Source organism: Homo sapiens, chromosome 3 (genome assembly GCF_000001405.40).
Source record: "Homo sapiens chromosome 3, GRCh38.p14 Primary Assembly".
NCBI lineage: Eukaryota > Metazoa > Chordata > Mammalia > Primates > Hominidae > Homo > Homo sapiens.
In genome coordinates this window covers 194,317,032-194,379,453 of record NC_000003.12, presented here as the reverse complement: position 1 = coordinate 194,379,453, position 62,422 = coordinate 194,317,032, and the positions used below count along the sequence as shown (strand labels likewise).

At 52.2% G+C, this 62,422-nt stretch overlaps 2 protein-coding genes across 5 annotated transcripts, besides 7 other annotated features; both read left to right on the top strand.

The window, feature by feature from the left end:
- Positions 9,288-10,252: an enhancer, noted in NCBI's record as "H3K4me1 hESC enhancer chr3:194089931-194090895 (GRCh37/hg19 assembly coordinates)". NCBI's record gives its function as "activates a minimal SCP1, AML or CMV promoter by ChIP-STARR-seq in naive H9 embryonic stem cells {active_cell/tissue: H9 hESC(naive)}" and the evidence as "EXISTENCE:reporter gene assay evidence [ECO:0000049][PMID:30033119]".
- On the top strand, positions 9,711-24,205 carry LRRC15 (leucine rich repeat containing 15). 2 transcript variants are annotated; one of them, NM_001135057.3, is made up of 3 exons: positions 9,711-9,793; positions 16,042-16,098; positions 18,408-24,205. In NM_001135057.3, the coding sequence occupies exons 2-3, from the start codon at positions 16,084-16,086 to the stop codon at positions 20,154-20,156; spliced, it is 1,764 nt and encodes a 587-aa protein (NP_001128529.2). In that variant the 5' UTR covers positions 9,711-9,793; positions 16,042-16,083; the 3' UTR covers positions 20,157-24,205. The 2 variants fall into 2 exon arrangements, with proteins under 2 accessions (NP_001128529.2, NP_570843.2); NM_130830.5 differs by lacking the exon at positions 16,042-16,098.
- Positions 27,801-28,650: an enhancer, noted in NCBI's record as "H3K4me1 hESC enhancer chr3:194071533-194072382 (GRCh37/hg19 assembly coordinates)". NCBI's record gives its function as "activates a minimal SCP1, AML or CMV promoter by ChIP-STARR-seq in primed H9 embryonic stem cells {active_cell/tissue: H9 hESC(primed)}" and the evidence as "EXISTENCE:reporter gene assay evidence [ECO:0000049][PMID:30033119]".
- Positions 28,126-39,686, top strand: CPN2 (carboxypeptidase N subunit 2). 3 transcript variants are annotated; one of them, XM_005269280.5, is made up of 3 exons: positions 28,126-28,212; positions 29,816-29,885; positions 36,749-39,686. In XM_005269280.5, exon 3 carries the CDS (start codon positions 36,752-36,754, stop codon positions 38,387-38,389), a length of 1,638 nt encoding a protein of 545 aa, XP_005269337.1. In that variant the 5' UTR covers positions 28,126-28,212; positions 29,816-29,885; positions 36,749-36,751; the 3' UTR covers positions 38,390-39,686. The 3 variants fall into 3 exon arrangements, with proteins under 3 accessions (XP_005269337.1, NP_001278917.1, NP_001073982.3); NM_001291988.2 differs by lacking the exon at positions 29,816-29,885 and having other exon boundaries at positions 36,752-39,686; NM_001080513.4 differs by lacking the exon at positions 29,816-29,885.
- Positions 40,349-41,015: an enhancer, noted in NCBI's record as "H3K27ac-H3K4me1 hESC enhancer chr3:194059168-194059834 (GRCh37/hg19 assembly coordinates)". NCBI's record gives its function as "activates a minimal SCP1, AML or CMV promoter by ChIP-STARR-seq in primed H9 embryonic stem cells {active_cell/tissue: H9 hESC(primed)}" and the evidence as "EXISTENCE:reporter gene assay evidence [ECO:0000049][PMID:30033119]".
- Positions 41,941-42,821: an enhancer, noted in NCBI's record as "H3K4me1 hESC enhancer chr3:194057362-194058242 (GRCh37/hg19 assembly coordinates)". NCBI's record gives its function as "activates a minimal SCP1, AML or CMV promoter by ChIP-STARR-seq in naive H9 embryonic stem cells {active_cell/tissue: H9 hESC(naive)}" and the evidence as "EXISTENCE:reporter gene assay evidence [ECO:0000049][PMID:30033119]".
- Positions 56,052-57,251: an enhancer, noted in NCBI's record as "P300/CBP strongly-dependent group 1 enhancer chr3:194039992-194041191 (GRCh37/hg19 assembly coordinates)". NCBI's record gives its function as "activates an origin of replication core promoter dependent on BRD2, BRD4, P300/CBP, MED14 and CDK7 cofactors, with strong dependence on P300/CBP, by STARR-seq in HCT116 cells {active_cell/tissue: HCT116}" and the evidence as "EXISTENCE:reporter gene assay evidence [ECO:0000049][PMID:35650434]".
- Positions 58,420-58,714: a silencer, noted in NCBI's record as "tiled region #2488; K562 Repressive non-DNase unmatched - State 23:Low". NCBI's record gives its function as "weakly represses a minimal TATA promoter and a strong SV40 promoter by Sharpr-MPRA in K562 cells {active_cell/tissue: K562}" and the evidence as "EXISTENCE:reporter gene assay evidence [ECO:0000049][PMID:27701403]".
- Positions 58,420-58,714: an enhancer, noted in NCBI's record as "tiled region #2488; HepG2 Activating DNase matched - State 5:Enh". NCBI's record gives its function as "activates a minimal TATA promoter and a strong SV40 promoter by Sharpr-MPRA in HepG2 cells {active_cell/tissue: HepG2}" and the evidence as "EXISTENCE:reporter gene assay evidence [ECO:0000049][PMID:27701403]".

The window sequence follows — 62,422 nt, the reverse complement described above, 5'->3', positions numbered from 1 at the left end:
GCAGAACATTCATATCCGAGCTTTGAATGAGAAAATGAGAAGCATAGGCAGTTTCTCAGGTCTGTGGGGCCAGGTGGGCTGGTCTCTTTTTTCTTTTTTGAGACGGGTCTTGCTCTTTCACCCAGGCTGGAGTGTAGTGGTGTGATCTTGGCTCACTGCAACCTCCGACTCCCAGGTTCAAGTGATTCTCCTACCTCAGCCTCCCAAATAGCTGGGACTATACGTGTGTGCCACCACATCTGGCTAATTTTTGTATTTTTAGAAGAGAAGGTGTTTCAGCATGTTGGCCAGGCTAGTCTCAAACTCCTGACCTCAGGTGATCCACCCACTTTGGCCTCCCAAAATGCTGGGATTACAGGGGTGAGCCACAGCCCCCAGCTCTGGTCTCTTGATAAAATAAACGAACCCCTCGCACTCACTCCCCTTGCTGATTCCCAGTCAGCCGTAGAAAGAAGTCCACGTGGCTCACCCAGCATGCGAGAGCCTGGTGATCAGCTACCTGCGAAAGCTCAGTCTCCCACCATAGCCTCCCTTCCTGCCTCCAGGCCTTTGCTCAGCCCTGCTCTGCAGCTGGATGGGCCACCCACTTCCTCGGCCCTTTCAGAATCCCATTCACCCTCCAAAGCTCTGCACCTACCCCCTGAACCTCTCCTTAATCAATCCTGGTGGGCAAATCTTTCCCTCCTTTGGTGCTTCAGGACACGTTGCTTAACTCTATGTTTAATTTTTCGAGGACAGATTTTACTTTGGGGTGCTTTATGCTCATTGTGTGTCTTGGGACCCCATGACTGGGCTCTGGGGGAGGAGGCCGAAGCTGGTTCCTGTTGTCTCTGCAGACCTCGAGCGGAGTGCCCACCTGGAGTCCAGCCAATGGCCACCAAGATCTGCTGGGACTTTGCTCCCTCTAGACTATGAGTCTAGCCCCTCCCTGGGGTCCTACCAGCATGGCTGACCTGGGAAAGAGCACATCGCTAGGGGGCTAATTCCAGGCAGTGGAGGCTCCTCTTGAGAGACACTGCAGGGTCTGGCATGGAGGATGAGGTTTTTAAATTGGAAAGAATTCGGCCGGGTGTGGTGGCTCACCCCCGTAATCCCAGCACTTTGGGAGGCCGAGGTGGGCAGAACACTTGAGGTCAGGAGTTCGAGACCAGTCTGGCCAACATGGTGAAATGCTGTCTCTACTAAAAATACAAAAATTAGCCAGGCATGGTGGTGGGTGCCTGTAATCTCAGCTACTTGGGAAGCTGAGGCAGGAGAATCGCTTGAACCTGGGAGACAGAGGTTGCAGTGAACTGAGATCGCGCCACTGCACTCCAGACTAGGCAACAAGAGCAAAACTCTGTCTCAAAAATAAAATAAAATAAAATAAAATAAAATAAAATAAAATAAAATAAAATAAAATAAAATAAAATAAGAGAGACTCCAAGGAATGTTTTTTCCATTATAAAACTCATCAGCTACAGAAAAATGTGAAAAAAAGACAAAATTATAGAGGAAGGAAGGAAAGATGGCTCATATTCCTGTCACCTCAGCACATGCCTGTGGGGTGAGGGGAGCTGAGTTCATCCCAGAGCAGTGAGGTGAGCTCTATGACCGGTTCCTGCCCACACTGAACCAGGGACCAGCTTGCTTAGATTGGGTTTCTGTAGTCTTTTAAAAAAATACCTAATGTTTTCAGAAAGGACTAATTTTTAATGTCATAGAACATTTCACCAGCAAAATGGTGGTCCTCAACTTTCTCCAGCATGATTTCATTTGATGCTTGATTTGTGTGTGTGTGGTAAAATCTACATAACATAAAATGTATCAATTTTTCCAAATTTTTATTGTGGCAAAATACACATCAAATTTCCTTTTTTTTTTCTTTTTAGACAGAGTCTTGCTCTGTCAGCCAGGCTGGAGTGCAGTGGCACGATCTCAGCTCACTGCAGTCTCCGCCTCCTGGGCTCAAGTAATTCTCCTGCCTTAGCCTCCTGAGTAGCTGGGATTATAGGCGTGTGCCACCAGTCCCGGCTAATTTTTGTATTTTTAGTAGAGACAGGGTTTCACCATGTTGCCAGGCTGGTCTCGAACTCCTGACCTCAGGTAATCTTCCTGCCTCGGCCTCCCAAAGTGCTGGGATTACAGGCATGGGCCACCGCGCCCAGCCAAATTTACTATTTTAATCATTTTCAGTGCACAGTTCCGTGGCATTAGTACAGTCATATTTTTGTGCAACCATCACCATCCATCTTCAAAGATTTTTTTATCTTTCCAAACTGAAACTCTGTCCCTAATTAAAAACTAACTCCCCATCCCCCACTCCTCTCCCAGCTCCTGAAAACCACCATTCTAGTTTCTGCCTCACTATTTTATATACTTCTTATCAAAGGAATCATAAAGTGTTTGTCCTTTTGTGGCTCTCTTATTTCACTTAGCACAATGTCTAAGGAAGAATTTTCTTCCTTTTTATTTTTTTTTTTGAGACAGGGTCTCACTCTGTCACCCAGGCTGGAGTGCAGTGGTGTGATCTTGGCTCACTGCAACCGTCCACCTCCCGGGTTCAAGCGATTCTCGTGCCTCAGCCTCCCGAGTAGCTGGGACTACAGGCGCCTGCCGCCACACCCGGCTCATGTTTTTGTATTTTTAGTAGAATCAGGGTTTCACCATCTTGGCCAGGCTGGTCTCGATCTCCTGACCTCAGGTGATCCGCCCACTTTGGCCTCCCAAAGTGCTGGGATTGCAGGTGTGAGCCACCGCGCCCGGCCTTTCCTTCTTTGTAAAAGTTGGATAATATTCCGTTGTCTGGCTAGACCACATCGTGCTTATCCGTATTCCTCTGTCGGTGGACATGGGGGCTGCTTCCACCTTTTCGCTATTGTGGATAACACTGCTGTGAACACAGAGACACACATATCCGTTCAAGTCCCTCCTTTCGGTTTTTTGGAGTACACACCCTGAAGTGGAATGATGGGATCGCACGGTCATCTATGTTTAACTTTTCAATGAACTGCCACGCTGTTTTTCACAGCGGCTGTACCATTTTTACATCCCTGCTCACAGCATACGAGGGTCCCAGTGTTCCACATCCTTGCCAACGCCTGTTATTGTCTGTTGTTTGGATAGCAACCCACATGACTGTGATTTGAGCATCTTTGCGTGTGCTCATTGGCCATTTGTATATCTTCTCTGGAGAAATGTCTGTTCAGATCCTTGGCCCATTTTTAAAAGCGGTTGTTGGTCGGAGGGTTGCTTTCTTATGCGTGAACTCCTCTCTCCCTGACCCACCGCTCCCAGGCTCGACACTGTGACCAAACAGCCTCCCTGGGACACTCCTGACTCTGAACGCATCATCACCATGAGGAAGGGAGGCCGGGGACCAAGGGCCATCTTACGAAACTTGCCTTTGGAGAAACGTCACTAATTACCGGGTATGGCAGGACATGAGTCTGGGAGTTGTCACTGGGGATTTTAAGAAGGTGACTGTTTGCTTGTTTGTCCCATTATTATTATTCTATATATTTTTAGTGTTTCTGGCTTCATTCTTCCTGTATGAGGATGGTGTGTAGTACTTTATAGAGACTAAATTTTACCTCTTTGGGATAAGTAGGAATAAGTCATTTCCTCAAAGGCTGCCTTTTTCCTGCTGACAAAGCAGCAACAACCCTGTAAACAGGGAAAGACAGGAGTGGGAGGGGCATTCCCACTGACGGGGAATCTGCCGTGATCAAGCCCTGAGCTGGGCGTTGCACACACAATTCTCCTTCTAATCCTTTCATCAGTCAAGTGGGGCAGGTTGTTATCTGAGCTCACACATGGGGACAAGGAGGCTCAAAGTGGCAGGTCAGGGATGGACGGGGCTGGGATTTGGAAGCCATCAGGGAACCTGAGCTCCTTCTGTGACAGGAAAAGCCCTTTTGCTCCTGCTGAGCGCTAGGCGGGTGTTAGGGGCCTGTTTCAAGAAGAAAAGAGTCTGGTCTCCTCCCCTCCCCTCCCCTCCCCTCCCCCCTTCTCCCCTCCTCTCTCCTTTCTTCTCCTCTTTTCTTTCCCTCCTTCTCCACTAGACATTGACTCCACTGGACATGTCACTCAGTCTATAAACGTTTCATTCTTTACCATGAAAAAAACATTCCGTGTGGTGTACATACTCTGTATGCTATATGATGATGATACATGTCATTACACACTTGCCAAAGCTCATTGAATGACAGCACCAATCCCACACGGGCCTTACGCTGGAAGCGGATGGTTCATGTATGTGAGCCCCTTAGAGTGGGTTAACTTCTGTACACCAGCACTTGGCTCAGGGCCTGCCGCTTACCGGCTGCTCAGTTACTGAGCGAATGCAGGGCTCCCCGGTGACCCATCAGGACGGTTGCGGGGAGGGCCTGTGTGGGGCAGTTCCAAGGGTGCAGGAGAGGAGAAGGCTTTGGAATGGATGGGCCTCACACGGGCAAGGGCAGGCACCATGGGGCCCAAAGGGTGGAGGAGAGCCCAGTGTGGAGGGCCCAGGGAGGCAGGTTTCAGTTTAAGAAAAAGATGTAAAAAATAGAACCTTATCGAGACCAGCCTGGGCAACATGGCCAAACCCCATCTCTACTAAAAATACAAAAAAATTAACCAGGCGTGGTGGTGTGTGCCTGTAATCCCAGCTACTCGGATGAGGAAGGAGAGTCGCTCGAGCCCGGGAGGCAGAGGCTGCAGCGAGCCTAGATCGTGCCACTGCACTCTAGCCTGGGAGCTAGAACAAGAGTCCATCTCAAAAAAAAAAAAAAAAAAAAGAACCTTATTTTTATATTTCAAAATAGTTGTTCTAATTACCTACCGGATGTAATTCAGGAATGCATGTTTGTTTAAATGAAACATTAAACAACACATAGTTATAAACAGCCTTGTTTATCACTGCTCCCTGCCTCCACTGCTGTGGCAATTTTGTATGTGTCTCTCTAGATCTTTCTCTATGCATTTATATATAGATACAAAGACACCCGTGTGTGTGTGTATATATGTGTGATACAAACACACACGGACAGACACACACCATATAGCTGGGTGAAATTTCTCACACCTGCATTGCTCTTTCTTGTTCCTCTTAAGCCGTGTCAGGGAAAGTTTTCTATAAAACTGAATACATCCACAGAGACTCAGGTGGCCGAATGCTCCAACACAGTCCTGTTATGAGAGGCTGTCCTCGTGAGCAAAAGGGATGCCTGTGTGTCCTTGAGATATGCTGCTCTGAGGAACAACCTAAAATTCCTCCTTCAGAGAACAGCCAGGACCTGGGAATGAGCTGGGGACCACTGGCTGCCCCTTGGGACCTTGCGGCTCTCATGGCCTTTTCTGCCTCCTGAAGGGAGAGCAGATGGAGGGGCACCCGGGCAGGAGAGAGGTGGGAGGGAACCAGGCGGAGACGAGAGCCCTGGATGGCCATCCCAGGCTGACTCTGTAGACACCGAGGGCCATTCAGTGGGATGACTGATGTTACGTACCGTCTTCTGGCTTTCTGTGTGATCATGATTGACAAATAGAAAGATTGTTTTCCTGACTCTTTCCCATGTGTTGAGGTATAACTGAGGAGTTGTACATTTACGTCTTTTTTTCTTAAGCCAGTAAGCGCAATTATATTATATATATTAATCTGTGACTCGCTTTTATGCTTAATACATCTGATATGTTTTTCTTCTGCAAATAAAGATGTATCTGTCTCATCTTTTAAAACTGGCTGTTTGGTATGGATTTTCATGATGTGCGCAGCCACTGTCTTGCAGACAGACATCTGAGTGGTTCACAGTGATCTGCTGTTGCCAGTCTTGCTGCCTGGAGCATGCTTGAACGTATCGCTGTATGCACACCCACCGTCATGTCTGTGTATGTGGGGGTTTACACACTTTGAGTTTCTTTTTTTGTTGGGTGGGGGAGAGTTGGGGTCTCACTATGCTGTCCAAGCTGGTCTCAAACTCCTGGCCTCAAGCGATTCTCTTGCCTCAGCCTCCCCAGTCACTGGGATTACAGGCGTGAGCCACCATGCCTGGGTTTTTGGATTTTGATAGCTATTGGTCTACCAGTTTATATTCCCATCAACAGTGTGAGACCACCGTCATCCTTACCAGCCCGAGGCATTCTCCATCTTTTTTATTCTGCCGCTCCAGCAGGGGACACAATGGTGTGGTCACAGCGTCCCCACCCCGAGGTGAACTGAGCAGGGATGCTAACGCCAGCTATGGAGGGTGCTGTGGAGGGGTTTGCCCCACCGAGGGGAGGCTGGGTCCCACGGCCTCCAGTGCCCGATTCTGTGCTTGTTAACTAGAATAGAGACACATGCGAGGGCGGGAGATAGCAGAGTTCCCTGAAGCCCTGGGGCGACCCCAGCTCTTCCGGTTCTCCCAGGGGGGCTGGAAAGTGAGCCCTGAGGTTACAGGGCCTGCGGGTGGTAAATCAGGCTTTCCCTTCCAATAATAATAGATGTCCCGTCCCTTCATTAGTGGAACGGAGCGGCTGTTCTGGGGGCTGCCTGGGGGCTGCCTTGCTTCCTCCGTAGGAGAAGGTGCTTCTCTGGGGAAGAGAGGGCCTCCATGTGTGGAAACCCGGAGTCCTGCAGCCCGATGTCCACGGCACCTCCAACCTGGGGAACTGCTCCTTCCTGCACGGCCTGGTTACGGTGTGGAAACCCATGCGCTGTCATGAAGGCCAGAGAGAGTTCTCTGTGAAGGCTGGAACCCCCCCACCCCCATAGCACACTTCCTACAGCATGGCTCCACCTGGGCCTGTCCCTCCTCCAAAACTCCTGGTGGCTCCCTACTGCCTCCAGAGGACTCCACTCTTCGGGATCATCCCAGTCCTCAGTGAGGCCCTGCCACACAGCCTGGGCTCTAGCCACATTCTCTCTCCTGCTCACTCTGACTGGATGGCTTTCCTTTACCCTCTCCCCTCACCTTCCAGGGTCTTGCTTTGTCACCGAGGCTGGAGTACAGTGGCGGGATCTGGGCTCACTGCAACCTCCGCCTCCTGGGTTCAAGTGATTCTCCTGCCCCAGCCTCCCAAGTAGCTGGGACTACAGGCGCCCGCCACCACGCCCGGCGAATTTTTTGTATTTTTAGTAGAGACAGGGTTTCACCGTGTTAGCCAGGATGATCTCGATCTCCTGACCTTGTGATCTGCCCGCCTCGGCCTCCCAAAGTGCTGGGATTACAGGCGTGAGCCACCGTGCCCGGCTGAGCCTGCTCATCTTTTAAGGTCACCCTCTGCATGACACCCCAGGTCCATCCCTTGAAATGCTCCCACATTCTCAAGCTTGCCCCGAGGAAGGATCTGTCAGTGACCTCACTCCTTCCATCTTCTCCCAGCCCCGCTCTGCGTCAGTCCGAACTTCCGTCCATGGGGGTTGTGTGCCCAAGCACAGGATCCAGTGGTGTGCAGATGGCATGGAGCCCACGGGCTAGGCTTGGACTCTGGCTCTGTCACTTAGCATATGGCTGCAGGGAAATTAGTTAACAGGCCTGGGCCTCAGTTTTTTTGTCTGTGAAATGGGGGTAATTACTGCCACTCATAGGACTATTTGGCAGATCAGTAGTTCTCAACCATGAATGTGTGTGTGTGTGTGTGTGTGTATGTGTTTGTGTAAACTCCCCCTTCCTGGGGACATTTGGCAATGTCTAGAGACATTTTGTTACTTTTGGATCGGGGGGTACTGCTGGCATCTAGAGGGCAGAGGCCAGGGATGCCATGGTGCCTCCCGCGACACGTAGAACAGCTCCTGCAATGAAGAATTATCTGCCTCCAAATGTCACGTGGTGAGGCCGAGAAAGCTGGTGGAGGTGAAATGATGGAGAGCTGCAGTGAGGTACCCAAGGGGTCTCTGGTTCACAGCAGGTGCTTCCCAAATAGCCATCTTTAAATGCAGCCGATTCATCCCTGTGTTGTCCACCACTCCCAGCACAGTGCCCGACACAGAGCGCTTGGGTGCTAGGATTAGGGAGGATGGAAGAGGAAAAAGAGGGATATTCTTATTCTTGTAGGTTCTATGGAAAGAAAGTTAAAGTGGCCAGGCGCGGTGGCTCACGTCTGTAATCCCAGCACTTTGGGAGGCTGAGGCGGGTGGATCACGAGAATCATGAGACCAGGAGATCAAGACCATCCTGGCTAACACGGTGAAACCCCATCTCTACAAAAAATACAAAAATTAGCTGAGCCTGGTGGTGCGTGCCTGTAATCCCAGCTACTCAGGAGGCTGAGGCAGGAGAATCGCTTGAACCCAGGAGGCGGAGGCTGCGGTGAGCCGAGATCGCGCCATTGCACTCCAGCCTGGGTGACAGAGTGAGACTCCGTCTCAAAAAAAAAAAAAAAAGAGAAAAGTTAAAGTACCTGATTTGGGAACGTGGAGGAATCAGGGCCGTAAGAGGGAAGGTGTTCTGCACGTGGGAACAAGGCTGGTGGGGGAAGGGATGGGGCTTCAAGCTGTGTGGAGCCACTCCAAGCAGTGCCTGCCCCTCCTGGGCTCCTGTTATTTAGTGGACAAGACACTTTTTGTTTCCGGCTCTGAATCACGGTGCCACAGTGAGGAGGAATGTGGCGTGATTCAGGCTGTAGGTCTTGACCATGACAAGCCACCCAAGCAACTATTTCAGTAATAACACTACGCACTTTTATATCTTCCTTTCATCGCAGATCTCAAAACACAGCGCAAATATTAATTAAGCCTCTTGGCACTCCATGAGGCACTGTGTGTAAATATCACTCTCCCCACTTAGCTGAGAGGGTAAACCGAGCCAGGCAAAGGCAGGGTGGCTTCAGCCTGGGGCAGCTCAGGCCTTGTTGAGGCTCCATCTCGGAGGAGAAGCCGGGGTTTGGAAGCCTTCCCGCCCCTCCAACTATGATTCCTGTATCCTCTTCCCCAGGCCTTTTTGGGGATACCACAAATAGAAACAGTTTTGTCCCCACTGGGGACGGGGGTAGAGAGGGCAGCAGTGTGTGGGCTGTAATGCAGAGGTGAGGGGCATAGGGAAGCTCCTCACGCCCAAATATGCCCCTTGATTGCCCGTCCCCAAGCCAGAGATGTGTGTGCCTGCACCTCTCAGAGCAGCAGTAATGGCAAAGACCCCAGCATCACAAGGAAATCGGAAATGCTGTTTTTAGAGGGGACACAGTGGTCGTAATTATATTTTTCCTTGGAATCTAAAGTAAATGCTTCTTCCAAAATGTTAACAACAGATGAAACACATTAATTGTCTGTAAATTTAAAGCCAAATAAAAAGTTTAAAATAAGAAAGAAAGAAAGAAAGAAAGAGAAGAATGAATAAGTTTTCTAGAACCACAGGGAGAAGCACTTGCCAATACTTCTAGGAGCAAAGAAACGCCCCTGAATCCTGCTCCATCCCTTTCTCGGGGTCCTTGTCTCCTTGGCCAGGGCAGGGCAGCAGGGGGTCCACAGTCACTTAGGGAGGGGTTTACCGGGTCGTTGTAAACTCCCCTCTCACGGTGGCCAATGCAGTGAAGGAATCCAAAAGATACACTGGGGGAAAGAAGGAAAGAGGAAAATGTGTCCTGAGTTTTTAAATACGGTTGAAGCAAACCCCTTACATTTAGGGATGCCAGCTATGTGTACCCTGTAGTGTCAGCCCGGGACATGCAGGCACTGCACTGTGGCCCACAGTCCCCCCTCCCAGGGCCAACACTGCCCTCTGCAGTGACTCACGCCCGGGATAGTTTAAATACCGGGACAGCTTAGGCGAGCCACACTCATGCTGCAGCCTTGAGCCGTCCCTCGTCCTCCTCTCAGGCTCCCTCTTGTCCACGGCGGGCGGGCGCCGAGCTGCTGGTAAGTAGGCAAGCCACCCCCATCCCTCCTCTCTGCTTAGAGGGCCCGGCCAGCCCCTTCCCATTTCTGCTGGACCTGCTCCCCTCGGAGACCCCAGAAGGGGCAGAGCTGACATGTGCCTGGGGATGCTCTCGGGACAGGGACAGAAGCAGCCTGTGCTGGAGGGGTGCAAGCCTGTCTCCCTCACTGCCTGGACACCAGGACCACCAGCCCCTCTGCTGATGCCTCAACAGCCTCTTATGCCCCTTGCCCTGAGCGGCTCATGATGTCAACCTGGGGTGCTGAGATGTCTGAGACCAGCAAGTTGGGCTGAAAGTGGACTAAATTATCACCCCCCTTGTCACTGGATTGACCGTTCTGGAATCTAGATCCACTGGGGGAAGAACTTCTCTTTTTAAGGTTCAGATTATTTGCGCCTGTGCCATCTTTCCTGGCACTTGCCCTGGTGGCTCCCAGTGGTCTGCCCCGCATTTGGTTCTGCCCAAGACCTTCCTTCATGGGGGTTTCCCAGGCAAGAGAGCTGTCTGCTTTGCATAGATGGATAACTCCTGCAAGTGTAACTTCAGCAGATGTGCTGGTCCCTGGTTTGCAGTTCCAATTTGGAATTCGGACATGGGCTCAGCATTGTTCAGGCTCTAACAGTGTGGCTTAGGGGACACTATGCTGGCAGTTTCCCCTCTCTCCTGCTGGAAGCGTCGGCCTCTGTGGAGCCTGGAGGCTTTGAGCAGGGAGTCAGGGCAGGAGATGGATTTGTGATGAGGTGGTATGTGGATTTGAAATTGTGACGGCTGCACCTTGACCCGTGTCTCTGCTCAAACGTAGAGGCAGGACCTGGGGCCAAGAAACCAACTGTGGAAAACCAGAGCTTTCAGGACTCTCCCACCCCTGCCAAAGTGCAAGAGCCATTCCACCTCCCGGGCCCAGGGCATCACCTCGGTGCAGCTGCACTCTCTCTGAGATGACACGTGTGCTCCAGTCGCAGGTGCCAGGTGCCTGTCTGCCACGTGCCAGCTTCTCCTTTGGGGTTATCTGGGATGCGTCACTTTACCTTGGGCAGCTCTCAGATGTGTTGCTGCCACTGGCTCCTTAATTTAGAAGTGCTCTAACGGCTGGCACTTCCTTCATTCTGCAGAGACTGAACATCTGGAGTAAATTCAGGGCCAGACAGCCCAATTTGCCTGTGGTCTTGAGTCAGCTGGGCGGGCTCAGCAGTGATGAGGCAGGCATGTGAGAGGGTTCGGGGCCAGGGTAAGTTCTGGATAGATTCGACAGACAGTCAGGTCATGGAAGGTTCTTCCCAGGGCTAGGGAACACTCCCTTAGCTCGCTCAGTAAATGGCGGGGTGGTGAGGCGAGGTAGAATAGATCCAGCCGTGGAGAATAAGGGGTGGGGGAGGAGCTGTCCCGACTCAGTCCTGCCAGTAAGCAGACTGTGATCACACATGGCAATTTGCTGCCCTGAATCCTGACCACGAAGGAGTCACTGCTGCTTCAGATTTATGGCCTGTCTTGGCTTTTGGACACAGAAATTAGAACCTGCTTCCAGATGCTTTGATCAGGGGCTGATCCATTTCTCTCTACTTTGGGATCCCAGGTGCCCGCCTGAGAAGGGGGCTGTTTGTAGCCCGTGGCTGCTGTCATAAGAGCCCTTTTGGGGCAGTTCTCCTGTTCTGCTGGGCGGTTTGTCAGTTTCTCCTGCCACCCTTGCCAGGCTAATGACAGTCCTGCTCTGGCCTCTGCAGGAAGCCAGACCTGGGAGGATCCCCAACAGAAGGGCTGGAAAGGAATTGCGCTTTTTAACTGATTTTCTGTTTTCAAACAATAAGCAACATGTTGGCTTTGAAGGGCCATGAGAGATGAGAGACGCGGGTCCCCGCTTGATCAAGGTGGACGGTGAGGGTGTGGCCAGTCTTGCTTTGGAGTTCAAGGAAGGTTTCTGTTTGGGGTGGAGTATTCCCAAATCAGGGGCCTGTGACCTTGGCCCCAGGTCCTGCCTCTACATTTGAGCAGAGACACAGGTAAAGGTGCAGCTGTCCCAGTTTCAAATCCACACACTGGCCGGGCGCGGTGGCTCACGCCTGTAATCTCAGCACTTTGGGAGGCCGAGGCGGGAGGATCATGAGGTCAGGAGATCAAGACCATCCTGGCTAACACGACGAAACCCTGTCTCTACTAAAAATACAAAAAATTAGCCGGGTGTGGTGGCGGGCACCTGTAGTCCCAGCTACTCGGGAGGCTGAGGCAGGAGAGTGGTGTGAACCCGGGAGGCAGAGCTTGCAGTAGCAGAGATCACACCACTGCACATCAGTCTGGGTGACAGAGCAAGACTCCGTCTCAAAAAAAATAGATAAATAAAAATAAAAAAATAAAGATCCACACACCCCTCATCACAAATCCATCTGCAGCCTTGACTCCATCTCCAGCCTTGTTGTTGAGATTACAGGGGTCAACACCTTCTGGTGAACCCTCTGTCCCTTCCCTACAGTCCTCCAGGAGACTCAGGTGGAATTGAACAAACACCAGCATCAGAGCAGCCTTAAAGAAGAAATCCCTGAACCCATGCAGCCTGGTAGTTGAAATAAGCACTTGCCCTTGGCGAATCATGCTGGGCAGGGGGAAGGTGGATTGTATGAGCCTCAGTTGATTTAAGCTGGAGGGTGCAAATCCACCTCCTCCCCAATCCCAGGCCCTGCCAGGCGTGTGGTTGACAAGGTCCCAAATCCCGGTGATGAGGCTCAGGGATTTGCCAAACTCTGTAGTTAGGGGCCCTGATCGGGTGTCAGGAGTCCCCAACGGACTGTGTGACCTTGGGCAAGTCTCTGCTCCCTGGGGACCCCCTCAGCTTTCCCAACTACAAAATGAGCAGACGGTTTGACTAGGTGCACTCAGAAAGCTCTTGCACCTCTGATGCTCCAGGCTCTAAGTACCGTTTCTGGAAGCAGCTTCTATTGCCAGGTTCAACTCAGCACAAACTGCAGTTCCTGATGGGGATGCGGAAGGGGCCGCTGAGAGAAATATTGGTAGAGGGATGGGGCCAGGCCTGTGGCAGGATCTGCGGCCTCCCCCATCCCGGGTCCTCTCGTTCTCAGCGGTCAGTGACAAAAGGTCTGAGCCTGGGTTCTCGGCTAGTCTAGACCTCACGTGGTGTTTCTGAGCATGTTCTGTGGACTCCTGCATTGGAGTCACTTGGGAAGTTTGTAAAACATGCAGAATCCTGGGCCCCGCTGAGACCTAGGGATCAGGATCTCTGCGGGTGGAGTCTCCAGAGATTCTGATTTTTACCCAACAACAAAAATAACAATCGTCACAAACGTTTATTGGGTCCTCACTTTGTGCCAAGAACTCACCCAAGTGCTTCACATGCATTAACTCGTTTAATCCTCACAGCAGCAACGCTATGAGGTCAGTTCTATTAAACAAGCCAGGCGATTTTATGTGCTGCCCCAGGAGAGGGGATGTTTGGTGAGATGGGGAGGTCTGGAGGCACGGAGGCCCGAGCTTCAGGCCAAGCCTCTCAGGCAGACCCACTGGCCTGAGCCCCCATGAGCGCGTGATTGAGGTCAGCACCAGCTGTGGGCAGTGGGGACAGACCCTGGCTGCTCCAAGCCTGACATCTTCCTCGGGAGCCCTCAGGCTTGTTGGGTGACATCTCTCTGCAGACAAGGCCATGACTGGGCAGCCCTCTGTGGGGAGAAGGGAGAAGCCAGGGAGAGACAGCCCCTCTCTGGGTCTCAGTTTCCCCAGGTGCACTGGGAGTGGGCAGGACCAGAAGCTCCCAGAGGCCCCTCCCAGTCCCTGGGTTCCATGGAACGGCTATTGGCTGTGTGCGGACATGCTGATTACTAAGTGGGATTGCCCTGGCTGGGAAACTTGGAGGCAGGTGGGCCTGAAAAGATGGGCATGAGTTCCTCAGGCCTCAGCATGAAGCTGGAGCCGGGCCGGGCGGCCCTGCTGGAGGTCCAGCAGGTCCTCTGGGGAAGAGAAGATGAGGAGAATGAGGGGCTTCAGGCCAAATTTCCTTCCTGCCTCACATCAGAAGATAGCAGAGCTCCAAGGGCCCTTGGACGTCTTTACTGAAGGGGAAACTGAGGCCTGGAGAATTTCCCTAAGCTCACACTTCAACTTAGTGTCAACCAGAGTAGAACGCTGGTCTTCCAGCCTCCCTCCAAAAGTTATGCTCTGTGTCATTAAAATAAGGAGGAGTCTCCTTCCAGGAAACCTCGTGTTCAGGGAATGTGAACGATGGTATTAAACCAAAAACGTCCCAACCCACCAACCAACAAAGCCCAGGGCTTCGAGGCTAATTACGCGTTTGCTCGTGAGTCACGGTGCTTCTGCTGAGACCCAAAGCCGAGAGCCCTGGTTCGTGCACTTCTGCTCACGGGGAGGGAATGCATCAGAGCGCCCAGGAGAGCTGTCAGGCTGTCCTTCGGTTTGTCTGCTCGGCTTGCTGACTTCATGGGCCAGTGATAGACACCAGGCTATTCCCCCTTCCCAGGAGCTGGACAGGGGCTGGACTGAGTCACTGAAGTGATTGACGACGCTCTCGGCTGCCTGGGGGAGAAGTTATAATTAGGGCAGCTTTGTGGCCCTTTAACTGCCATCTGTCAGAGCTGCCAAGCAGCACCAGGCAGCGTGGGCTATTAGGCCTCCAGGTGCTGGGCTCCTAGAGGCTGTGGCCACTGCAGGAGCTGGCATCACATGCTGAGAATCCAAGGGCCCAGCTGTCAGTCCTGGTTCTGTGGCCCCTCCCTCCCCTGCGGGCTTTGCAGCCGGGTTTCAGGGGAGCACTTTGGAGGCCCTGTGGAGCCCTGGCCGCCAGCCACAGCAGTGGAAAGTGCTGGAAAACAGGAAACTGCTGCATGTGGTGCTGGGATGGGCTTTGCAGATGTGAGGATTTATACAGAGGAAAATCTGCAAATTCTTGCAATATTTGTCATGCTGAGTGTGGCCCATTTTAGACAGTGGTGGCCCTGTTCCCATAGGGAATTATCTGTGCAGTCCTCTCAGGTCAAGGGGCACCTTCCCTGGCACAAGCCCTTCCTGGGCTGGCTTGATGCCCCTCCCCAGCTGGGGAGTGCAGACTCCTAGAAAGCCACATAAAGATGGGTCCTCAGAGGGTGCCTCATCCTACACTGTCCTTCATAGATGGGGAAACTCAAGATTGCCCTGGGCTGGCCAGGTGACATGCACTTAATTTAGTCTCTGACACTTGGGCTGTGACACCGTTTTGAAGCATGCTGGGTATATGAGTGTACATTAAATATAAGTGCCAGCCAGCTTGTCTCCAGGAGCAATTCAAGCTCCACCTTTTGCACGTCAGCCCAGGCAGTAAATATCTCACGTACACTTACACCAAAGAGATGGGCAAATACCCACACTGTCCACGCAGACCCCTAAGAGTACAGGCACCGTTGTCTTGGTGGACAGATTGTTTTCTCATGCCCTGAAACTCAGCCTTAGAATCCTAAGGTCTTAGGAATGGACAGGACACCAGTTGTCTTCCAGTCCAATACCCTACCAGGCATGGGAGTCTTCTCTACAGCTTGCTTGCCAAGTGATTGCTTTAGCCTCTGCTTGATTGCTTCCAGTGACAGTGAGCTTACTCCCTCTGTGAGGTTGCCCATTTTCAGTGTGAACTGAAATCTGCTACTCTATAACTTCTGCACCCGCTTGACCTCTGAAGCCACACTGAGCTAGGTTCTTTCTGTATCCCGTGGCAGCCCTTCAGGGATGCTAGGAAAGTGATTGTAGACTCCTCACAGCATCTCCTCCTCTGGTTATTTATTCATCCACAGCTCCTTCATTTTAATTTTAATTTAATTTTTTTCTCACCATGTCTTAGGGTGCTGACACAGTTCCTTCAATGGATGCTCAGATGTTCTGTTTTCTAGATCCCCTTGCCATCCTCTAGAATTCTTTAGGAAGTCAGTTTGCCATTAGCCTTTTTGAAGTTCAGAGTGGAACTGAGCCCAGCATTACAGGTGTGGCCACGTCAGGGCAGTTGCAGGGTGAGACCATCACCTCCTTTTTTCCACATGTGATACTTCTTCTATTAATCCAGTCTCAGACCACACTAGCTTTTGTGGGCAGCCTCCTTCCTTTGTTATCGTTAGTAAAAAGTCCTAAGTCTTCTCCTAGGGTGAATATTGAGCCACTTTTTTTGGTGTATTCTGTTTAGGCAGCTTGTTTTCTGTTGCTGGGTTCTGGACCTGACATTTGTCTATATAAGTTTTTACTTTTTTTCAGATGTGTCCCTAGCATAACCTGGCCCCATTCCTTTGCATCTAGATGCCTTTGGACAAGGTATTCTTTTTCCTTTCTTGTTTCCATTGTTCTATATGCTTAGTCAAGTTCTTAATGTAAAAGTATAGCAGGTCAGGGCTTCCATGGGCTGTGAACAAGTAAAAAAATCAAGGTCTTGGCCGGGCACGGTGGCTCATGCCTGTAATCCCAGCACTTTGGGAGACCGAGGTGGGCAGATCACGAGGTCAGGAGATCAAGACCAGCCTGACCAACATGGTGAAACCCTGTCTTTACTAAAAATACAAAAGTTAGCCAGGCATGGTGGCATGCGCCTTAATTCCAGCTACTCGGGAGGCTGAGGCAGGAGAATCCCTTGAACCTGGGAGGTGGAGTTTGCAGTGAGCAGAGATCATGCCACTGCACTCCAGCCTGGGGGACAGAGCGAGACTCCATCTCAAAAAAAAAAAAAAAAAAAACAAAATCAAGGTCTGTGTGGTTGGGGAATGGGCTTAGGTTTTTATCTCAGAGTAAGCTTGTTGAGGGGGCAGGGAAGGGGTGCACGGGGCTGAGGCCAAATTAGGAAGCCTGGGTTACTCTGAGACGTGGGCCAGGCTCCAGACCCCGTGAGTTCAGAGCCACAGACAGAGACCAGAGAAATACCTTCTTTACCCAACCATTGATGGCTTCTGTGCCATCATTTGAAATTCCTTCCTCTGACTCAGGATTTTTGCTCATGGAAAGGGAGACACAGCATTAACACTCAAAGTACTTCCTCAGGGGTCTGGAGACCTGGGCTTTAAGCTCAGAAGCCTTTCCTTGCTTCTTGCATCCCCAAAAAGTGATGGGAATGAGTGACCGGCAGTGATTGCTGCATCTTCCAGGAGTTTGGACCTTTGAACCTTTGGTGGAAGTTGCGGATACTCTCACATATACACAGAAATTCTTAGTTCCTTGACTACGAATGCCAAGACCAGAAGCACTTTGAAGCCCTCCTGACTTGAGGAGTCTATAGGGTCCATGCTGTGGATAAGCATGGAACAAGGCACGCATTTGCACAGCGCTGGCCGGGATGACCCTGCATCCTTTCCGCATTCGCTCCTCACAACAGCCCCAAGAACGGGGCGGGAGTTACCATCCCCTCTTCACACACGAGGGAGCTGAAGCTTGCAGGCCTCAAGCTTCATGCAAGGTGAAACTGTTAGTGATCCTTAAATATTCATATAGGGACCAGCACCTATGTCCCATATCTCTACATTTTACACACACACACACACACATACACACACACAGTTATATATGTCATTGTCATCAGTGATTTCAAACACCAACATTTCCATGAACTTGCCTCCATTTTCAGAACATTGCCACACCTGACCTACCATCTTTTAGCTCAAAGTACATCTCAGTAGGTTTCCTGGAACTTACTCAAGGACTCCCCAGTGTTTCTTGTGGAAACTGGGACTTATACCCACAAGGCTGGCTTCGGGCACCAGCTAAGCCACAGCAGCCTCTCCCAGCGAGGCAGGACATGGTGCAGACACGTCATTGCCTTTTCCTGGGAGGGTGGTTTGAATTCGAGCTAGATGAAGCACAGGTGAAAGGGCTAGCAGATGGCTAAGTGATGGTTGGTGGTGATGGGCTGGGCAGGGCAGGCCCAGGCGAGGGTGAGGAAGAGCTGCTTCCACTGTAGTCATTCAGGCAGATCCCAGCTCTGTGGTCCTAACTCTGCCGCCGCTGCTGCACCTCCCGGCAGGCTACCGTGTTTGTGGCCTCACCATCTTCCCCCAGGTTCAGCCCTATTTATTTGTTCCCATTGCCTTTGTGTTCCTCCTGACAGGGCTGTGCTTAACCAGCACATTCAGATGATGTGAGGGATACAGAGATGGATAAGATACAGTTCCCGCCCTAAGGAAACTGTAGGGATGAAAGATGGACTCCCTGTCCGTGGAAAGCTTATTGACTGGGGAAGGAGACAGACAGGGGACACAGTGAATGACATCCAAGGCCACCGTGGCCAATGATGGAGACTGGGAAGACGACTTCATGGAAGGGTAACTGATTGACTCATGGAATCTGGGAAGTGTCCTAAAGGTTATTGCACTGGAGTTGGACGTGGAAGCATGGGAAAATTTTGTATAAGGACAAGGGACATTCCAGGTAGGGAGAATTGCCTGGGCAAAGGCATGGAAGCAGAAAGGCAGGGCAAAGGTGCAGAGGCTTCCTGTTCAGAGCAGAGAGAGCATGTGTTCAGTATGTGATGATGGGGTTCAAAGCCAAGCCAGCATTGGCACTGGAGTTGATGTTGGCTTAAAACTTGCCAGTGTCAGGTAGAGGACCCTGACTAACGTGTGCTCTCTCCCCTTGCACAGGCTATGCCACTGAAGCATTATCTCCTTTTGCTGGTGGGCTGCCAAGCCTGGGGTGCAGGGTTGGCCTACCATGGCTGCCCTAGCGAGTGTACCTGCTCCAGGGCCTCCCAGGTGGAGTGCACCGGGGCACGCATTGTGGCAGTGCCCACCCCTCTGCCCTGGAACGCCATGAGCCTGCAGATCCTCAACACGCACATCACTGAACTCAATGAGTCCCCGTTCCTCAATATCTCAGCCCTCATCGCCCTGAGGATTGAGAAGAATGAGCTGTCGCGCATCACGCCTGGGGCCTTCCGAAACCTGGGCTCGCTGCGCTATCTCAGCCTCGCCAACAACAAGCTGCAGGTTCTGCCCATCGGCCTCTTCCAGGGCCTGGACAGCCTCGAGTCTCTCCTTCTGTCCAGTAACCAGCTGTTGCAGATCCAGCCGGCCCACTTCTCCCAGTGCAGCAACCTCAAGGAGCTGCAGTTGCACGGCAACCACCTGGAATACATCCCTGACGGAGCCTTCGACCACCTGGTAGGACTCACGAAGCTCAATCTGGGCAAGAATAGCCTCACCCACATCTCACCCAGGGTCTTCCAGCACCTGGGCAACCTCCAGGTCCTCCGGCTGTATGAGAACAGGCTCACGGATATCCCCATGGGCACTTTTGATGGGCTTGTTAACCTGCAGGAACTGGCTCTGCAGCAGAACCAGATTGGACTGCTCTCCCCTGGTCTCTTCCACAACAACCACAACCTCCAGAGACTCTACCTGTCCAACAACCACATCTCCCAGCTGCCACCCAGCGTCTTCATGCAGCTGCCCCAGCTCAACCGTCTTACTCTCTTTGGGAATTCCCTGAAGGAGCTCTCTCCGGGGATCTTCGGGCCCATGCCCAACCTGCGGGAGCTTTGGCTCTATGACAACCACATCTCTTCTCTACCCGACAATGTCTTCAGCAACCTCCGCCAGTTGCAGGTCCTGATTCTTAGCCGCAATCAGATCAGCTTCATCTCCCCGGGTGCCTTCAACGGGCTAACGGAGCTTCGGGAGCTGTCCCTCCACACCAACGCACTGCAGGACCTGGACGGGAACGTCTTCCGCATGTTGGCCAACCTGCAGAACATCTCCCTGCAGAACAACCGCCTCAGACAGCTCCCAGGGAATATCTTCGCCAACGTCAATGGCCTCATGGCCATCCAGCTGCAGAACAACCAGCTGGAGAACTTGCCCCTCGGCATCTTCGATCACCTGGGGAAACTGTGTGAGCTGCGGCTGTATGACAATCCCTGGAGGTGTGACTCAGACATCCTTCCGCTCCGCAACTGGCTCCTGCTCAACCAGCCTAGGTTAGGGACGGACACTGTACCTGTGTGTTTCAGCCCAGCCAATGTCCGAGGCCAGTCCCTCATTATCATCAATGTCAACGTTGCTGTTCCAAGCGTCCATGTCCCCGAGGTGCCTAGTTACCCAGAAACACCATGGTACCCAGACACACCCAGTTACCCTGACACCACATCCGTCTCTTCTACCACTGAGCTAACCAGCCCTGTGGAAGACTACACTGATCTGACTACCATTCAGGTCACTGATGACCGCAGCGTTTGGGGCATGACCCAGGCCCAGAGCGGGCTGGCCATTGCCGCCATTGTAATTGGCATTGTCGCCCTGGCCTGCTCCCTGGCTGCCTGCGTCGGCTGTTGCTGCTGCAAGAAGAGGAGCCAAGCTGTCCTGATGCAGATGAAGGCACCCAATGAGTGTTAAAGAGGCAGGCTGGAGCAGGGCTGGGGAATGATGGGACTGGAGGACCTGGGAATTTCATCTTTCTGCCTCCACCCCTGGGTCCATGGAGCTTTCCCGTGATTGCTCTTTCTGGCCCCAGAGAAAGGTGAGCCTACCTCTTCCTGACTTGCCTGATTCTCCCGTAGAGAAGCAGGTCGTGCCGGACCTTCCTACAATCAGGAAGATAGATCCAACTGGCCATGGCAAAAGCCCTGGGGATTTCCGATTCATACCCCTGGGCTTCCTTCGAGAGGGCTCTTCCTCCAAATCCTCCCCACCTGTCCTCCAAGAACAGCCTTCCCTGCGCCCAGGCCCCCTCCGGGCCTCTGTAGACTCAGTTAGTCCACAGCCTGCTCACTTCGTGGGAATAGTTCTCCGCTGAGATAGCCCCTCTCGCCTAAGTATTATGTAAGTTGATTTCCCTTCTTTTGTTTCTCTTGTTTGTGCTACGGCTTGACCCAGCATGTCCCCTCAAATGAAAGTTCTCCCCTTGATTTTCTGCTCCTGAAGGCAGGGTGAGTTCTCTCCTCAAAGAAGACTTCAAACCATTTAACTGGTTTCTTAAGAGCCGTCAATCAGCCTGGTTTTGGGGATGCTATGAAAGAGAGAAGGAAAATCATGCCGCTCAGTTCCTGGAGACAGAAGAGCCGTCATCAGTGTCTCACTTGTGATTTTTATCTGGAAAAGGAAGAAACACCCCAGCACAGCAAGCTCAGCCTTTTAGAGAAGGATATTTCCAAACTGCAAACTTTGCTTTGAAAAGTTTAGCCCTTTAAGGAATGAAATCATGTAGAATTTTGGACTTCTAAAAACATTAAAATCAGCTTATTAATACGGGATAGAGAAAGAAATCTGGTGCCTGGGGGTCCCTGTGTTCACCCCTAGAGTTTGTTTTAAAATTTTTAATTGAAGCATGTGAAGTGTACGTGCAGAAAAGTGGGAACATGATAGTGTATGGCTTGGTGGATTTTCACAAACTGAACATACCTGTGTAATCAGCATCTAGACCCAGACCCAGAGCATCACAAATATCCCCCATCCTGGGCTTTTCCCAGAGGAGATGGGGGCTTCTGAAGATGGACTTACCTGGGACCTGCCCCCCATGAGCCAGGACGGTCCCCCCACAGTCAGCCTGTGCAAAGGCCCCGTGGCCAGGGGTGGAGGAGAATATGTGGGTGTGGACAGGATGGGAGACTGTGGCCTGAACAGGAGATTTTATTATATCTGGAGACCCTGAGAGACCCTGAGACCTGGGGCACCATGGCTGGCCAGGTCAGAAGCATCCTGACTGCAGAGGTCCGTGCAGCCACACCCTCTTCCCTGCCAGCAAGCTGTCTGCGGCTCATCGGAGGCCCCTCCGCCTGGAGCCTTCTATGGACGTGATATGCCTGTATCTGTTTTTAATTTTCATTCTTCACTTAGGGGAAGTGAAATCGCTCAGAGATGAGATCCTTTAATTGAAAACGAAGTGTAACGGAATCTAGTGTCTTTCTAATGTGGTAAAATTCTCCATCAACATCACAGTCAGCTGGCAGCTGAACTTCAGAATCTCACTTACAGCAGGCGACACGGGGGTACACCGATGGGTCACACTGGGTCTGGGGGCTCCCTGGAGCTCCTCCTGCGTGTGGTCTGGTTAGGAGTTGAGTTGTTTGCTCCAGGGTTATTCTCCTCCTCGAGTCACAGTCACACGAATACCTGCCTTCTCTGGCTTTCCTGCTATACACATATTCACATGGCGCTCAAGAAGTTAGGCTCATGGCAACGTGTGTCTTTCTCTGGACAACTGGCCCAGTTTACAGTGAAATGGAGAATTTCAGGTCTCCACGTCTGCCCAGGAAAGAACTTCAGCTGACTCCACGGGGATCTGGAAATCCACGACCAATCCCGATCGGCTCTTATTAGCTCCCCGCTCCACAAGACACCTGTGCTTTGGAAATCCACCACCAATCCCGATCGGCTCTTATTAGCTCCCCGCTCCACAAGACACCTGTGATCTGGAAATCTACCACCAATCCCGATCGGCTCTTATTAGCTCCCCGCTCCACAAGACACCTGTGACATCCTCCAGGGCCACAGGAGCACGTGCTGACCAGTTTTCCCTTCCAGTTCCTGCACAAAAAGTGTCCAGAGGGCTGTTTGCAAACACTAGTGCACTTTGTAGCTTTTCACCCTCTGTCCCAGGGAATCTAGGAGAGATGAGGCCCGTCAGAGTCAAGAGATGTCATCCCCCCAGGGTCTCCAAGGCATTTCCACACTATTGGTGGCACCTGGAGGACATGCACCAAGGCTTGCCAGAGCCAACAGGAAGTGAGCCCAGAGCATGGCACATGAGCATCACCCGCTGATGGTGGCCTGCTGTGCCTGGTGCCAACAGGGGCATCCCGGCCCGTACCCCTCCAGACAGGAAGCATGGGTTTGCCCACAGACCTGTCGGGTGCTCCTGTGAGTGGCCTCCAGATGTCTTTGTGCATAGGCACAAGTGGGCCAGGGCTGGAGGGAGGTGGGAAACCTCATCATCCGGTGGGCCCTGCCAATCTTAACCCAGAACCCTTAGGTATTCCTGGCAGTAGCCATGACATTGGAGCACCTTCCTCTCCAGCCAGAGGCTGACCTGAGGGCCACTGTCCTCAGATGACACCACCCAGGAGCACCCTAGGTGAGGGGTGAGGGCCCCCTTATGTGAACCTCTTGCCTCTTCCTTTCTCCCATCAGAGTGGTTGGATGGAGCCATTGGCCTCCTTTTCTTCAGCGGGCCCTTCAACCTCTCTGCACCATGTTGTCTGGCTGAGGAGCTACTAGAAAAGCTGAGTGGAGTCTCCTTTCCAACAGGATGATGCATTTGCTCAATTCTCAGGGCTGGAATGAGCCGGCTGGTCCCCCAGAAAGCTGGAGTGGGGTACAGAGTTCAGTTTTCCTCTCTGTTTACAGCTCCTTGACAGTCCCACGCCCATCTGGAGTGGGAGCTGGGAGTCAGTGTTGGAGAAGAAACAACAAAAGCCAATTAGAACCACTATTTTTAAAAAGTGCTTACTGTGCACAGATACTCTTCAAGCACTGGACGTGGATTCTCTCTCTAGCCCTCAGCACCCCTGCGGTAGGAGTGCCGCCTCTACCCACTTGTGATGGGGTACAGAGGCACTTGCTCTTCTGCATGGTGTTCAATAGGCTGGGAGTTTTATTTATCTCTTCAAACTTTGTACAAGAGCTCATGGCTTGTCTTGGGCTTTCGTCATTAAACCAAAGGAAATGGAAGCCATTCCCCTGTTGCTCTCCTTAGTCTTGGTCATCAGAACCTCACTTGGTACCATATAGATCAAAAGCTTTGTAACCACAGGAAAAAATAAACTCTTCCATCCCTTAAAGAATAGAATAGTTTGTCCCTCTCATGGGAATTGGGCTGTATGTATATTGTTCTTCCTCCTTAGAATTTAGAGATACAAGAGTTCTACTTAGAACTTTTCATGGACACAATTTCCACAACCTTTCAGATGCTGATGTAGAGCTATTGGGAAAGAACTTCCAAACTCAGGAAGTTTGCAGAGAGCAGACAGCTAGAGATAACTCGGGACCCAGAGTTGGTCGACAGATGTTAGATGTATCCTAGCTTTTAGCTATAAACCACTCAAAGATTCAGCCCCCAGATCCCACAGTCAGAACTGAATCTGCGTTGTTGGGAAGCCAGCAGTGGCCTTGGGAAGGAAGCCATGGCTGTGGTTCAGAGAGGGTGGGCTGGCAAGCCACTTCCGGGGAAAACTCCTTCCGCCCCAGGTTTCTTCTTCTCTTAAGGAGAGATTGTTCTCACCAACCCGCTGCCTTCATGCTGCCTTCAAAGCTAGATCATGTTTGCCTTGCTTAGAGAATTACTGCAAATCAGCCCCAGTGCTTGGCGATGCATTTACAGATTTCTAGGCCCTCAGGGTTTTGTAGAGTGTGAGCCCTGGTGGGCAGGGTTGGGGGGTCTGTCTTCTGCTGGATGCTGCTTGTAATCCATTTGGTGTACAGAATCAACAATAAATAATATACATGTATACATGGGCTGTGTGTGCTCTCTATGGAAGTCTTGGGTAGGTGGTCTCACACCTGTGGATTCTGCTCTTCTATGTTTGTGCAAGGTTGAACTGGACAGATCCTTACAGAAAGCAGATTCTGGGCTGAGAATAGGCCTTTGGAAAGTGAGTGGGAGGCCGGGTGCGGTGGCCCACACCTGTAACCCCAGCACGTTGAGAGGCCGAGGTGGGTGGATCACCTGAGCTCAGGAGTTCAAGACCAGCCTGGCCAACATGGCAAAAACCCATCTCTACTAAAAATACAAAAATTAGCCAGGCATGGTGGTGTGTGCCTGTAATCCCAGCTACTCGGGAGGCTGAGACAGGAGAATCTCTTGAACCCAGGAGGCAGAGGTTGCAGTGAGCCAAGGTTGTGCCACTGCCCCTCCAGCCTGGGCAACAGAGTGAGACTCCATCTCAAAAAAAAAAAAAAAAAAAGAAAAGAAAGAAAAGAAAATAAGTGGGGACCCAAAAGAAAATAACAAATGGTATCTATAGGCCACCGTGGCTGGAAAAGACCTGAAGGATAAGTTCAATCCATTTTATAGATGAGGAAAAGGAGCTCAAGACAGGAAATGAATGTCCAATAGTCACCAGTAAGCCAGTGGCTGAGCCAGCCCTGCAACCCAGGCCTTCAGGCTCCCAGGCTGGTTCTTTTATGCCACCAGGAAGCCACTGACGTTCTGTCAGCATTTGTTCAAAGCACACGTGTGTATGCACACACACACATGCATGCAGGCAGGTGGCAGGACTATGTTACACACCTCTGGACTCCTCTAAGTACTTAGCACCAGGCTCAGGAAGTCCCAGGCTCTCAGGCAACACTGTCTGAAGGAAGGTGACTCCCTCCAAGTGTCCAGGTGTCTCCAGAACTCCCTCAGGCCTTTGGGTTCTGGGGGTGCCACAGCTGCTGGTGCAGGTCCAGCAGTTAAGAGAGGGGTGATCTGCTGTCCCTGTCCCTTTATCCCATGATTATACACAGGAAAAGGGCTTCCAATCATATTTACCTGGACTCTTCTAGTGTCTTAGATCCCTTCTGCCAGGTGTAAGCCTGTCCCAGGAGATTAAGCCCAACAGGGGTCAGTCATGTTCATCATATTACAGGGCTGGACCCCTCCCATGAGCAAGGCAGGGCCTTGTTGCCCTTCCCTAGCCACTGAACCTTAGTACACTCAAACAGCTTTCTGGAATTTTGGATAATGGGGAAAGGAGTTAGAATCTCCATCCCTTCTCTTTCAGAAGATCCTTGAAATTTTTTTGTTTGTTTGTTTGAGGCAAAGTCTCATTCTGTCACCCAGGCTGGAGTGCAGTGGCGCGATCTTGGCTCACTGCAACCTCCATCTCCCGGGTTCAAGCGATTCTCCTGCCTCAGCCTCCCTAGTTGCTGGGACTACGGGCACATGCCACCACACCCAGCTAATTTTTGTATTTTTAGTAGAGATGAGGTTTCACCATATTGGCCAGGATGGTCTCGATCTCCCGATCTCATGTTCCACCCACCTCGGCCTCCCAAAGTGCTGGGATTACAGGCGTGAGCCACCTCGCTTGGCTGATCCTTGGAATTTTTAATGCAAGTCCCCTTCCACAGATGTTTCACCCTACACACACACTCTCTCTCTCTGTCTCCTACCTCCCCAGGCCTTCTGCCACACCCATTCCACAGACGAGAATGCAGAGACTTGTAGAGATTAAATCACTTGTCTAAGGACTGACTAGTTAGTTGAAGAGTCAGAATTCAAACCTAGATCTGTCCAATGCCAAATTTCTCTTGTTCACCAGGCCACGTTGACCAATGAACAAACGGTGTTGCTGGAGGCGAGTGTGGATGGCTTGAGAACCTTGAGTACAGGGCAGTGCCAGGCTCTTCCCAGAACTGCTTGTGAGTGCCCCCACGCAAGCCATTTTTCCCAGCCACTGTCCCACCCTTGCCAGCCCGGGGGCCGCTGAGGGGGAGCTGGGCACACTGTTCACCGCCTGTCTCCATCCCAGAGGCTCCCGCTGTCCTCTGCCAGAGTGCATTTGTGGCATATCGCCACTGAAACACACTTCCTTGCCACACTCCATTAGACCTTTGCAGTTTGGCTGATGCAATCAGCTCACGTGCAAAAGAAACATTAATTTGTACTCATAAAAAGCGTAGATAAAAATCAATACCATGCAATGAGTGAAAAAGCCATCAGTCTACTTTAAATGGTAGACTCCTGGCATTGAAACGATCTTAGACTGCTCGTCCAGGTCACCCCTTCACCCTGCTCGCCTCCACACACCCACTCCTACGCTCTCACCACACACCCACATACATCCTCACACTCACACTCACTCAGTGCACACTCACACATACCCACTCACCACACACCACACACACACATACCCCAACACACTCACACCTACTGCACACACGCACACCCACCCATTCACCACACACACCACACACCCACACACTGCACACACACACCCACTCACCACACACATACACCCACACACCCACTCACTGCACACTCACACCCACTTACCACACATTTTCTCACACACTCTCATTCTACACACACGAGACATACTCATGCATATACACACCCACTTATACCACACACACCCCTACACCCACTTACACACACCCACTCACACATACACCCACTTACACACACTGCACACCTACACACACGCACTCACCACACACACCCCTACACCCATTCACACATATACCCACTCACACCCCCCACACCCACACGCACGCACTCACCAAACACTCCCCTACACCCACTTACATACCCATTCACACATACACCCACTTACACACGCACTCACCACACACACCGCTACACCCATTCACACATATACCCATTTACACACACACACCCCACACCCACACGCATGCACTCACCAAACACTCCCCTACACCCACTTACACACGCACTCACCACACACACCTTTACACCCACTCACACATACACCCACTTACACACACATCACACATGTGCTCTCACCACACACACTCCTACACTCACATACACACGCCCACTCACATATACACCCTCTTTACATACCACACCCCCACACACGCACTCACCACACACACCCCTACACCCACTCACACATACACCCACACACGCACCCACACACGCACTCACCACACACACACCCTACCCACGCGCGCACACACCCACTCACACATACACCCACTTACACACACAACACACCCCCACACATGCACTCACCACACACCCCCTACAGCCACTCACATTTACACCCACTTACATGCACACCCCCAGATGCACGCACTCAGCACACACACACTCCGTGTGTCTTGCAGCCCTGGTTCCACACCTCCGGAGATGGGAAAATCCCTCCCTTCCAAAGCAGCATCTTTCGTCCTCGGCCAGCCCTGAGTGTGTGAGCGCTCCTCTCCATATTGGGCCCCAATTCATCTCCCTATAGCTTTTCCCCCTTCTAATTCAGGAAGGGTTTAGAAAGTTCATTCATTAAACAAGCAAACAAACACAACAAGACAAAACAACAAATCCACAGCCCTCTTGAAATGCCTCCGGGCGCTGAGAGCCCAGCAGGGGCCTGAGGCTGAAGGCAGGCTCCCAGTCCCTCTGCCTCTGCTCACAGGTATGGGTGTGAGCGTGGACCCCATCCCAGGCCTCACCAACCCAGCCGCCTGCGGGAATCTCTAGAGCTTTCTGAGTGTCCTCGGGGTCCTGAAGGTGCCAACCCTGCAACCTCGGTGGGATTTTGGCCCCGGCAGGGCTCTGTACATGGGAGGAGTTCAGGGTCATTTTGTAATCTTCAGAGGCCTTGCCAAGGCCCTCTCCCGTCCTGTGACCCTGGTGACATTCTGGGACGCTGGGGCCACGTGAGGGGAGGAACCACTGCCTGGAACTTTGATCAGCGCTGGGGCTGGATTGAGCTGACCACAGGCCACACCAGACTCCTCTCTGCTCCTGAGGAAGACAGGGCAGCCCGGCGCCACCCGCTCGGCCCTCACGGTAGGCTCCCGGGGTCGCTGAAGGGCTCCAGGGTCTGCAGGGACGTGGGGGCAGGAACGGGAACTTGCGATCTCCCCCGTTTCAGAGCATTCCGCAGCTCCAGGCAGGCTGCGGTTCTGGGGGGCCCCTGCCCCGGGAGGAGAAGTCCCTGAGGTGCTCAGCTAGGGCGCTGCTGGGAAGAGGCAGGAGGAAGGTGGGGCGGGGGTTTGTGAGATGAAGATCTGCCAGTCCTGGCCTACAAGGCTGGTAGTGAGTAGAGGATAAGCAGGGTGACCAGATGTCCAGGTTGGCCTGGTTCTGCCTAGTTTATACTTGTCATCTTGGCATAATAATAATAAATAGTATTACTAATTACTTATTAATCCTATATTAATACTAAATATTATTAATTATTTATTAATATAATTATTGTTTTTTGAGATGGGGGTCTTGTTATGTTGCTCAGGCTGGTCTTGAACTCCTGGCTTCAAGCGATCCTCCCACTCAGCCTGCTGAGTAGCTGGGATTACAAGCGCATGCCACAGCACCCAGCTCAGGCCCAAGGATGACTAGCTCCTGGTTTCCTTCCCAGAAGCGTGCTGGCTCATATAATAAAGTTTGTGGTGAAATAAACCTGCAGGGGGCCACCTTTTATTGAACATTCAGTATGTGCCAGGCGCTGTGTTAAGGGCTTTCTATTTACTATCTTATTTAGCCTATTTATCATCCAATGGAGTGCTAATTTGAACTCTGAGGGCAGAGGTGATAATTAAGTCTGGAAAACCTGAGGCTTAGAGAGTTGGAGTGATTTGCACAAGCCCACACCGCTAGTAGGTGATGGCGTCAGAATCTGATCCCAGCTGGGGGCACTGGCGGAGCTAAAGTGCTTTCCCCTGCTACTAAGCAGGATGAGAGTAAGGCCTGAGATGCGAAGTCACTGAAAGCCACAAACACATTCCTTCAATTCAGCACACAGGGCCTGACTGCCTTCTCAGTGCCTGGCCCCGAGCCAGGTGCTGGGGTGCAGAGCTGCTTGCAGAGACACCACAGCAAGACTGCAGTACCACGGGCTCAGTCGGGTGGGTGCAACTGACTAGAAAACAGAGCGGAAGAGCCCAAACATTCAACACAGTACAAGAGGGATCCGAGGACCCAAGAAAGGGCCGAGCGCGGTGGCTCACGCCTGTAATCCCAGCACTTTGGGAGGCCGAGGCAGGCGGATCACCTGAGGTCAGGAGTTCGAGACCAGCCTGGCCAACACAGTGAAACCCCATCTCTACTAAAAATACAAAAATTAGCCAGATGTGGTGGCAGGCGCCTGTAATCCCAACTACTCGGGAGGCTGAGGCAGGAGAATCGCTTGAACCCGGGAGGCAGAGGTTGCAGTGAGCAGAGATGGCGTCACTGCACTCCAGCCTGGGAAACAAGAGTGAAACTCTGTCTCAAAAAAAAAAAAAAAAAAAAAAAAAAAAAAAAAAAAAAAAGAAGAGGGTAGTCAGGAAGGCTTCATGGGGGAAGTGTGACTTGCACTGGACTGGGAGGGTGGGTATAAATTGGGAGGGTCGCATAGTGCCCAGTTCACAACGGCCTCTTAGTTCAACCTGTCAGCTGTCTTCTCTTCCAGAAGCTAACACAGAGGATAGACAAGCTCCCTCGGGCCTTTGCAACATCACTGCCAGGAAGGAAAGAGTCAAGTAAGCCCCTACTGTGTGTGTGGAACTGTGCTGTGCATTTTACATGTTTATCTCAATATTTAGAATAAAATAGGTTTCAACCTTACTGCAAAAGTGATATGTTTCTTACTTAAAAATGTGGAACATATATTTTTAAGCAGAAGGAAAAAATTAAAATCATCCACAATTCAATTTTTCAGAGGTAATGACTACAAATTTTTTTCTTTTGAGATGGAGTTTCTCTCTTGTTGCCCAGGCTGGAGTGCAATAGTGCGATCTCGGCTCACTGCAACCTCCGCCTCCCGGGTTCTAGCGATTCTCCTGCCTCAGCCTCCCGAGTAGCTGGGATTACAGGCGCACACCACCACGCCCAGCTAATTTTTGTATTTTTGGTAGAGACGGGGTTTCATCATGTTGGCCAGGCTGGTCTTGAACTCTTGATCTCAGGTGATGCTCCCGCCTCAGCCTCCCAAAGTGCTGGGATTACAGGTGTGAGCCACAGTGCCAGACCCCACCACAAATATTTTGTACATAAGCTTCTATTATGTTTTCTGTGTACAAATACACCTTAAAAATGGAAAAGCAGCATTCTGAGACTTCATATATTTCACTTAAGATATTGCAAACATCTTGTCCATAAATACACATCTATAATAAATTTTCTTTTTGTTTAAAATTTTATCTTTTATTCTATTTTTTTGAGACAAGGTCTCCCCCTTCTCACGCTGGAGTGCAGTAGAGCAATCACCCACTCATTGCAGCCTCGACCTCCCAGTCTCAAGCCGTCCTCCCACCTCAGCCTCTCGAGTAGTTGAGACTACAAGCATGCACCACTATGCTTGGGTAATTTTTATAATTTTTTGAAGAGATGAGATGTTACCATGTTGCCCAGGCTGATTTCAAACTCCTGGCCTCAAGCAATCCTCCTGCCTCTGCCGCCCAAAGTGCTGGGATGACAGGCATGAGCCACTGAACCCAGCCTGTAATATAATTTTAAACATAGCAGAGAGGGTTTCCATTACATCCGAGTAGCATGATTCATGTAACCAATCCCTCATGTTGGACATTTAGGTTGTTTCTATTTTCTTGCTGCGGCCCAATGCCTGTTCTCTCATTTGAGAGTCACAATAGCCCTAACCATGCCGGGACTGAGGTATTATGATGATTATTGTTATCATGGTCGTTCTTGGTTTACAGTCGCAGACTGGGACTCTGAGAGGTGGCTTCACTCCCTGGGACACAACTGGGCAGAGGATGGGGTGGGCTGAACTGGGCAGCGGATGGGGTGGGATGAACTGGGCAGAGGGTGGGGTGGGCTGAACTGGGCAGCGGATGGGGTGGGCTGAACTAGGCAGAGGATGGGGTGGGCTGAACTGGGTGGGGGTGGTGGGCTGAACTGGGCAGCGGGTGGTGTGGGCTGAACTGGGCAGAGGATGGGGTGGGCTGAACTGGGCAGCGGATGGGGTGGGATGAACTGGGCAGTGGGTGGTGTGGGCTGAACTGGGCAGAGGATGGGGTGGGCTGAACTGGGCAGCGGATGGGGTGGGCTGAACTGGGCAGAGGGTGGGGTGGGCTGAACTGGGCAGCGGATGGGGTGGGCTGAACTAGGCAGAGGATGGGGTGGGCTGAACTGGGCGGGGGTGGTGGGCTGAACTGGGCAGCGGGTGGTGTGGGCTGAACTGGGCAGAGGATGGGGTGGGCTGAACTGGGCAGCGGATGGGGTGGGATGAACTGGGCAGTGGGTGGTGTGGGCTGAACTGGGCAGAGGATGGGGTGGGCTGAACTGGGCAGCGGATGGGGTGGGCTGAACTGGGCAGAGGGTGGGGTGGGCTGAACTGGGCAGAGGGTGGGGTGGGCTGGCCAGGGCAGCAGATGGGGTGGGCTGAACTGGGCAGAGGGTGGGGTGGGCTGAACTGGGCAGCGGATGGGGTGGGCTGAACTGGGCAGAGGGTGGGGTGGGCTGGCCAAGGCAGGAGCAGAGGCTAGAACCCAGTGCAAACCTGACCGTCTCAGCCACTGGACTTACGTTGCTGGATTGAGAAGAGAGGGGACCAGGCTTGGGGAGCAGCCAGGGACTCTGGATAAGTCTCAGAAGCCCCTCTTTGTGCTTCCAGCTGAGCTGGAGCCCAAATGGCCAAATCCAGGCCCGTTGGTGAGGCAGACATCCATGGAGCCAGCGTCGGGTGGCAGTCCCTGGGTGTCTGGGGCCAGGGTTCTAGGCCCCATTCTAGGTCCCATCACCCTCTGGAAGAAGTGAGGCTTAGCTCTGTGGTGGATGACAGACTGGCTTGAGGCATGCACAGAAACGTACCCTCCCATAAGCAATGTGAGGAGAGGAAGGAGCTCATTTGCACCCAGCCAAACCTTCCCTATCCCTCAAAAAAAAAAAACCCCATTTAAAAAGCCAGACTTCCTTGGCTTGCCGAAAGTGTGGAACATATTTGTGGGCATTTGATGGTCTTATTCCCAGATGAGGAGCAGAAAACCTCTGGCTGCCACCCCACTGTGGCCCTGGGGGCCAGCCTCCCCAGTTCCCAGGGAGGGGCGCGTCCATCTCCAGAGCTCCCCAGTGACCTGCTTTCTTGAGGCCAGGCTGGGGAAGGGGCCAAGGCCAGAGCTCCCAGTCAGAGCCCTCAGAATCTCTGCTCCCCTAAACCTTCTAGCTCTTTCCCTTGGCTGGAGGAAAGAGCTAGAAGGAGTGCTGTGGAGAGGCGTCTCATTGGCTCACAGTGGGGTGGTTGGATGATCTCATGGGTTTCTCCCTAGCTAACCCATGACTGCTTCAGCACAGAGCTGGGGCTGCACTGCTCGGAAGATCAGGGTCACTAACGTTGCCACGCATTTGCCATGTGCCAGGCCCTGAGCTTAGAGCTTTCCATGCGTTTTCTCATTCCATCCTCATAACATCCTCATCAGGAAGGTAGTAGTGTGCTCATTGTTTGGAAGAGGAGGAAAGCAAAACACAGAGAGGTTAAGCAATGCAGTCAAAGCCACAGAGCTAAGCTGGAGGGGAGTTAGGATTTGAACCCAGGCTGTCTGACTCGTAGCCACTCCCGAGTGAGGTGAGGATGGGGCTCGGGCTGAGAGTGGACCGTCTGGAAATTGTCAGTGTTCTGCGCCCTCACTGTGAGAACCATCCCTGCCTCCCTGCTCCCTGCCCCAGTAGACCCAGGCAAGAGGGGTCTTGCCCTGAACTTTAGAGGGCCCTGTTCTGGCCCTCCTCCCCCAGTGATACCACCCACAAGGGGTGCCAAGGGCACATGTCCGTCTGGAGGCTGTGCCCCCATTTTAAACCATGCTCTGGGTACCCAGGACCCCGGCCTCCGTGGGCTGCCTCCCCGGGTCCATCTTCCCTGCAGAGCCCGGGCTGTCAGGACTGGCCCTGGCCCCTCGCTTCTGTGTTGTGTTCCCTTGGGCCAGTCACTGTAGCTCCGGGAGCCCCAGTCTGCCTGCCCTGGGCACTTCTAGGTTTGCGCTGAGGATCAAGATGTATGTGCGGGAGCTTTGGGAACTGGCAGGTGGGAACTAACCCCTCAGCCAAACCCCCACATCAGGGAGATATCTCTCCCTCTGCCTGCATCTCCCGAGCCTTAGCTGATTTGCCTGTACTAGACTTTCTGTGCCACCAGTGCCATGGCTTTGATTCAAGGCTTGAATCCTAGAGCTCCTTCCTTTGTTGGAAATGTGTAAAGCACATTATTTCCAAAGACAACGGATGAAAAGTTAGAGGCACAGACCCAGGGAAGCCAGGGAGCAGCTCAGCTCGCTCCGCAGAGAGGTATCCTCACCCCAGTGGGCTCGAGCATTCCATGGTGCAACTCCGGCTTTGGCCCTGTTTTCCTGGCGGGAGGGATGAACAAAACCAGGAGATCTGGGCTCCACAAGCCAAGCCCTGCTGTGAAGACCCCGGGACCTTGCCTCACTCTCCCTGGGAGGAGGCCAGCTGGTCTCGGGACCCACAGGCCCCAGCGTTGTCTGGTCCATCACTCCAGGGGAGTACTTTCTGGAAATAGCCTTTGAGAAACAATGACCAATGGGGCTAGCAAGGAAGAGGGACTGGCATAATGATCATATTATGGCATGGTAAAAATAAGAATTTGCCGGGCACAGTGGTGTATGCCTATAGTCCCAGCCACTCTGGAGGCTGAGGCAGGAGGATCACTTACACCCGGGAGATTGAGGCTGCAGTGAGCTATGATCGTGCCACTGCACTCCAGCTTGGATAACACAGTGAAGTTCTGTCTCAAAAAATAATAAAATTAAACAAAACTGCTCCCCTCTTGCTCTCTGGAGGAATCGAGGCAGCTCTGGCAGCCTGGCTGGGGGTCATTTGTTCTGGGTTTGCCCATCCCAGGGGGGTGGCTCTGCCTCCCAAACTGCTCTTCCCAGCCTTGGAGAGCTCCATTCAACAAAACCTGCCTGAGCCCAAAGGAAGTCACTGCTGCTCTGGGCATAGAGAGATGAGTACACAGAAAAGACTGCCATGAAAACCCATCATTTCGGCACCTGTGCTGAGTGTTAGGGTGGAGACATGTACCTCCAGGTCCTTCTTCCTAGGGTCAGGGGTGGCTTCTTTCAGGACCCCTAGGGGTTTTGTGTAGGTGCCTCAGGGGCAGGCCAGGTGCTAGTGGCAGCTGTGTGTGTGTGTGGTGTGTGTTGGGGGACAGTGGCTACCCCATGCCTCTTCAGCCAGGCCCACTGCTTTCTGTTCCTAGTCTCATGCTAACTCTGTAGCTGGGGTCTAGGGACACAGAGCCAGGAGGCACACGTTTGCCTGAGGCTTGTTCCTTCCCCTCACATGTCCTAAGTGGCAGGGACATTTTCCTTTTCCTGGAAGAGGTGATTGCGGGAGTCAGATTCTATTTATTTTATTTTAATTAATTTATTTATTTTTGAGATGGACGTCTCACTCTGTCACCCAGGCTGGAGTGCAGTGGCACGATCTCGGCTTACTGCAACCTCTGCCACCCGGGTTCAAGCGATTCTCCTGCCTCAGCCTCCCGAGTAGCTGGGATTACAGATGTGCACCACCGCACCTGGCTAATTTTTGTAGGTTTTAGTAGAGACAGGTTTCACCATCTTGGCCAGGCTAATCTTGAACTCCTGACCTCAGGATCCACCTGCCTTGGCCTTTCAAAGTGCTGGGATTACAGGCGTGAGCCACTGCGCCTGGCCGCAGGAGTCAGATTCTAATCCCAGGCCAGCGGTTATTACTGGTAGAGATTTTCCTTACCGCCTCCCCAAGCTCACTTAGCTATGCATGCCTTAGAGCAGCCTAAAGGAAGGTGTGCATTTTCTCAGGGAGAAGTTGTCCCTTCTCTAATGATGAGGCAGAACATTCCTGGAAGGACTGAGAGTCACTGAGTGACTGAGCGGGAGAGTCAAGGGGGCTCCCCTAATAAGCACTGAGTCCTAAACCCATGAGTTTAATGGGAGACCTTCAGCCAGAAGCGGAATCTCCAGGTGGAGGAGGCACCAGCAGAGGGCAGCAGAGAGACAGCCAGCGAGGAGCGCTAGGGACCCAGATTCTGCAACTGCAGAACCCGATTCGCGGACCCCTTTTACTGAGAAGAAGTTGATTAAGAAAAATTAGGATTATGTTGTGAAAGAGCTTCTTTCTTTTTTAAATTTTTGGTAAATTCAAGTGTATTCCGTCTAAAGAGCATTTTGTTTTTATTTTTTTATTTTTTGGTGTTCAAATAACCTTTTCTGTAATGAGGTAGCTTGCAACCTTTAACAATGGTTAATGTGGTTGATTAATTACTCACTCTATGCCAGATCCTGATGTAAAACTGTTACCTATATATACTCACTTAATCCCTAACAATTACCCTTATGTGGTAGGGACTATTCTAATCTCCATTGTACAGATAAGGAAACTGAAGCACAGATGGATTAAGCAATAAGCCCAAGGTCACGTAGCTAGAAAGCAATGGACCTCAGATTTGAACTCATGGAATTAGGACCACTGCAAGGCATGTGAATAAGTGCTCTGCATGGGAACAGTGGCGGCCTGGAGGGCACACACCCTCTAACAGGGCAGGGGCCACGATGCCCCAGCTGGTCTTGCTATGTGGCAATGCGGGCCCACTGTCCCCAGATCACTCTGAAACCTAGACCTTTATTGTGACGTTTTCCAATTTTTACATGTTGGCTACTGATTCATATATGAACAATGTCACTGAGAAATAAATAAAACATATTTGTAAGGTGCATCACCAATTTGTGACCTGTGAGTACATGCTAGAAAATCTGTTTTTTAATTTTTTAAAAAACAGTAAAGAAAATCTAAAGAATTTTAGAGAATTTTAAAGAAATCTACTGTTCTGTAGAATCCCCAGGTCTGGGGTCCTTCTGTCCACATGACGTTGGAAATCTCCTCGGGTCTCGCCGTGGAGGAGTGGGCAGAGATGGGCAGAGGTGGGCAGGAGGAGGGCATTTCAGCAGCAGTTTTGAGGAGCCATCTCATCTCTGTGGCTGCACTTCCCCTCCACCAACTGTGCAAAGAGCAGGTGCCAGGATCTCTGCATCATTTGGCTCTGACGTGTGCTGAGATTTGGAAACTCAGGAAGAGTTACGGTCTAGGAGCTTCCAACTCAGGAATCATCTGTCCATATCCTATATGTTATCTTTAAAAATTCCACAATGCCCATGGTCTCCTTTTGTGTCTCTCTTCCATGCCTTTTTGTCTCCTTTCCACTTCTTTCCCCAGTCTGAGAAGAATACAGAAAGCCCCAAAGCCCTGGGTCTTGGTCCTGCCGCATGTTGGAGCTCGCTGTCCAGTGCTCTGGTCACTATGCCCTGGTCACTGTGCCCTGGTCACTGTGCCATGCTGTGTGATGATCAAGTTTCTCTTCCTGTTCTCTCTCCCTCCTCGAATCTAGAAGATGCTCCCTGGAGCCTGGCTGCTCTGGACCTCCCTCCTGCTCCTGGCCAGGCCTGCCCAGCCCTGTCCCATGGGTTGTGACTGCTTCGTCCAGGAGGTGTTCTGCTCAGATGAGGAGCTTGCCACCGTCCCACTGGACATCCCGCCATATACGAAAAACATCATCTTTGTGGAGACCTCGTTCACCACATTGGAAACCAGAGCTTTTGGCAGTAACCCCAACTTGACCAAGGTGGTCTTCCTCAACACTCAGCTCTGCCAGTTTAGGCCGGATGCCTTCGGGGGGCTGCCCAGGCTGGAGGACCTGGAGGTCACAGGCAGTAGCTTCTTGAACCTCAGCACCAACATCTTCTCCAACCTGACCTCGCTGGGCAAGCTCACCCTCAACTTCAACATGCTGGAGGCTCTGCCCGAGGGTCTTTTCCAGCACCTGGCTGCCCTGGAGTCCCTCCACCTGCAGGGGAACCAGCTCCAGGCCCTGCCCAGGAGGCTCTTCCAGCCTCTGACCCATCTGAAGACACTCAACCTGGCCCAGAACCTCCTGGCCCAGCTCCCGGAGGAGCTGTTCCACCCACTCACCAGCCTGCAGACCCTGAAGCTGAGCAACAACGCGCTCTCTGGTCTCCCCCAGGGTGTGTTTGGCAAACTGGGCAGCCTGCAGGAGCTCTTCCTGGACAGCAACAACATCTCGGAGCTGCCCCCTCAGGTGTTCTCCCAGCTCTTCTGCCTAGAGAGGCTGTGGCTGCAACGCAACGCCATCACGCACCTGCCGCTCTCCATCTTTGCCTCCCTGGGTAATCTGACCTTTCTGAGCTTGCAGTGGAACATGCTTCGGGTCCTGCCTGCCGGCCTCTTTGCCCACACCCCGTGCCTGGTTGGCCTGTCTCTGACCCATAACCAGCTGGAGACTGTCGCTGAGGGCACCTTTGCCCACCTGTCCAACCTGCGTTCCCTCATGCTCTCATACAATGCCATTACCCACCTCCCAGCTGGCATCTTCAGAGACCTGGAGGAGTTGGTCAAACTCTACCTGGGCAGCAACAACCTTACGGCGCTGCACCCAGCCCTCTTCCAGAACCTGTCCAAGCTGGAGCTGCTCAGCCTCTCCAAGAACCAGCTGACCACACTTCCGGAGGGCATCTTCGACACCAACTACAACCTGTTCAACCTGGCCCTGCACGGTAACCCCTGGCAGTGCGACTGCCACCTGGCCTACCTCTTCAACTGGCTGCAGCAGTACACCGATCGGCTCCTGAACATCCAGACCTACTGCGCTGGCCCTGCCTACCTCAAAGGCCAGGTGGTGCCCGCCTTGAATGAGAAGCAGCTGGTGTGTCCCGTCACCCGGGACCACTTGGGCTTCCAGGTCACGTGGCCGGACGAAAGCAAGGCAGGGGGCAGCTGGGATCTGGCTGTGCAGGAAAGGGCAGCCCGGAGCCAGTGCACCTACAGCAACCCCGAGGGCACCGTGGTGCTCGCCTGTGACCAGGCCCAGTGTCGCTGGCTGAACGTCCAGCTCTCTCCTCAGCAGGGCTCCCTGGGACTGCAGTACAATGCTAGTCAGGAGTGGGACCTGAGGTCGAGCTGCGGTTCTCTGCGGCTCACCGTGTCTATCGAGGCTCGGGCAGCAGGGCCCTAGTAGCAGCGCATACAGGAGCTGGGGAAGGGGGCCTCTGGGGCCTGACCAGGCGACAGGTAGGGGCGGAGGGGAGCTGAGTCTCCGAAGCCTTGGCTTTTCACATGCAAGGGACAGGGTTACATCCCCAAGGTGAGGGGGTGGAGTCTGGTCTGCTCCACTAACCAGGGTCTCCTCCTCCTCTTCCTTCATCGCTTCTCCTGGAGTGTGCGGCCTAACAAGGCCATCCTTATGCCTTGCAAAGCACCCTCAAAAGCTGCACCACAGCCTGGAGAATAAAATATCCTCAGCCCTGATGCCTCCCCATTATGTAACACCCAACCGCTCTCACCTACACCCTGAGGTCTATTCACTGCATCCCAGTGATACAAAGTGGAGGCCACTGCCTTCTGACATCTGGCTCAAAAGCCCAGTGTCTGTTTCCATTTATTTCCCTGGAATTTCATTTAAAATTGGTATAGAGAAAAAAAGGATGTGACAGAAGCAGAGATGACCAGAAAGCACAGGGGCAGGGTTCTGACTGGCGTGTGGGAGACCCTGTGGCCGGCACCCACCTCCACACGAGGACTAAGCTCTGATTTTTTTATCTTGCCCAAATTCCTACCTAAGGGGTCTAGGGAGTCGCGCCTTACAAATCATAAATTCTCATCAGATGGGTTTTATTTGACCCTGTATATCATGACTTATTTTTAATCTGACTATGGCATAACATTACAAGACGAGGCAAAAATATTTAACCCCCAAATATATTTCCTTGCCCTACCTTGAACTTGCCCTGCAGAGTCTCTTGTGAGGAGAATCCACATCCTATAAAGAAGCCCCTTTCCCCTTTGTTTTCCTTCCTTTCTTTCCAGTCCAGGAGATCATCAACTAAGAGCCAGGCACCCCTTTTAAGTCGATAAGAAACAGTTTACAACCTGCTCTCTCTCTCTCTGAAGTCTGCTGAGAGCTTCCCCTGCACAATAAAACTTGGCCTCCACGATCCTTTATCTTAACCTGAACATTCCTTTCCATTGATCCCAGGTCTTCAGCTAAGCTCAACCAATTGTCAACCAGAAAATGTTTAAATTTACCTACAGCCTGGAAGCACCCACCCCCGCTGCTTCGAGTTGTCCTGCCTTTCTGAACTCAACCAATGTATTTCTTAAATGTATTTGATTGATGCCTCATTCCTCCCTAAAATGTATAAAACCAAGCTGTACCTCGACCACCTTGGGCACATGTTCCCAGGCCCTCCTGAGGTCTGTGTCACGGGCCATGGCCACTCATATTTGGCTCAGAATAAATCTCTTCAAATATTTTACAGAGTTCGACTCTTTTCATCAGCACTCACAGCAATATATGCTTTCGGGAAAATTATAGTTATGCTTTGATGTGCTTACATATGCTGAATGTCAAGGATCATTTCCTTTCAATCAATAAAATGATAAATGTTGTCATATGCTGTCAGCCCATCCACATGTAGTCACAGCTGAGTTCAGTCTTCACAGACAAGGCCCCTGCATAAGAAAAACTTAAAACAAAGGCAATGCATTCCTCTGCTTGCCTTCTGAGGGCGCCCTGCCCTGCAAGGGAGTAGCTTTCAATCAAATTCTTTTCACTGCACTCAGCGACTCGCCTTGAACTCCTTCCCGCGTGAGATCCGAGAACCCTCTTTCGGGGTCTGGACTGAGACCCTTTTCTGGTCACACCACCAACACCCGGCTAATTGAATCAGGATCTCAGAAAACGGGGCCCAGGCACCGGCGTTTTGATTTTTGTTACTACCGGTTTTTAAAAGCCTCCCCAAGCGACTGAAGGGTTCAGCCAGCATTGAGAGGCAATCTCCTTCTTACACAGAGGAGGAAACTGGGGCCCACAGAGGAGCTGTGATTTGCCAAAGGCTGAAGAATGTGAAGAAAAGAGGTGTGGGTGCCGGGTGCGGTGGCTCACGCCTGTAATCCTAGCACTTTGGGAGGCTGAGGCGGGCAGATCACGAGGTCAGGAGTTTGAGACCAGCCTAGCCAACACGGTGAAACCCCGTTTCTACTAAAAATACAAAAAAAAATTAGCTGGGTGTGGTGGCACGTGCCTGTAATCCCAGCTACTCAGGAGGCTGAGGCAGGAGAACTGCTTGTCCCGGGACCTGGGAGGTAGAGGTTGTGGTGAGCTGATATCACACCATTACACTCCAGCCTGGGCAACAAGAGCGAAACTCTGTCTCAAAAAAAAAAAAAAAGAAAGAAAGAAAGAAAGAAAAGAGGTGTGGGAGCCGCGTGTGCTGAGTTCTAGTCCAGAACCCATGGAAAACGTTACTGCTGGGCCAGACCAGACACATCACCAGGAGACGGGGCACGAGGTGCCCCGGGGAGCAGGGCACACTGGGAGCTGCTTCTTCACTGATCTCTCCTTGGCCTGAGCTGGCTGTTGGCCATGCTCTTTCCCCAACATCATTTGGCAGAGAGAAATTCTGATGTTGTAATTTAATGCAGGGTTATGTTTTGAGGGGGAAATTTAATTGAGAGAAATGTCTGCTGGATTTTCCTATCCCTTTATCCCTGCCAGCGGACAGGACGTGTCTGTGGCTCAGACAGGCATTCAGGCGATGGGGATTTCCGAAGCTCCTGCTATGTGCTAGACATGGGGTCGTTTTCCCAGAGAGTGGCAACACATCCAGGCTGGAGCCAGCAGCCCAAGGCCAAGATCCCCAATCTCGGAAGGGTCTGGGCAAGGTTATTCTTAAACCAAATGAATTTGGGTGTCTGTTGCTTTGGTGAATCTGTGAATCAGCTTCCATCACCTTAGAATGTAATTGATTTGAGCCTCAGGAAGCCTGTTTCTTTTTTCTTTTTTCTTTTTTTTAAGTAGCCCCACAAGCCAAGCTCAGTGGTGTACGCCTATAGTCCCAGCTACTCAGGAGGCTGGGGTGGGAGGATCACTAGAGGCCAGGAGTTCAAGGCTAGCCTGGCCAACATAGTGAGACCCCGTCTCTAAAAAATAAATAAGAAATAAAATGCCCCACAGGAAATGAGGAAGACATTGTGTTTCCTAGTCTAATGCGGGCATGTCACACCTTCCTTCCCCCATACCTGCCCCCGCCCTTGGTTCCTGGCCTCACTGTCTTTCAGCCACCCAGGAGAGAAACCCGAGACTCAGCCCAGGCTCCCCCTCTCACATCTCCCAACACCACCCGCTTGACTCCCCCACCAAACCCTTCCTTAGACTTAGACCTGCTGGCTTGTTCTCAGGGGGCTATGCCAGTGGCACCTGGAGGTTCCCCGATGCCCTCACCCTGACCCACACTTGGCATGATGTCTTTGTAATTTTTGCAGGCCTATCAGTGTAGAATGACACCTACGCTGTTTTCGCTGGCATTTCTGTGATTCACACTCAGGTCTTTCAGGTTCTCTGTGTACGTGCGGCTCAGTTGCTAAACTTTTTTTTCTTTGGAGACGGAGCCTCGCTCTGTCACCCGGCCGGAGTGCTGTGGCGCGATCCCGGCTCACTGCAACCTCCGCCTCCTGGGTTCAAGCGATTCTCCTGCCTCAGCCTCCCGAGTAGCTGGGACTACAGGCACGCACCATCACGCCCAGCTAATTTTTGTATTTTAGTAGAGACAGGGTTTCACCATGTCGGCCAGGATGGTCTTGATCTCTTGACCTTGTGATCCACCTGCCTCGGCCTCCCAAAGTGCTGGCATCACAGGCGTGAGCCACCTTGCCTGGCCTGCTGAAACTTTTTGATTCTCTTCCCTTGGCATCCCTTGCCCTCTAGGCTCTCATCTCAAACCAGGCAACAGCTCTCACTGTTCCCTGCCTCTTGCTCTCATAAGATTTCGCTGGGCCAGCTGCCTGAAGCGCTGGCAGAAGCATGTCCCTCTTCTGCAAGACCTTCAATAACTGCCTGGGGCCTCCTTCATCAACATGCACCCTCCTCACTCTGCCCCAGGGCCCTGCAGAATCAGCTCATCTGGGCTTCCAGCCTTATCTCTTCCTCCTCGTCGCCCCTCTACAGCCCTGACCCCTCGCCCTTGCCCTTCCCCATTCCTTAGCTCAGGCTCTTCTTCACAAGTTTCCTGCTCTACTTGGAGCCCTCCTTAAGGCCCAAGATCCAATGCAGCCTTTCCCGTGGCCGGTGCTTCCTGCCGCTTCGCCTCCTCTGAACTCCCCGGCACTGGCCTGCGCTGGCCTCTTTCTGCCTTGTGTTTTCATCCCATGTGGCTGATTTGTCCCGGTGGCCAGGAGCTCCTGGGGGCCTGCTGTACATCTGGTTCCCTCCTCCCTCCCTGCCCGAGCCTTTCTCCCAGGCCAGTCCACAATACAGCTGGAAACCAGGTAGCAGGTTGTGCAGTGGCTCAGCCGGGGGCTACAAAGCGTCTGGGAGCAGGAGGGGAGGAGCGGCTAGAGGGAGGCTCAGAGGCTGGAAGCCTGAGCATTCACGGACTCCTTGGCCCTGAGGACTGAAGGAAGGGGTAAGAGTGAGTGAAGAACACGCCCAGCTCCTGGACTGGTCAATGCGCTGATGAGAATCAAGGGGAGTAGGGGACAGAGCCTGCTTAGACGTGTCTGTGGTCAACAGGAGGACATGGGGCTCTGAGCAGGGGGTATCAGCCTGGGGCTGAAAAGAGCTGAGCCCAAGAGAAGAGCTGGGCTCATTACCAGAGAGGAGGCATCCACACAGGGGTGCATGGGAGGCTGCCCAGGGCATGGGAGGACAGCGAACCCTGAGATGAAGCTGCAAGAGGCGGCCCAGGAGGGTTGCAGGGGTGGCTGAGGTGGTAAGAGGCCGGGCATGGTGGCTCACGCCTGTAATCCCAGCACCTTGAGAGGCTGAGGTGTGTGGATCACCTGAGGTCAGGAGTTTGAGACCAGCTTGGCCGACATGGTGATGAAACCCCGTCTCTACTAAAAATACAAAAATTAGCCAGGCGTGATGGTGGGCGCCTGTAGTCCCAGCTACTTGGGAGGCTGACGCAGGAGAATCGCTTGAACCTGGAAGGTGGAGGCTGCCGTGAGCCGAGATCGCACGACTGCACTCCAGCCTGGGCAACAAGAGCGAAACTCCATCTCAAAACAAATAAAAATAAAAATAAAAAAACAAGGGAGAACAGCTCTAGTGAGTGGGCAGCTTGCACTCAGCTGCTGGGAGAATGAAGCTGCCACTCAGCTGGCCCAGGCTGCCCCTACACCTCAAACCTTTTCCTTCTCCTTAGCAGCAGCCATGATGTGTGCTGAGCAGGCAAAGCCACCCTCCCCTCTGGGGCCTTTGTGTCACAAAGTCGAGCGTCTGGGGTTTCCCTTCCCGAGGCTTCGTTTTATCTCAGTTTCTCCTGGGCGCAGCGCGGGTACTGGGACACCTGGACTCTCTGTTGTTGTAGGGGTTTGTTCTTGCAAGCCATTCCCAAGCTGCTTCCTGAGCTGTAAACATCTTAGGACCATGGGTCATGATTGGCAAGGAATATGCCTTGCTAGCTTTGGGATGGAGTTGATTTTCAGACGATCTTACTCTGTCTCTTCTAGGCTCCTGCCTCCCTAACACTGGGGTTACCCAGATATCATTTTGTTTAAATCTCCCCCAGCGATTCTAACGCATGGCCAGGGTTGAACATTTAGGCAGAATTTTGTCTCGGGCACTGTCCAGGGCTAGGTTCAGTGTAATTTGCACTGGGCAATGCTGGCCTCCTCAGACCCACCTGGTGTCTGCTCTGGATGAATTCATGAATGAAACAAGTGACAAACATCATGTATAAAAATATTTCATGGATTTTTTTTCTTTCTTGTTGATGTTTTCATTGTATTTTATTATTATTATTTTTTGAGATAGAGTCTCACTCTGTCTCCCAGGCTGGAGTGCAGTGGCACGATCTTGGCTCACTGCAACCTCTACCTCCCTGGTTCAAGCAGTTCCCCTGCCTCAGCCTCCCGAGTAGCTGTGATTACAGACACGCCACCACGCCCGGCTAATTTTTTTTTTGTATTTTTAGTAGAGATGGGTTCTTGCTATGTTGGCCAGGCTGGTCACGAACTCCTGGCCTCAGGCAATCTGCCCGCCTCGGCCTCCCAAAGTGCTGGGATTATAGGCATGAGCCACCGCGCCCGGCCGATGTTTTTAATTTTTCAGCATTAGTGCTCTCATAAATCTTGCATTTTTGAAGAAACAGCAGCTGGGGGTGCGCTCTGCCTTGCTTTTTTTTTTTTTTTTTTTTTTTTTTTTAGATGGAGTCTCCCTCTGTTGCCAGGCTGGAGTGCAGTGGTGCAATCTTGGCTCACTGCAACCTCTGCCTCCTGGGTTCAAGCGACTCTCCTGCCTCAGCCTCCCAAGTAGCTGGGGCTACAGGCACGTGCCACCATGCCCAGCTAATTTTTGTATTTTTAGTAGAGACAGGGTTTCAACATGTTGGCCAGGATGGTCTTGATCTCTTGATTACGTGATCCGTCCGCCTTGGCCTCCCAAAGTGCTGGGATTACAGGCGTGAGCCACCGCCACCGGCCTGCCTCGCTTTCTTATAGTAAAGGATGGCTAAGACATTCCAAAGCTCCTCCTTCCAGCAGGCAGGACGCTCTTCCAGGAAGCTTTGAATGTTGTACCTTCTTTAGTGATGTCCTGCTACTTGCCAGTCATGCAGCCCTCGGCAAATTACTAAGCTGTCTGTGGCTCAGTGTCCTCACCATAGTTTTATCACATAGCACCCACCTCATAGTGTTATTGGTGAAGATAAAATAAGTGCATCCATATAAAGTACCCACAACAATGACACATGGTACGTTCTCCAAAATCGTTATCTTGCATTATTATTTTTGTTAGTATTATTCTAGAGAGAACTGTGGGTGTGGGTGCGGACGGGGTAGGCAAGCACCGGCCAATTGTTTTACCTGTTCCCGTTGATCTGTTTCTGGAAGAACGTAAAAACTGCTGTTTATATATCAAAATTGCATTGTTTAGGAGGATTGGAAATGCAATTGACACAATTGTTCAGTGCTAACAGTGGATATTGGAAAACTGGACGGTGCCGTCAAAGATTAGACTGTCTAGCGCGATGCGAGTCCAAGGACGAATGCTTTCTGGCCCTCTCAGCCTGCTTCCACCACGCGCGCATCTGCAAGCATTTTAAGTCTGCGCCTGCAGAGGTCCCGAGCCTGGTCTCGGAGCGCCCCCTTGTGGTCGCACGGAAGAACGCGCCCCGCGCAGACGTGGAGGGCCAGGGAGGGGTTCTCCCAGCTCCGCCCGCGGGCGCGGCGCGGTACTTTATTCTTGGAAAGTCAGAACCGGGTCCCCTAGAAGGGATACGGGCACATTGACACGGTGACCCGGGGGATACTTGCCGGAGTGCATGCGGGCGTGCGTGCGGAGCCGTCACGGCTTCTGTCTCCTGCACGCCTGAAAAAGCGCCAGGTCCGCTTGGGGCCCATGCACCGAGGAGCCGCCGGGCGGAGGCGAGTCCACCCGCCACCCGGTGGGGCGGCGAAGCGTTCGGGGCGCTCCAGATTGTCCCCGCGCTGCCGCGGTCCTGCACAGTGACTCGTCCCGCGCCCTCCACGGCTTCCAAGCGTCCCCTGCGACCTCCAGATGCCGATGTGGTACGAACCCCGTCCTCGAGGATCTCAGCTGGGAGCCTCCTGCTGCGCGCTGCTGCCACGTGGACGCGCGGTTCAGGACCGCACCTGGCAACGTGCATCCTGGGAAGACTGTGCTTTGTTTTCTTTGGGATTTTATCAAGAGTTGTTCAGCACTTTGGGAATCTTTATCCCGAGGCAATGCTTAGCCCTGATTGCAAAATGTCAAACACGGACACAAATTCATCCTTTACTCATCGTGAGTGAGTGACAGTGACTTCCAGTCTGTTAGTGAGATCTTGGCCAAACATTCCACATGGAAACGAATTCTTTTATTATAAGTTACCTTTGACTTCTAATTAATATTACAGATAGAAGGTTTTATTTTTAAATTCTCTGCGAGGTTTGACGATATTATCTGTGAAGTTTTTTTTCAGGAGACTAAAGCGGGTGTTACAAATGATTTACCAGGAAATCATTAGGTCTGTGGGGGTGCGGTTCAGAGGTCAAAGTAACAGAAGGAGCAAAACCACATGGTCTTCATCAAAGGAGGCCTGCTGGTGTGTCCTGGCCCTGTTTTCCTCCCGGGGTGGAGGCTATGGGTCTGAGGCTCCCCTTCCCACCATGGCGTGAGAGATCCTTTCGCAGAGAAGCTTTGTAAAGGGGAGCAGAGATTCCAGCTGCATTTGGAGGGAAAGGACAGATTCGTGTATTAGTCTGTTCTCCAGCCAAAAAGAACCAACAAGAGATGATAGATAGATAGGAATTGGCTCATGCAATTGCAGAGGCTGAGAGATCTCAGGTTCTGCAAGCTGGAGACCCAGGGAAGGCGGTGGTGTAATTCCATCCAAGTCCCAAGACCTAAGAACCAGGGGATCTGATGATATAAATCCCGGTGCAAAGGCAGGAGATGAGATGTCCCCGCTCCAGCAGTGAGGCAGGAAGACGCGGGGCAGTTACTCCTTCCTCTGCCTTTTTGTTCACTCAGGCCCTCAGTGGATTGGGTGGTGCCTGCCCTGGCTGGGGAGCGGATCTGCTGTGCTGAGTCCACCTTTCCAAATGTCAATGTCATCGGGAAACGCCCTCAGAGACACACCTGGGAACGGTGTGTGTCATCAGGGTACCCTGTGGCTCACTCAGGTTGACACCTAAAATTGAACATCACAGTTAGGAAGCCTGATTTGTGGCACCCGCTCTGCCTCACTTGCGACCTGTGTCTGTGAACAAGCCACGCCCCCTCTCTCCAGGCCTCAAAATCTTCACTGAGTAACTAGGGGCTGAAAGCCTGGGTGGACGTGTGGATGCCCCACCTCCTGCTCCAGCCGTCTGAGGTGTGCCGCCTCTCCAGCAGGCACCCACCCCCTCACTTGGCCTGGAGGATGGTGGGCACCTCCCCAGGGTGGGGCCCAGCCAGAGCCCAAACTCTCAGCACTCTGGGGGCAGCGGAACCCCTTGGCCGCCACTCAGCGCAGACTGCAGCTGTCCAGCCTGGCCCCTCAAGAACCTTCTCTGCATTCTCCTTGCCCACTGGTTTGCTCAGTGATGATAAACTGACTCCCTGTCTGTGCAGCCCAGCCTTCCCTGGGCTGGCCTCCCTGTAACATTCCCGCTGGCTCTGGGCAGGTGGACACCCAGTCCCCAGACAGCCCTTCAGAAGTGGAAGCAGTCTTCATCATGCTCAGGCAGTCCTCCCGTCCCCAGTCTAAACATTGCCAGGAGCCACTTCTAACAAGTAGTTGCTCACACAACGCAGAGCCTTCACTTCCACGATCTCCGTGCCGTGGAAGCTGTGATTGCGGGCCATCGTGAAGGATGTGCTTCCTTCCAGAGCTGGGGATCCGGGGCTGAGGTCCCACGGTAGCTGGGAAGCCTTTTTCCTTGAGCCTTTTTCCTGGCAGTTTTCATCCGTCACTGTATCCGGGGAGCTTTTTATTTTTTTCTTGGAACTCTGTGGCTGGCCTGGCTGTGTCCTTTGATTCCAGTCCTGTGGGATGGATTATTCCAGCAACAGCCTTTGCAAGATTTCTTTGCCACACTGGCTGTCATGGAAATTCCAGAGACTATGGAGGCAGCCTTCAGAGAGCCATTTCCTGGTCGTGGACATTCCTGTGATCGGATGGGGAGCATTAATACTCCTGCAAGGTTGAAAAAGTGGCCTGTGGAGGCTCTGGCTAAGCCCTTTGAAGCAGATGTACTACTAATCTGGAAGGCCTGGTGTGCTCGGGGGTCTCTGGAGATCTCACTTTATGACATGGGCTACCAAGGTGCTCAGACACCACCTTGCCAGCTGTGGAAATGAAAATCCAGTCTTCAGAATGACAGGTGAATCAAAAGAAGAGACCATTTGATAACCTTGAGAGTTGGTGAAACTTCCTAAGCAATACTGACATTTCTTTCCTGCCCAAGGGACAAGGGTGCTAGCCGACCCTGGTACACTTGGCTGAAAGAGACCAGAATTAGATACTACCCCTCAGGATTCTGGACAACCTAGTGCACCTGGTTGAACTGAGCATTCAGGACAATGGGAACTTTTCCCAGAAATGGCTTGAATTGGAAATGATAAAATTGGAAATCAGTCTCCCTGGGAAGCTTCCCTCTTATGTCTTCTTTGGGCCAGTCAATGGCACACAGGGGAAACTCAGTTCAAATGAGCTGGGCCATGCCCAGGCCTGTTCTGCAAGCCTGCTCTTCTGGGAGCAGGGCCCAGCTGGAGCAGCTCCAAGCTTCTGCCAGACACCCCTCCCCCAAGAGGCTGAGTAGTTTTCATACCCAGGTTTCAGTTCTTCCTTGGAGAATCATGAATTTGGGAAACTCACATATTTCAGCGTGGAGGTCAGTTACGTCGCCTCTTTAAAGGATGATGCATTTTCTTCTTTTGCAAACTTTTTGGAATCTCTCCCTGGAGCCACCAACGTGGTAAGCTTGTCTCAGGGCCTTTTGCATCCCCAGCCAAGCTCTCATCTGTGAGATTCCTTCTCAGGTGGCCTCAGAGGATTCCCACGTGGGTGAAGTTGTCAGCATCTCACTGCCACTCTGTGCAACAGCTGAAAATGACTGAACGGCCCTGCTTTGCTTTCAGCCAGCCCTGCTGAGGCTTCGCCACCCTCAGGAGCATTGAGTGTCATTGTAGCCACTGAGCTCCATGACCACGCTCTCAACCCCCCAACCTCTCTGCAGCCAACAACACTCAGCCTGCAGCCACACCCCCATCAACCTCCTGTGTGCGCGCCAGCCCTCGATGACAGCGTTTCACATCCCCAGGTCCTTTCAGGCCACCATGACCCTCAAGCTGCAGCCCTCCTCTCACCTGCAACCGTGTCCAGAATGCCAGTCTGTGGGGTCTTCTTGCCACGGTTCCAGTGAAATACAGATGATCCAGCCCTTGAGACTTCAACTTACAATTTTCTGACTTTATGATAGATTTACTGGGGTATTAAATGCATTTTTGACTTATATTTTGGACTAACAATGAGTTGATCAGGATGTAACCCCATCATAGGCCTGTAAACCTCTCTTTGCCTGGACTTCGAGTTCCTCTCCAAAAAGGAGCCCACAGCCACCATGCACGCTGAGCCCATCCAAGAAAGAAACGCCCACTCACTGCACGTCCCGGGGAGGTGCCCACAGTCACACCCTCCCTCCCTCCCGTGTAACCTTTCCAACAACAAATTCCCATGTGCTTTCGCCTGCCCCAGTTGTCAGCAGCACAGAAAACACTTGGGAGACAGCATCAGTGACCCTGTCATTACAGTCAACACACCTGCTGGAGTTTGCTCTTGCACCTGTCCCCAGCACTCAGCTGCTCTGTGGCCTTCGCCAGCTGTGCCCATCAGCCAGGCACCAGAGGCTGCCCCTGAGCCCCAGAGATCAGGAAAGTTGCAGGGGAGGGAGCAAGCCCCAGCACAGAACTCTTCCTACACAAGGAATCCCAGGGAGTCCTCCCAGGACGAAACGGACACGTACCTCCTCCTGCCCTCAAGAGGGGACGTGCAACTTCTCCAGAGAGGAGAGGGGACATCTGGGTGAGACTTGGGGGCTGAATGGGGGGGATTTGCATTCAACCCCTGGACTGATTTTAGTTTTGCTCTGACATATGTAAGCCGCCATTTTTTTTGGTGTGTGATATTGTTTTCACATCTGAGCAGCTGGCACACTTGTGAAGTCTTCTGGAGTCTTAAAAACTGGATCTAAAAGTTGGAAATCGGCATATGCTAATAAATGTCAAGCCACGGCCCTAGGGCATTTGCGGTAAGTACTATTAGACTCACTGCATTCACCCACAAACACATCCCATAGCTAAATTAAAATATAAGAACGAACTCAATACGATGTTTGACTATCCAGCCTCTACACTGTCCTCAATAGAGCTCTAAGCCAGGGAAATAAAAATACCTCCTCAGCAGCCAAAATGAATTTCCAGTGCCCGAAATGAAAGCTCATGCATCCGCTCCAAGGAACATTCCTCCTTTCAGAATCTGTTCACCTTCACAACAGACAGGGGCTATCACGTTTGGTTACGTGATTTCAAGGCGATAGCAGATTAAAGACAAAAATGATCAGTTGGAGGAAGGTAACGGTCCTGCTGGAGGAAGACTTGCTAACAACTAAGAAAGTGATAGAAAAATGGCAAAATCAGACACGAACTCCCAAAGAACAGCTGGGCCATTTCACGGAGGGTACCTGGTAGCTTCCGAGGGCAGCACGCTACTCCAGCACAGGTAAGAGCTGAGGGAAATAACGATGACCCCAGCTACCTTGGAAAAGGTAACATCAGGTATAATACTGTCTCAGTTTGCATTCCCGTGAAAGCAGAGCTTGGTGCGAGGGCTTGGATGCAGTTTAATTGGGCGATGATCCCAGGGAGCAGGACCATGAGATGCGGAAGGGGGAAAACCGGTAGAGAAAAACGTGCTGGCTGTGGTGGCTGCTGTGGGGCCTTCCTGGGAAGCATCCAGAAGGTCTCCAGGGCTGCCTTCCTGAAGCACAGGAGGCGCGCATGCCTCCACCGGCTCCCACCGCCAGCTTCCACTCCCCACGCTTCGGCGCTCAGGCAAAGGGGCATCGGGGAACGCCACCGGGCAGAGACATCAGAGAGCTGGGCCGGGAGGTGGGAGATGGGGTGGAACCGCCCTGTACAGTGGCTGCTGAAAAGAGCAGGGGCTGAAGGCATCTGCTGCAATTACCCTCTGTTCAAAGCAGCAGCAGGCAACTCTTACACGCTGAGTTACACTCTTCCACTCTAATTCCACTCAAAGGACTGTACGTGCTAAATGTTTCATACTTGACAGGCAAGTCCTCAGTTATCCAGGGGTGACTCAGAGCAGACTAACGTCCACAGAGGGCCCTGGGTGAAAGAGGCGGTCTTGGCCACGCTGGGACAGGTGCGCTCTGCGGATGCGCGTGTGAGGGCGCCGTGCCACAGTGACCCGCATGAGTGTGAGCTGTTTGAAGGGGAGGTACCAGAGGACTTTTCATTTCTGCTGGCTTCAGCCACACCGTTGTGTGGTTGTGTGTGTGTGGTGTGTGTGGTTGTGTGTGTAGTGTATGTGGTGTGTGTAGCTGTGTGTGGTGTGTGTGGTTGTGTGTGTGGTTGTGTGTGGTGTGTGGTTGTGTGGTTGTGTGTGTGGTGTGTGGTTGTGTGTTGTGTTGGTGTGTGTGGGTGTGTGTGGTGTGTGGTTGGTTGTGTGGTTGTGTGTGTGGTGTGTGGTTGTGTGTTGTATGTTTGTGTGGTGTGTGGTTGTGTGTGGTGTGTGGTGTGTTGTGTGGTTGTGTGTGGTGCGTGTGGTGTGTGGTTGTGTGGTATGTGTGGTTGTGTGTGGTATGTGTGGTGTGTGGTTGTGTGGTGTGTTATGTGTGGTTGTGCGTGGTATGTGTGATTGTGTTGTGTGTGGTTGTGTGGTTGTGTGTGGTGTGTGTGGTTGTGTGTGTTGTGTGTGTGGTATGTGTGATTGTGTGTGTGGTGTGTGGTTGTGTGGTGTGTGTTGTGTGTGTGGTATATGTGACTGTGTGGTTGTGTGCTGTGTGCTGTGTTGTGTGTGTTGTGTGTGTGGTTGCGGTGTGTGGTTGTGTGGTGTGTGTGGGGTTGTGTGTGCTGTGTGTTGTGTGGTTGTGTGTTGTGTGTGCGGTTGTGTATGTTGTGTGTGGTGTGTGGTTGTGTGTGGTGTGTGTTGTGTGTGGTTGTGTGTTGTGTGTTTGTGTGTTGTGTGGTTGTGTGTGGTGTGTGGTGTGTGGTTGTGTGGTTGTGTGTGGTTGTGTGTGGGGTTGTGTGGTTGTGTGTGGTGTGTGTAGGTGTGTGTGGTTGTGGTGGGTGTGGTTGTGTGGTGTGTGGTTGTGTGTGTTGTGTGTGTGGTTGTGGTGTGTGTGGTTGTGTGTGGTGTGTGGTGTGTGGTTGTGTGGTTGTGTGTGTGGTGTGTGGTGTGGTTGTGTGGTATGTGTGGTTGTGTGTGGTGTGTGTGGTTGTGTGGTGTGTGGTCGTGTGGTGTGTGTTATGTGTGGTGCGTGGTATGTGTGATTGTGTGTGTGATTATATGGTGTTGTGTGTGGTTGTGTATGGTTGTGTGTGTGGTGTGTGTTGTGTGTGTGGTTGTGTGTGGTGTGTGGTTGTGTGGTTGTGCGTGGTGTGTGGCTGTGTGTGGTGTGTGGTTGTGTGTGGTGTGTGGTGTGTGTGTGGTTGTGTGTCTGTGTTGTGTGTGTGGTTGTGTGTGGTATGTGTGATTGTGTGTGTGGTTGTGTGGTGTGTGTGGTATGTGTGACTGTGTGTGGTTGTGTGGTGTGTGCTGTGTGTTGTGTGTGGTGTGTGCTGTGTGTTGTGTGTATTGTGTGTGTGGTTGCAGTGTGTGGTTGTGTGGTGTGTGGTTGTGTGTGTTGTATGTTGTGTGTGGTTGTGTGTTGTGTTGTGTGTGTGGTTGTGTGTGTTGTGTGTGGTGTGTGGTGTTTGTGGTTGTGTGTGGTGTGTGTGGTTGTGTGGTGTGTATTGTGTGTGGTTGTGTGTGCGGTATGTGTGATTGTGTGTGTGGTTGTGTGGTGTGTGCTGTGTGTGTGGATGTGTAAGTGCAGTGTCTTCTCCATCCCTCCTTCGGGCGAGGCTCCTCCTCTGCCCGAACCTTTTCCTTTAACCATGTGCTCCGTGCTCCATTCCACTTGCTCTTCTCCCTGGCTGATGTTATCCTCAGAGCCCTTCGGTTTGTTCCACACACGTTTCCTGGTGTCTTAGGTCAGGCTCCCCGGAGGCAGTCGTTAAGGGCCCAGACGCAGGTGATTTATTGAAGGGAGATGATCCCAGGAGGAACTAGTAAGGAGGCCGGGAGTGCGCAGCCCGGGTGGGCTGGGGGAAGCCACGCTGGTACAGTTTCCCGGGAAGAACAAGCCCTAGCTAGATCCCGCAGGAAAGTTCTGGAGTATAAATTATTTCTCAGAGTTTGCCCCAACTCAGGCAAGGGAGCTGGGCTTTTAGACCCCTCCCCAGTCCGCCACGGCTAAAGGCTGCTCCCCACTTCCCTGCAATGGCCTGAGGACAGGGCCCCAAAGCAAGTCGCAGGCGCCTGGGTTAGCCATGGAAGCCCCCCGGGGCTGGGGAAGGGCCGGACGCAGGAAGGGGTCCGGTGGGGGGCTTGCAGGAGCACCACCAGGGTCCACCACAGGCCCCCTCTGTGTGGCCCTGGACTGGGGCGTGGCTTCCCCGTGTGTGCCCTCTGTCCCCTCGGGGAAGGACTGGATTTGGTTACTTCTTCCCCAGACGCACCGTACTCTGGACGGATGGGCCCCCATCTGACCCTGTGACCTTCAGAAGTCACTGCCTCTTTGGAGTTCAGTTCCCCAGATGTAAGGGGGTTTGACTCTGGAAGACCCCTCCCTCCTGCCACCCTGTGGCCACAGAAGCTTAACTTGATGGAGTGGGGGTACTGATAAAGAGTGCAATGCCTAGGGACCATTTGGTGAGCCTTTAGATAGCTTTTATCCAGAGAGATGTGATGAAAATCCTATTAGAAGGCTGATGAGATCACGGAATTATCTCATTAGCTGGTAGAGTGGGGACATGTGAGCATTTTACAGAAATCAAATCCCAAGAGTTCAGGAGAGAGCTTGTGAGTGAGGAAGTGTGTGTGTGTGTGTGTGTGTGCATGTAAATATGTGTGGTGTGTGTAGTATGTGGGGGGTGTGGTGTGTGAGTGTGCGTGTGGTGTGTGTGGTGTGTGTAGTGTATGTGGTGTATGTATGTGTGGTGTGTGTGTGTGATGTGTGTATGGTGTGTGTGGTGCATGTGGTCTGTGTGGTGTATATGTGTGTGGTGTGGTGGTGTATGTGTGTGGGGGTGTATGTGTGTGTGTTGTGTGGTATGTGTGGTGTGTATCTGTGTGGTGTGTGTGTGGTGTGCGAGTGTGCATGTGTGTGTGGTATGTATGTGGTGTGTGTATGTGTTTGGTGTGTGTGTAGTGTGTGATGTGTGTGGTGTATGGTGTGTGTGTCTGGTGTGTGTATGGTGTGTGTGTAGTGTGTGTATGTGGTGTGTGGTGTGTGTGGTGTGCATGTGTCTGGTGTGTGTGTATGGTATGTGTGTCTATGTGGGGTGTGTGGTGTGTGTGCGTATGTGGTGTGTGGTGTGTGTGTATGGTGTGTGTAGTGTGTGTGTATGTGGTGTGTGTGGCGGGTGTGTTTTGTATGTGTAGTGTGTGTGTATGTGGTGTGTGTGTAGTGTGTGTATGTGGTGTGTGTGTAGTCTGTGTGTCGGTGTGTGTGTGTGTGTGTGTGTGTATGTGGTGTGTGGGTGTATGTGTCTGGTGTGTGTGTGTGTGTGTGTGTAGTGTGTATGTGTGTGTGTGTGGTCTGTGTGTCGGGTGTGTGTGTGTATGGTGTGTGTGTGTAGTGTGTATGTGGTGTGTGTGTGGTCTGTGTGTCGGGTGTGTGGGTGTATGGTGTGTGTGGTGTGTGTGTATGTGGTGTGTGGGTGTATGTGTGGTGGTCTGTGATTTTAGGTGGATGTTTTAGGGTGGTGAGAGTTGGAGCCTCAGAACCAAGGGCGTGGACATAAGGTCCCTGCCGCTGAGGGCGGGACAAAAGGAGTCTGAGCGGAAGAGCTGCCTTATATGTCGGCTTTTGCCCACTCACATTGCAAAGAACACAAGAGCAGCCTGGGCACAGGGTGAGTCGCTGCTGCATGGCGGAGGGCAGCAGTTGCTGTGTGGCATCGTTTCTGGTACAGAGTCCACCATGACCGGATCAACAACGGGGATGGAACTCAGCTTTCTGGAGCCGGTCTTGAGAGGGGTGGGGTTTTGAGTGATGGGAGTCTTTTTCAGCCTGCCTCCAGCATCCAGAAAGTACATTGGCAGGACACGGGGACCTTGCGAGGCAGTGTGCTCCTGGCTGACCCACTCCGTGCCTGGGAAGGGACACTGCGCCCCAAAGAACGCTTGGGGCCGTGGTCGGGTCACGCGGAAGCCTGAACGCCAAGCAGTCATCAGGCGAGATTGATGGCAGAGGAGTGGTTTGGGGGAGGCCCGGGTGGCCTGCTGCAGCTTCACCGCTGTTATTTATGGCCTCGCTGAGGCGTCAGTGACTGGGTTGACAGCTCGCTGTAAGCTGACCTGGCTGGCGCACTGCCTGCAGCCTTCTGCCTGCCCATCCCTCGGCGTGAGGAATGTCAGCCTCGGAGACAGTGACCAGACGCAGTAGGTGTGGAAGGACGGGTTCCAGAATCCTCACCCCGAGACCTCTTTATCCGGAGAGAGGCGTGTGTGCGTGTGTGGACACATGCTTGTACCCCCTCCTATTTATACAAGCAGACATTTGTGACAGAGACACAGCGCAGCTAACTTGATTCTGACTTTTGGTACAGGGGAAATGAGCACAAATAATCCCAAATAATAAGTAAAATCCCAAAGCAGTTCCTGGGGGATGCAGTTGATTCAGGAAATGGGCATTGAAGGGATTTCGTTTTTGTCTTTGTGATTTGTTTTTGCTGTGTGTGGGGGGGGGTTTATTTTTTATTTATTTATGTTTTTTGAGATGGAATCTCACTCTGTCCCCAGGCTGGAGTACAGTGGCGCGATCTCGGCTCACTGTAACCTCCGCCTCCTGGATTCAAGCGATTCTCCTGCCTCAGCCTCCTGAGCAGCTGGGACTACAGGCGTGCGCCACCACGCCCGGCTAATTTTTGAGTTTTTAGTAGAGACAGGGTTTCACCACGTTGGCCAGGATGGTCTCAATCTCTTGGCCTCGTGATCTGCCCGCCTCGGCCTCCCAAAGTGCTGGGAGTCTGCTAGGACTGAATCTGAAAGACTGGAGAAAGTAAGACGTGTGGGAATGGGGAAGGAGATTCCAGGTCGGGGGTGGCGTCTACTGCAGGCCTGGGTGTTGAGGAAGCACAGAGTTTGGGCAACTACAGGCGGTTGCCTGGTGTGGAGCAGCTTGTGCTGGAGGCAGGGGTTGGTGATGACGAGGAAATCGAAGCCCAGAGCGCATCATTCACTTGCTCAAAGTCACACAGCTTTGCCGTCAGAACTGGGGTGATGCTGTGGGCGTGACAGCCTCTCCAGGCCAGCTCTGTTTCCCGCACACTATCCTCTCTCCCCTCCCTGAGGCTGGCACATCCCCGAATCACCCGATACCACCTTGCCCTGCCCCACCCAGGAGGCTCAGCTCGCGGACAGAGTGACTCAGGCATTAATCAGCTTTTCCCTGGGTTGAGAAAACCTGAGACAGAGAGCTACAGTCGCGCCTGCCACATCTACCTCCCCAGCCATCCTACTCTCTATGCTGCTGCAAACTAGACATTCCTTCCTGGAGGGACCTCTCGCTTCCCATCTTCAGATCAGGACGCACGGTCTCTTCTCCGCAGCTGCTTCCTCTGGTGTTCCTGTGCTCCTGTCGGCCCGCTGCTCCCACACACATGCCCATTCTTCTCGGGCTGGCTTGTATCTCAGGGTTACGCTCCCCAGGTCCCTTGCTCCAGGTAGGTTTGGCCAATAGCAGGTGAGGAGAGGGTGGGCGGAGGGGAGACGCCGGGGCATTTCCTCCCCTGGGTCCCTGCTCTAGGAAGCATCTCTAGCAGGGCTTGCGCCTCCCCGGCGCCAGTTCCCACTGCGCAGGTCTGCTGTGGCTTCTGCCTGGTGGGCAGCTCCCGGCCTCCGGGCTCCACCTGCTTCCCTTTTCTGTCCCTCCTGCTCCAAATGGTGCAGCGCCGTCCTCCCATTGCTCACCTCGGGGCTGCTCACCATCTCGTTTGCCTTCTCAGTTTTTATACCACCGATGCAACCAGTCCCCTGGATTAAACTCCCTCTGTTGGAAATACTAGCATGGTTCCTGATGGGCCGGGCCCCTGGCTGATACACTTCCTTCTAGGAGGATGGCACCGGGTCAGAGTGTTCAGACTTGTTGACGTCCCTCCCCCCACTCAATTCGTCACTGAGCCAGAAGACTGAGCCTTGGGAATGTCTCTGAGCCCACCCCACCTCTCCTCTCTGGCAGCAGCCTTGGGCGAGTCCTGCCCTGGTCAACCCCAGCAGCCTCCCACCAAGGCCAGCCCAGCAGCCCACCCTCCCACGGCTGCTCAAGCCCACCAGGCCATGCTTTAGACGAGGCTCTGTAACTTTGCAAATCAAGCATGCACCGTAGGACCAGCCTTTCCACTCTGCTCCCAAGCTGCCTTCCAGCCCTGTGCCATCCTCTACACACCCCTCCCCCCGCTGTACACCCCACACCCCATTACCAGGCTACCAGTCACTTCCCAAACACACCCTGCACACTGGTCTGCTCGCTGTCTGCTTTGCCTTGTCAGTTTTTGTACCACCTATATCTATGCAGCCAGTCCCCTGGATTAAATTCCCTCTGTTTGCAATACTAGTGGGCTTCCTGTTGTGCTGGACCCCTGGTGATATATTTCCTTCTAGGAGGATGGCAGCAGGTCCTCTGCCTGCTCGTTCATGCTGTTCCCTCTGCCTGAACTGCCTCCCCCTCTTTTTTTTTTCTGAGATGAAGTCTCCCTCTGTTGCCCAGGTTGGAGTGCAGTGGCTTGATCTCAGCTCCCTGCAACCTCTGCATCCCAGGTTCAAGCAATTCTCTTGCCTCAGCCTCTGAGTAACTGGGATTACAGGTGCCCACCACTATGCTCAACTAATTTTTGTATTTTTAGTAGAGATGGGGTTTCACCATGTTGGCCCAGCTGGTTTCAAACTCCTGACCTCAATTGATCCGCCCACCTCAGCCTCCCAAGGTGCTGGGATTACAGGTGTGAGCCACCATGCCCAGTTGGCCCTCTCTTTTTTACTAGTAAAAAGTCTATTGATTCTTTTGATTCTTTAAGACCTACAGCAATTGCTGCGTCCTCTAGGATGAAACACATCACTACCCATTCTGCTTTCCTTGGCCGTCTGTCCCTGCCTCTGTGAGGGCCCTTCTCACAGGCGATGTGAATGTCTCCAGGACTGGGACCCTGTCTCAGCCCTCGTGTACCCAGATTCCTAGCACCGAGGCCAGCCCTCACACAGGAACTCAGGAAATGTTGACTGGAGTGGAAAGTGCACCTTGAAATCACCTCACCCCCGACCCCAGTCCCTTGGAGACGGGGCGTGCTCCCAGGCTCCTTTTCTGTTTGAACAGCCAACCAGAGAATGAGGGGCCTCCCCTGTCCTAACCCCAGGGCTGTGCATTTCTGTGACATTCTCAATGATCCTGGTTAATGTTTAATTCCAGTTTCTTTGTTTTCTGTAAAGTTGATAACAGAGTGGTGTAGCAGAGAATGTAAAAGACCAAGACCCACAGCAGGAAAACAAATACGCACCCCGTTTTTACTTAATAATTAAAAGTTAGTCATTTCCCAGAGCTTTTTGGGAATGAATGGAAATGAATTCAGAATGTTAAAATCCAGCCCTGCAAAATGCTATAACCATATAAAGAGCATTCATGATGCTTGCATCACAGGCCCCAGGGCTGGTTTTGCACACCAGCCATGTGCTGGCCTCTACAAAGATTCTGTCTTCCTGAAACTTCCATCAGTGTCTGACTCCTGCATCACAACACAGATGGCTTTTCTGCGGGATCCTGGATAAAGCCTGAGCTCATCAACCTTAACTTCAACACCCTCCCTCCTGGCCCTTTTCAACCTTTTCAACCTTGGCTGTCTCCGTGGGAACCCTCTTTTCCAGCCAGACATCCTGTTTACAGATCTCAGATGGGCCATGGGGCGGGTCTCACTCCTGCCCTCTTTGAGGACAGGGTAAAGGAGTGGTTAGGAGTATGAGGTCCAAATTCGGGCAGGCCAGGGTTCATGTCCAAGCTCCATCATATCTAGGCTGGGATAGCCACACCACCTCCAGGAAGCCTGCTCTGGTTTTCCTGACCCATGGCCATGCATTTCTCCAGTGTCTGCCTGCTCCAAGTGTCATCACTGCCTCCGTGGCATTGAAACCTCGTCAGTCTTGTGATATCTATTTCTCTGTCCCTTATTCATGTGTTTGTCTAGTTTCTCCATCTGGACTCTAAATGCTGTGCCCACAACAGGCTATTATGGGTCTCTGTGTGTCCCAGACTGCCCGCATGAATAATGGCTGATATGGCTTGGATTTTTGTCCTCTCCAAATCTCATGTTGCAATGTGATTCCCAGTGTTGGAAGTGGGGCCTGCTGGGAGGTGAGTGGATCATGGGGGAAGATCCCTTAAGAGTAGGTTAGCACCATCCTCTTGGTGATATGAGTTCTTGCTCAGTTAGTTCATGTGAGATCTCGTTGTTTAAGCATCTGGGACCTCCCCTTTCTCTCTCTCTTGCTCCCACTCTCACCATGTGATGTGCCTGCTCCCCTTTCTTCTTCCACCATGAGTGGAAGCTTCCTGAGGTCTTTAGCAGAACCAGATGCTGGCACCATGCTTCTTTTACAGCCTGCAGAATTGTGACCCAATTAAACCTCTTTTCTTTATAAATTTCCCAGTCTCAGGCATTTTTAATAGCAATGCACAAACGGACTAACACAGAAAATTGGTATAGTGAATAGAGTATCGCCATAAAAATACCTAAAGATGTGGAACTGAGTAACGGGCAGAGGGTGGAAGAGACTGGAGAGCTCAGAAGAAGACAGGAAGATGAGGGAACGTCTGGAACATCTATGGTTGTGACAAAAATGCTGATAGAGATATGGACAGTGAAGTCCAAGCTGACAAAGTCTCAGATGGAAATGAGAAAGTTATTGGGAGCTGAAGCAAAGATCACCTGTGTTATTCCCTAGCAAAGAGCCTGGATGGATTGTGTTCATGTCCTAGGGGTTTGTGGAAGGTTGAACTTATTTGGTGGCAGCTGGCAGAAGAAATTTCTAAGTATCAAGAAGTGACGTGGCTGCTTCTAACAGCCTACGATCAGATATGGGTGTAAAGAAATGACTTAAAGTTGGAACTTATACATGAAAGGAAGCAGGGCATAAAAGTTCGTAGCCTAGCCATGCAGCAGGGAAAGAAGAAGCATTTTCAGGAGCGGAATCCAAGCAGCCAGTGTAGCAATCATTTGCTAGAGACATTAGCATGACTAAAAGGGAGCCAAATGCTAATATCCAATACAATGGGGAAAAGTTCTCAAAGGCATTTCAGAGGTCTTGGAGATAGCTCTTCCCATCTCATGCTCAGGGGCCTAGGAGGAAAGAATGGGTTCAGGGGCCAGGTATGGGGCACTGTTGTCCAGTTCAGCCTCAGGACACTGCTTGCCACATCTCTGCTGGCTCAAAAGACCCCAGGCCCAGGTACAGCTCCAGTTGCTGCTTTGGAGAACGCAAGCTGCCATAAGCCTTGGCAGTTTCCACTTGGTGTTAAGCCTGCAGGCACACAGAATGTAAGTGTGAAGGAGGCTTGGCAACTTCCACCTAAATTTCAGAGGATGAATCAGCAAGCCTAAGGTGGCTGCCCAGGCAGAAGCCTGCTGCAGGGGTGGAGCCCCCACCAGAGAAACTCTACTAGGGCAGTGTGGAGGGGAAATGGGGGTTGGATCCCCCACACAGACCCCCCACCAGGACACTGCCTAGTGGAGCTGTGGGAAGGTGGCTGATGTCCTCCAGACCCCAGAATGATAGAGCCACTGACAGCTTGCATACTGAGCATGGAAAAGCCACAGGCACTCAACTCCAACCCATGAGAGCAGCCACAGGGCTAGACCCAGAAAAGCCACAGGGGCAGTGCTGCTCAAGGCCTTGGGGGCCCATCCCTTGAACCAGTGCACCCAGGATGCAGGACATGGGATCAAGGATCATTTTGGAGCTTTAAGGTTTAATGACTGCCCCAATGGGTTTCAGACTTGGGTGGGTCTGGTAGCCCCTTCCTTTGGGTCAATTTCTCCCTTTTAGAATGGGAATATCTACCCAATGCCTGTGCCACCATTGTATCTTGGAAGTAAATAACTTGTTTTGATTTTACAGGCATATAGGTGGAAGGAACATGCCTTGGGTCTCAGATGAGACTTGGACTTTTGGATTAATTCTGGAACAAGTTAAGACTTAGGGGGACTATTGCAAAGGCATGATTGTATTTTGAAATGTGAAAAAGACATGATATTTGGGTCCTGGGCGGGGAATAACGTGGTTTGGATATTTGTCCCCTTCGATTATCATGTTGAAAGGTGATTCCCATTTTGGGGGTGGGGCCTGGTAGGAGGTGAGTGGATCATGGGGGAAGGCCCCTCGTGAATGGTTAAGCACACCCCTTGGTGATAAGTGAGTTCTTGGTCAGTTAGTTCATGTGAGATCTGGTTGTTTAAAAGAGTCTGGGACCTCCCCCAACCCCTTGCTCCTACTCTTGCCATGTGATGTGCCTGCTCCCCTTTTGCCTTCCACCTTTCACCATGAGTGGAAGCTTCCCAAGGTTCTTACCAGGACCAGATGCTGACGCCATGCTTCTTGAACAGTCTGCAGAATTGTGAGCCAATTAAACCTTGTTTCCTTATAAATTACCAGCCTCAGGCATTTCCTTATAGCAATGCACAAATATACTAACACAATGGCCATAGACAGCGCTTACCATTAGCTCATTTAACTTGTCTACGAGGGCAGCACAACTTGGGGTCCACATACTCATGCCCAACTTCATTGGCCATTCAACTCCAGCCAAGTAACAGGACGAAAAGACAGAAACCCACCATAAGCTGCGGCTGAAGGTGGCCATCCAGCCCACTGTTGGGACAGAATGCTTAGTGTGTACAGATTTGCTTCGGTGTCCCTAAGATAGGCTTCTGACCTGTCTATTTTCCCTGAGAATTCAGAATAATCATGAACAAGATGGGAGTATGAATCTCAGCATGGAGGCCCAGTGGCTGACACCTAGCTTTCAAACCTAAACATCTTGCACAGGTTTCCTTGTACCATGTTCTCTGATGCGATGTCCTGTGTCTCTGCTCACTGCTTCAGTGCCCTCCCAAGCAGCCGGGATGGAGCCCGGGCCGCCACAGCCCCCCTGGAGTGCGTGCCGCCTGATAGGTGGATCAAGAGCAGAACTCACATGCTGCCTCCTGGGGAGGAAGGGGGTTGTTTATGACCAT

Bases quoted from the DNA above. Each gene is read 5' to 3' on its own strand.
- CPN2 (NM_001291988.2), top strand. From the start codon at position 36,752: ATGCTCCCTGGAGCCTGGCTGCTCTGGACCTCCCTCCTGCTCCTGGCC.